The sequence below is a fragment of the Geotrypetes seraphini genome, chromosome 16 (genome assembly GCF_902459505.1).
Source record: "Geotrypetes seraphini chromosome 16, aGeoSer1.1, whole genome shotgun sequence".
NCBI classification, from domain to species: domain Eukaryota; kingdom Metazoa; phylum Chordata; class Amphibia; order Gymnophiona; family Dermophiidae; genus Geotrypetes; species Geotrypetes seraphini.
The window spans coordinates 9,943,928-10,004,875 of NC_047099.1; the positions used below are offsets into that span (position 1 = coordinate 9,943,928).

At 44.3% G+C, this 60,948-nt stretch overlaps 1 long non-coding RNA gene across 3 annotated transcripts; it reads left to right on the forward strand.

The window, feature by feature from the left end:
* The first annotated feature begins 11,284 nt into the window (after positions 1–11,284).
* Positions 11,285–60,043, forward strand: LOC117350932. 3 transcript variants are annotated; one of them, XR_004537298.1, is made up of 3 exons: positions 11,285–11,479; positions 58,164–58,282; positions 58,699–60,043. It is a non-coding gene; the product is annotated as an uncharacterized LOC117350932 (long non-coding RNA). The 3 variants fall into 3 exon arrangements; XR_004537299.1 differs by lacking the exon at positions 11,285–11,479 and adding an exon at positions 11,868–12,183; XR_004537300.1 differs by lacking the exon at positions 11,285–11,479 and adding an exon at positions 55,943–55,993.
* Positions 60,044–60,948: the final 905 nt, after the last annotated feature.

Consider the following 60,948-nt stretch of genomic DNA (forward strand, 5'->3'; position numbering starts at 1 on the left):
GGAGGCTTATCAGGACTGCAAAATGGTGGTGCAGGAGTTTTATGAACAATTGCTGCAGGCTGATGGAGCAGATGTGCTGGATCTCCTGCTTTTACTATGGGCATATCGTAGCCTGGGGCCAACTAGAGGTCCCGGCACTAAGGATATTATCATTTGCTTTGGCGATTACAATTTAAAGGAGTGTGTTTTGCAGGCGACTTTTCGTTGGCAAGATCTGGCGGTGGGAGTATCTCAGGATCTAGCATGGTCTACACTACAGAAACGTAAGGCCTTTAAAGAAGTCACCCAGGCTTTGCGTGCAGGTGGACATAGGTTTCGCTGGCTATTTCCCTTTGGGGTGTGGTTGACTGTGAATGGAAGATCTAAGCGAGTGAGCACCTTTGCAGAAGCGTGGTCGGAGATGCAAGATCTGGGCTGCACGAACCTTCCTGAGCTTGCAGTGATGTCTAGGCCGAGTGGGACATGGACTACAGTGTTGAGATCTGGAAAGAAACCTGTCAGTTTAATGTAAATTTCTAATTGATTGGTGGTTGCAGTTGAAGAAGGCTATTCAGAGTGGGTTCCCTGAATGGAATGGAAAAATTTTAAAACTTATTTTAGCCTGCAAATCCTTTGCTACCAAACTGATTTAATAGGATATCAGGCTGCTCAGTGGTTCAAATTGATTTCTGGATTAATAAATAAAAAGCCAAAAAATAGTCTTAGAGACATTTGGAACTTCGAGATCAAACAGTATATTTCTGTGTCTCGTTGGTCACGAATTTGGAATTGGAGATTAAGATGTACAGCATCAGCATCTATGAGACAAACATGGTTATTTTTGTTACATAGAATTTTCTGGACCCCAGTTAGATTACATAAAATAGATAGTTCTAAGTCTAATAGATGCTGGCATTGTCATATTGACATAGGGACTCTGGATCATCTGTTGTATTTTTGTCCATTTATATTAATATTTTGGAAATCCATATGGGGACAAATTAATCTAGTTTTAGATTCAAATATTCCATTAACATATGAGGCTATAATTTGTGGAACAATTTTACATGTTAAACCCACTTTAGATAAGTATAAAAGTCGTCTATTTTTAATTCTTACAGGTATAGCCATTCAATTGATTACAAGTAATTGGAAGAATCATGATAGAATAAGTTATACTTTCTGGTGGGTGAATGTGTGTACTATATACAAATATGAACGAATTAATGCAGAGTGTAGGGGACTTAGTGGAATATTCAACAAAATTTGGTGCCCATTGACTCTATTTGTACAAATATAATACTGTATTTTGTCTTACTTTTTTCTTGGTTTATTTATCTTTACACATCCAGGGAGGGTGGGGGGTTGGGAGGAAATAGTGATAATGATATTTTAGGTAACTTGGTTTCATTTTATATTATTTATTTGGTTCTTATGTTATTACTATATGCAAAATAATGTAATTATTGAATGATAGTTCTCTTATCTATATAGATATTAGTGTTATGACTGAATGCAATAATATACTGTTCTTTTATTTATATAACACTGTTCTTGTTTAAAAATCAATAAAGAATTATAAAAAAATTTCTAATTGATTGATAACATTAATTTTTTATGCTCTATATTAAGTAAATTTACAGTATTCAAATTGATTGGTTTATATATCCTATCAGTAGAAGTTTTTAACACAGTCTGATGGGTGTTTGTGATGTACTTTGTAATTAGTTTCATAAACAACATTTTTGTATTATATAGTGCTCCTCCACGAACCCTTGAGAAAGCCTTCTGGGAGAAACGGGTCCCGTCGGGGCATGCTAGAGACGCTGCATTAAAACAATAAGTAAAAAGAATTTATGCTGTCAACTAGTTTTTATTTCTGGATAAATGACACAGAAGTAAAGAGACAAGCTACATCACATAAGGAGGCAATGAGATGAGCCAAAGCCAGACATATATTTGTCTGATGTATTGACATTGATGACTTTGAAAGCCCTATTGCCATCCTGTTGTTGAATCCGAACAGTGAAGATTTTGGTCGCTGTGATACATTGAAACCCTCAGCTTAATGTGCGACAACTGCTATGAAAGCATATTGAATGTTAGGAATTTTCAGGAAAGGAATGGAAAACAAAGATGAAAATGTTATAATGCCCTTGTTTCGCTCTATGGTGTGGCCACACCTTGAATACTCTGTGCACTTCTGGTCACTATATCTCAAAAAAAGATACGGAGGTGTAACCTTTGGAACTTTGCAAGTCTTAAGTAGTTTGAAAGTGAGCCCCAAAGTGGAATTAGAAAAAGTACAGAGAAGGTTGATGAAAATGATAAAAGGGATGGGTTGACTTCCCTATGAGGAGAGGCTACAGCAGCTAGGGCTCTTTAGTTTGGAGAAGACACAGCTCAGGGGTGATATGATAGAGGTCTATAAAATACTGAGTGGAGTGGAAAGGGTAGATGTGAATCGCTTGTTGACTCTTTCCAAAAATACTAGGACTTGGGAGCATGCGTTGAAGCTACTAAGTAGTAGATTTAAAATAATCCAGAGAAAATATTTCTTCACACAATGTGTAATTAAACTCTGAAATTCATTGCTGGAGAATGTGGTAGAAGTAGTTAACTAAATCTCCAGCATCCTCAAAGCAGGCAAGAGCCAGTCCCAAAGCTGGAGAAAACAGGAACCTCCCTGGGCTATATAAAGCTGGCACTGAACAGGAGGCCGGACTGGAAGAGATCTGGGCTCTCTGTGATCTGTGACCCACCACGGGATTAAAATAATCAGAGACTGTGTCTATGTTGAACTCCTTTTAACTTGCATAGAGAAGTCACCCAGCCCTTTTCCCCATTCTGTTCCTTGCAGCAAATCTTCCTAACGCCTCTATCCCTCTCCTAGTGATTGCCTTCATCACCCCTCACCTCTTCTATTTTGCAGACTTCTCTTCTGGGAAATAACCTCTTGCGATTCACTTACCCGTTCCTATTGCACCCCCCAGCCTCTGTCCCCATCACCCAGCTCTTCTCCCCTTACGGTTCCTTAATCCATTCTTAACCCCTCTATCTCTCTCCCCCAGCTCCTCTCCTAGTGAATATCTTCATCACCCCTCACCTCTTCCTTTTTGCAGACTTCTCTGTCCTGGGAATAGCCTCTTGCGATTCACATACCCCATTGACATCTGCCGGCAGGATGTAGCTTATCCTTGCTTCCAGTAGCTCTCTCTTCTTCCTGTAGCCTATTGGTCAGATATTCCAGTCAGTAGGCTATAAAGGGAGGCAGGAGCAGTCACTAGGACAGAAGCACTTCCCTCCTGCCCTGCCCCGTGTGGAGCTTTCAGCAGCCCTGATTGCACAGGCTGAATAACAGTTAACCTGGCCCTGGAAGACAAGGTGAGATTTTAGGGGTGTCAATCTGCAGTCCTGGAATGCAGCAAGCTATCCAGGATTCCAGGAAAATCATAATGATGTAGGTAACAAGCATATCTATTTTTGTATGCAAATATAATCAAGCTTATTTACTAAGGATATCCTGAAACCTTGAAGAGAAACGCTTTAAATGTTCTGAATGTGATATGTATTTTAGGTATGCTTTGTCTCTGCAATATCTTATAAAGACACACTGAAGATAAACCCTTTAAATGTTCTAAATATGATAAGTATAAAGACACTGAAGAGAAATCTTTTAAATGTTCTGAATATAATAAGTATAAAAAGCAATGAAGAGAAACATTTTAAATGTTCTGAATGTGATAAGTATAAAGACACTGAAGAGAAACGTTTTAAATGTTCTGAATGTGATAAGTCCCAGGTATGTGACAGAGAAGCCAGAAGCTGCTGCGTGTCCTGTGGCAGATAGGAGATACCGTGGTGGTCACATGACATCAAGGATATCCGTGGGTGTTCCTGCCCTCTTCTGCCTGTCCTCCTGGGTCTTGTTCACTTGTGCCTGGTACAGCTGCCCCTCCCAAAGGTAGATGACCAGGGCTCGCTCTAGCTGCTCCTGACAGTCTGTCACGATCTCCTACAGCAGAAGAAATCAGGCAGGAGGTTAAGGGAGGTAGAGGTGCGGGTCAGCGAGGGGCACAGGCCATGCAGATTAGCTGGATAATGAGAGATTAGGATGTATATGAATGGGGCACGAGGGTTTACGATATCTACAAAAGGGGGTGGAGAGTGTTGAGGCATGTGAGGTTAAGGTGTTCTGGGATGGAGGTACAGCAGGGTTAAGGTATCTAAGAGTGAGGAGTGCTGTTTCGTACCACATCACATTGGATGGTGTTGGCCAGAAGAGCTGTGATTGTAATATCAGTGCCAGCAGAGGGGATCCCCAGACGCAGCCCTGTCATGGCGGCACATATACTAGCACCAGCAATTATAGAGGGGAGGGGGGAACACCAGGAAGCGGCAGTCTGTTGAAAAGGAAAAAAAGAGGGAGAAGGGGCATGAGGGGGGATCACAGCAGTTAGCAGAGTGGCCCATTGCCTACTTTCCTCTAGTGTCTCCTACCTGCAATCCACGTCAATCTGACCTCATATCCAAGACCCATTCCAGCCCAAGGCTTCCCAAAATCTTCCCTTTGACACCCTAACTACAACCCCAGAACCCACAGCACCTGCTTACCATGTGCACTCAGGACAATGAAGGCCGGTGAGCTTGACTTCGGTTCCGGGTAAGATGATGGAAGCACTTATTAAGGACAGCATCTGCGAGCACATGGAAAAAAATGGGCAGCTGAGGGAGAGCCAACATGGCTTCTGCAAGGGAAGGTCTTGCCTCACAAACTTACTACATTTCTTTGAGGGAATGAACAGCCAGATAGACAAAGGGGAACCCATAGACATAATTTACCTCGACTTCCAAAAAGCTTTCGACAAGGTACCCCACGAACGGCTGCTTAAGAAGCTGTGGAACCACGGAGTGGAGGGGGATGTATACCGATGGATTAAACACTGGTTGGCAGGCAGAAAACAGAGGGTTGGAGTGAAGGGCAAATACTCAGACTGGCAACGGGTCACGAGCGGAGTTCCGCAGGGGTCGGTGTTGGGACCGCTCCTGTTCAATATATTTATAGACGATCTGGAGACAGGGACGAAATGTGAGGTTATCAAATTTGCAGATGACACCAAACTCTGCAGCAGGATTAGAACCACGGAAGACTGTGAAAACCTGCAAAGGGACCTAACGAAGCTGGAAGAGTGGGCCAAAAAGTGGCAGATGCGTTTTAATATAGAGAAATGCAAGGTCATGCATGTTGGGAAAAAGAACCCGATGTTCAGCTATACAATTGGGGGAACATTGTTAGATGTAAGTACCCTTGAAAGAGACCTGGGTGTGCTGGTGGATACAACAATGAAAGCATCAGCACAATGAAAGCAAACAGCCTCAAAGAAAGCAAACAGAATGCTGGGTATCATCAAGAAGGGTATCACGACCAGGACAAAGGAAGTCATCATGCCACTGTACCGTGCAATGGTGCGCCCGCATCTGGAGTACTGTGTCCAGTATTGGTCGCCATACCTCAAGAAGGACATAGCATTGCTTGAGGGGGTCCAGAGAAGAGCGACGAAAATGGTAAGAGGTATGGAAAACCTTTCGTATGCCGACAGGCTAGAACAGCTGGGGCTGTTCTCCCTGGAAAAGAGGAGACTTAGAGGAGACATGATACAAACTTTCAAGATCCTGAAAGGCATAGATAAGGTAGACAGGGACAGATTTTTCAGACTGTGGGGAACAACAAGTACAAGGGGGCACTCGGAGAAACTGAAAGGGGATAGGTTTAGAACCAATGCCAGGAAGTTCTTCTTCACCCAGAGAGTGGTGGACACATGGAACGCACTCCCGGAGGTTGTGGTGGGGCAGAAGACACTACAGGGATTCAAGGAAGGTTTGGATGAATTCCTGAAGGAAAAGGGGATTGAGGGATACAGATAGAAGTAAGGATAGGTTTTTTAGGGCAGGGAACACTTGACAGGTCATGGACCTGATGGGCCGCTGCGGGTGCGGACCGCTGGGTGCGATGGACCTCTGGTCTGATCCCGGTGGAGGCAACTTCTTAAGTTCTTATGTTCTGTGTGTTTGCTGGACTGTCCTTCCTTCCCAGGGCTTATACTGAACTAGTTCCAACATCAGCAATGCAGAAGGGGACTTGGGCTGGGTAGTGAGATGTACAGGACAGAGCTGAGAGGTCTAGCCTAAGGGGTTCATGGATATTTGACTTTCCATCTATTGAGGGATGTGCTTACAAATGATTCTTTGGCAGAATTCTCTCTTATCAGGCCGGAATATGGGATAAACATCTTGTTAATTTTATATTAAGGTCAAACACCTATCTGGCATTTATAAAATTGTTAAAAACATACTAGTGATTCCTGGAGAGGACAAAGCATAACACCCCAGTTACCCATTGGACTCAATGGCCCTGTTGAGACTGACAAGTTTGGAAATGATTTCTCCCTTTTTTCCTTTCTTTCTTCAGGGAATGCAGGATCCCTGGCCTGCTCCGCTTCAACCCCACTTGGAGTATTGTGTTCAGTTTTGGAGACCGTATCTGGCGAAAGACGTAAGAAGACTTGAGGCGGTCCAGAGGAGGGCGACGAAAATGATAGGAGGCTTGCACCAGAAGACGTATGAGGAGAGACTGGAAGCCCTGAATATGTATACCCTAGAGGAAAGGAGAGACAGGGGAGATATGATTCAGACGTTCAAATACTTAAAGGGTATTAACGTAGAACAAAATCTTTTCCAGAGAAAGGAAAATGGTAAAACCAGAGGACATAATTTGAGGTTGAGGGGTGGTAGACTCAGGGGCAATGTTAGGAAATTCTACTTTACGGAGAGGGTGGTGGATGCCTGGAATGCGCTCCCGAGAGAGGTGGTGGAGAGTAAAACTGTGACTGAGTTCAAAGAAGCGTGGGATGAACACAGAAGATTTAGAATCAGAAAATAATATTAAAGATTGAACTAGGCCAGTTACTGGGCAGACTTGTACGGTCTGCGTCTGTGTATGGCCGTTTGGAGGAGGATGGGCAGGGGAGGGCTTCAATGGCTGGGAGGGTGTAGATGGGCTGGAGTAAGTCTTAACAGAGATTTCGGCAGTTGGAACCCAAGCACAGTACCGGGTAAAGCTTTGGATTCTCGCCCAGAAATAGCTAAGAAGAAAAAAAAAAAAAAAATTTTTTAAATTGAATCAGGTTGGGCAGACTGGATGGACCATTCGGGTCTTTATCTGCCGTCATCTACTATGTTACTATATGTAACCCTACCCCTAGATGACTCATTCCTTGTAGCAGTGGCCCAAGCCAAAGAGCCCCCATCACCAGGGGTCTCGCTTTCCATCTACAACAGACAGATCACAGACTTGTGCATCATACGCATCAGCATGAAGAATGATAACTGCTCTACAGGAGCATTCTGGTGAGTGCATCACGATGGACCTGGAGGGAGGAAGTGCCCAGGTCTTGGAGATGACCCACCACCAGCCAGGTGGAAGACGAGGTGGCAGGAGTGATGGAAATTGTTCCAGGCTACCATAAGTATAAGTTTGCTGAAAAGATGTCCAGCCATGTGCTGAGGAGAAAAAGGGGGTGGGTGGGTGGTGAAATGCAGGTTACTTGTTTATCCCCCCCTCCCCACGCATGAGGTTTTTAGCGCTGGCTGGCATGCTGAATGCTCTGTGCTACTCAAGTTTATTAAGGTTTTGATTTGAACGCAATATCAAGTAATTTCAATGCGTATAACAATAATAATTTGGGGGGACAAATAAAATCCATTTAAAACAATAAACGTACAATCTTATCCACAATTATTTAAAGATACATAAGGAATACAAGGATAAACTACATTTCTTTAAAATTTAAAAAACCCCCAAAAGAAAAACAGTTAGGAAAGAACAACATCAGGAGGGGTATTAAAAGATTTTTGGTGAAACTTGGTCTAAAAGTAATTGGTTTTTAAAAAAAATAAAAATAAAAAGACTTAATTTAAAGGAGAATAGAAAAAATCAAGAAAGATTGTCTGATCTAAGCTTCATATGCATCTTTATATAGATGGCTTTTTAGATTGCTTTTAAATTTTTCTAAGGAAGTTTGAGCGCGCAGAAAAGTAGGAAGTTTGTTCCAAAGCTGGGATCCCAAGACATAAAAAGTTGTGATTCTTCTAGTGCCAATTATTTTCAATGATGGAATGGTCAGCAAATTCTGATCTGCTGATCTAAGAGATCTAGCTGGGGAATATGGTATTAAATATCGCTATAAGAATATAGGAGTATTGGTTTTCTGAATTTTGAATGTCAACAATGCTATTTTATATATTATTCTGTGTGAAATCGGTAGCCAGTGTGCTTCTTGCAAAAGAGGGATGACATGATCGTCACAGTCATAGAGTTCCTTTGAATGTTGGAGCAGCGCAGAGCAATCAGCGTGCCGGATGGTGCTAAAAGCCTCTTGCGTGGTTTTGTAATAGGTGGGATTAGATGGTTGGTTTACAAGAAACACTTTCACAAAAATATATAAAGAAAACACTGTGACATACAACCGTAAAAAAAAAATAAAATTGTGGACTTGCTGGACAGTGGGGGTTACCGGAACGACTGGAGTGGCCCCATCAGCCAATCATAGACTGCTATTCCTACATGCATGTCACCCGGGCTTACCCAGGCCTCTCTAGGCGCAGCAGTGACATCAGTGAGATACCGGGCGCCGAAATTGAAGAGTACGTTCATGAGCCCTGCAGAGCTTAGGATGGAAGAAGCAGAGGAGCAGATAATGAGAAGGGAGGAGATCCAGTGCCAGCCCAGGAACCTCCTGCTGCTGATCTGGACACACCATTGGCTTCTACTGAAGAAGGTGCATCCAAGACAACAGTTGACTCGAAAATGGATACAGAGGAAGAAGGAAAAAGAACAGGAAGCTTCTGAATCCTCCTCATCCTTGGTGGTGGCAACAGTGGCTGCAGAAGCAACAACAGAAAGAGCTGAAAGAGATGACTGTGGATTACAGAAAATAGAAGTGAAAGAGAAGGAGAAAAACCAGAAAGTGGATGATGCAGATATTAGTTTCTTCTTTTTCGAAGAGCAACTGAATCATTATGAAATGTGCCATCGCTCTGCTTTCCCTAAGGCAGCTATCAAAAGGTTGATCCAGTCTATCACAGGCTGCTCTATCTCTCAGAATGTGGTCATTGCTATGTCTGGAATTGCCAAAGTCTTTGTGGGAGAGTCACCACCTCTTCAACCCAAGCGCATGCGAGAAGCTGTCCAAAGGCTGAAATCCAGAGGACAAATTCCAAACTCCAAACAAAAACAAATCATCTTTCATTAAAACAAGCACTGGGCAAGGGTGATAAAAAATAATAATTGTAAAGGTTGTTTCCAATTGGCTTACATCAAATTTAAAATCAAACCCTCTGAAGTCTGAAGCTCTCCAACCTGAAGACCTTCCATTACGAGCACCTCAGTCTCTCTTAAGGGCAAAGTGACCGTTCTTAGTCTTGATCTCAAAGGGCATCTGCCTAATCCACAGCCAAAATACTCCTTATACTTTACCCGATTCTCTGCTCTGGTTTGATGTTACTAGAATTTCAGGACCATCTTTCTATTGGACATGTAAGTCGTCCACAACTTGGGCGTGGCACTGGCATCACACTACTGGAAATCTGATCACGTGTCCCACCTTTAATTTGCCCCTGGCTTGGATTTAGACAGCAAGATGCCAAGTACCCAGACTTCCCTTGAGGTGTGGTCATGCCCATGTGCAACTTAAAAGGAACACCATTGTAGCCTTCATGAGCACTTTCTGGGATCTACTGTCCTATGCTGCCAAGCCTGTAGGGTTACCATATGGATCCAGAAATAGGAGGACAGATTGAGACATCTGGGTTTTACTTGCACTGAAAACAATGGAAGTAAAACCCGGATGTCTCAATCTGTCCTCCTTTTTCTGGAACCAAATGGCAACTCTGACTTGCTCATTCCTGATCACCTCTTAGCCCACAGGGTAACATTTAAAAGCTTGTTACTGGCTCTGAGGGCATACTGTGCCTTACTGGCTGGCCAGAACATCTGTTGACCTCGCTAAATTCGCTGCTCCAGGCAAAAGTTTGAGATATTTCTTGCCTGATCTCACGGCTACTCCACCAGCAGCCGGAATCCATCTAGAATTTTTACTGAGCTTCACATAATCTCCAGGCCCTCACTACATAAGATTCTGGGACATGTTTAGGGCTGGGTTGAAAGCGTTCAGCTGTTCGTCTTGGCCTCGACACGGGTGATGCTCAACAAGCCTGGATATGAGCATTGTTCAATCTATCTGCAGGGTGAGGACTAAGGTGAAGGATGAGCTGGACCTTCTCTGCCTCCCCCACTCAACTCCTTGGTCTCTGCTAATACTTTGGAAAAAATTTTTTTTAACTTTTTGTATGGATCTGGGCTTGCTTTTCTCCACCCCCCCCCCCCCCCCCCAAGGCAAGGAAAGCGTCAGCATGCCTTGGAAAACAATGGAAGCTGATTGTCTCAAGAAAAAGCAGTGGACAATTAGAGCAAGTCTCTGCATGCAGTGGGATAAAATTCAGGACTGAATCAGTTTGGTCGACCTGGGATGGAGTAGCAAATCCACAGTCATTTGAGACTCGCTAGACCAGCCCACAGGATGGCTACTGAAATAGCCTGGGCTGTGCAGAAGCTGTGGAGTCTTCCCTAAAGGCTGGTAAGCGAACCCAGGGCTACCAAGTTTCCCAGTTCCAGGCTGGAGCCATTTTGGACAGTCTGGTTTTGAACTTCCATCCTAAAGCACTATGGGATTCATAGTCCCTGATTTTACCCACTGATCTTTGTGCTGAAAATCATAACATCAAGGATAACTCTGTCAGAAACCCAGAACTGACCTATGATCTCCCTTCTGGATCTGGGCAATTTGGCAGCTGTGGCACATTGCCTCCAAATTGCACTTCTCTAAATCTTAGAATCAAGGAGTTAATAAGCTGAATATTTGTCTTCCTTCTACTGCCCTTTGTATGTTTTAATAGATAAGAGATAGGTAAAAATTAATTCCAAGAATGTTTAAGGTAGAAGACCTCCAGCTAGCTGGCCAGTCTGAGGAGGGACAGAGAAGGTAGGGTGCAGTAAACATTGCTGTAAATTTATACCAATGATTAAGCGATTATACATGTATTCTGAGGAATGCCCACAGGAGGACAGCACTGAGCTATTAAAAATAGTTCTCTCTAAGGTAATTGTCGCCCTCATGTGGCGCTATCCAGAATAGCACCTATAAATCTATGTTTTGAAATTCAGCACAAAATCAGGTGGCCTAATTAGTTGGTTAATGGACTCAAATGGCTTAAGTTACTTGGGCAACAATCTGAATTAGTGGTATTCTGTAAAAATGGGGGGGCGCGCCTAAATTAGCTTATGTCAGTGAGACAGTTCTTCAGAGTAGCCGTATTGGGTCAGAGTTAAAGGCCATCTGGCTCAATCCAGGTCATAAGATTCCAGGCTATTTACTCCCCAAAGGTAAGCAGTGTTTTTCCCCAGGTCTTTCTTAAAACAAATTATGGATTGCTTTTCTAGAAATGTGTCCACTCTTTTTTGTAATGCCGCCATATTAACTGTCTTAATTCTCTAGTTTCTGAGCTTATGTACTGAGCGAAATATATTTTCCATTTGTTTTAAATGTACTACTTTGTATCTTCATGGCATTTCCTTAAATCTAGTACCCAGTCAATCCGATAAGTGGGAGACATGGAATGAATTTGCATGTGCCTGGATGACTGGTGTGACAAACCCAAGTCCGTTTCGGGTTTTGTCTATAACAAACCCAAATCCGTCCCGGGTTTTGTCCCAGAAATAGAGAGAAAACACACTGAGCTCAGGTGTAGGAGAGCTAATCAGGTGGAATATCCATCTGCAGAGTTAGCTCTCTACTGCTCAGATAGTGAGATGGTGTCGGATGAAGCATGGCAGGAAAGCTGTGCCCAGTTTAAAACTGTTTCTGCCACTGTTAGAGGTTTGCTACCTTTTGCACAGCCTGTCTCTGTTAGAACTAGGGCCAGAAAGAATCCTGCCTGTAATCATAGGGAGTAGGCTAGTATGTGGAAGGCCCTGCTTTCCACAGGATAAAATGAGTCAGAACAGGAAGAGGAAGGAGGCAACCAGGAGAGGAGAGCAAGTCCCTCTCTCCCCAGCCAGAGCAGCAGGAGGACATTCAGGAAAGCCCGGTAGGAACTGAGTCATGTCCAATAGCTATGGAAATGCAGTGAAGCATAAGAGTTTTGTTTTCTGCCTAGTTAAACTGTCTGTTTGTTTTGAAGAGAGTTTAGTATCTTTCCTTGAAAACTGAACTCTGAAATCTTACCTTAAAGCATTGGAGTGTTTGTTTCCAGCAATGTGTTTCCTTGCTTGTTGCCAAACTGGGTAATTACGTTGCTCTCTCTCAGCTGTGTGTGGTTACTGCAGCAGCGTTTCAGAGGCAAACAAATGTATAATACCTGCATTTGACCAAGACATAAAACATTGCCAGCATAGAATGGGTCTGCTCTAGTGCAGAGGACTAAGTTATATTATACTGCTAAGCCCAGAAGCAGGGGACTACACTGCAACCATTGCTGACAAACTTGAGCACATTGGATTTTGATGTTTTGTATGACTTTATGGAATGTATGTTTTTCCTGCAACTGCCAGGCTGAAGCCTGTATTTTGATTTATTGGGCCAGTGGCTGGAATAAAGTAATTATTTTGCCATTTCTGACTGGAACTCATTATCTGCATGCCCAATTAGGCAGTTACCTTGCCAGAATAAAGTCCTGAAGGGTCCCTTAGTAGCAAGGGACACGCTGGGTCAGAGGTTTTGTCATATCCCCGTGAGCTCGCTGCGCATTTCAGGGGCGCGGGTGTGACACTGGACAGAGAAACACTGAGCCTAGTCTCAAGTGATTCATCGTCTGCCCGTTCCACTCCTCACCAGATTTTATAGAAGTCATCTCTTCTCCAGAGCCTCCAGCTGTTTAGCTTAAGTCCTTCTAGCCCAGTGGTCTCAAACTCATACCCTTTGCAGGGCCACATTTTGGATTTGTAGGAACTTGGAGGGCCTCAGAAAAAATAGTTAATGTCTTATTAAGGAAGTGACAATTTTACATGAGGTAAAACTTGTTATAGTTTATAAATCTTTCTTTTTGGCTAAGACTTAATAATAATATTTTCATTTATAGCTAAAGAGACATAAGATCAAAAAACTGTTTATTTTACTGAAATCTAAGAATGGCGAGAGTTTTTTCAAAAGCATCGGAGCTCACAAGGTTGCTCATTCCCTTTCATATTCGCTGGTTTCTCTGAAATTAATATAGTGTGTGTTTGGGTTTTTTTTTTGTTTTTTTAACACTTCTATGCTATAGTAAAATGATTTCAGTAAAAAAAATAAATACAAAAAGCCCAGGTTTTTAGCAATTTTCTCTCTTCCTCCCCCACTGTGCAACAAATTTTTAACTTTTTTCTGGATCAAGAAGAAAATCAGATTTATTAATCGGTAGTCTCAAACTCACTCCCTTTGCAAGGGCCACATTTTGGATTTGTAGGAACTTAGAGGCCTCAGAAAAAATGGTTAATGTCTTATTAAGGAAGTGACAATTTTACATGAGGTAAAACTTGTTATAGTTTATAAATCTTTCTTTTTGGCTAAGACTTAATAATAATATTTTCATTTATAGCTAAAGAGACATAAGATCAAAAAACTGTTTATTTTACTGAAATCTAAGAATGGTGAGTTTTTTCAAAAGCATCGGAGCTCACAAGGTTGCTCATTCCCTTTCATATTCGCTGGTTTCTCTGAAATTAATATAGTGTGTGTTTGGGTTTTTTTTTGGTTTTAACACTTCTATGCTATAGTAAAATGATTTCAGTAAAAAAAATAAATACAAAAAGCCCAGGTTTTTAGCAATTTTCTCTCTTCCTCCCCCACTGTGCAACAAATTTTTAACTTTTTTCTGGATCAAGAAGAAAATCAGATTTATTAATCGGTAGTCTCAAACTCACTCCCTTTGCAAGGGCCACATTTTGGATTTGTAGGAACTTAGAGGCCTCAGAAAAAATGGTTAATGTCTTATTAAGGAAATGACAATTTTGCATGAGGTAAAACTCGTTATAGTTTATAAATTTTTCCTTTTGGCTAAGTCTTAATAATAATAATATTTTCATTTATAGCTAAAGAGACATAAGATCAAGAAACTATTTATTTTACTTTTGTCATTGGTAAACATACCAAGAGTCTCAAAATGGTACCTGGGGGGGGCCACATGTGGCCCTCGGGCCGTGAGTTTGAGCCCACTGTTCTAGCCCCTTTTCCACACCTTTCCTACTATCTTTTTGGAGAGGTTTATTTTTATTTATGTAATAGATTTATACTGCCTAAAACCTAAGCGGATTACAAAGTACATACATTAAATGACATTTTAATATTAGACAATAACATGGCATAAAACTACTTCTTTTCCTAGGGGATTCCTAATATTGAACCCTAGCATTGTGTAGATCAGTGTCCTGCAAACTTTTCAGTGCCGGGGCACACTAAATCCAGTGCCACAGCCGGAAGGCATCTGAAAGTACACGGACGTTTGTTAGTTAAAAACCTGGAGTCGCAGCGGTTTCCCAATAAACATAGATCAAAAACGAAAGCAATACAAATTATTCTTCAAAATAATATCAACCCATGTGCAAACAAAACCTACAAAATCCTTAGTAACAAAAGTTAGGAAAGACATATCAAAAGTGATCTGCACATAATCTTAGTTGCCTAGTAAGCTTGTTCCAATATGACATTCCAGCAATGGGAAACATTGGACGTTGAGTTGCCTCATATCTTAATTATCAGCTGTCATTGCTATCAATTTCATTTCCCCCTTGACATCATGTGCATGCGTGACGACATTGCGTTGATGTCCACGCATGCGTGGAAGCCCTCCAACCGCGACCCTGAACCTGTCGCTTCACCAGTGGGGGATCCAGGGGGAAAGGAGGAGAGTCGTCGGTGCCGGTTGACTGCCTACAAGAAGTGCCTCTCGCCATGAGAATCACATTCTGTAAGCAGTTGGCTGGTGCCAGAACCTCTCCTTGTGGCACACCTGGAATCTGCTGTGCCACACACTGGTTTAGGTATAACTTGTGTGGTTCTTCCCCATGCGCATTCTACAATAAATTTCATCTGCCAAGGATTGATGCCAACACAATCCTCGCCTACCACTTGCATTTTAGTGGTTAATTGCAGATACCAGGGTCCTTAAGTCTTATCTACAGGAGCCAGGAAATATTTTCCATACTCGGCCACCTGCTAGATTTTAGCACTCGGAACATTGACGTTTCAAGGTGTCCAGATAACCTTGGAGAAAACGAAGGTCAACGACTCTGCCACCTAAACTGTAATTCTCAACTTGAAGACCGAATGACTGAAATCTAAGAATGGTGAGCTCACAAGGTTGCTCATGCCCTTTTTCATATTCACTGGTTTCTAGTAAGTGGTTTTTAACACTTCTATGCTTTAGTAAAGTGATTTCAGTCAAAATAAATGCAAAAAGCCCAGGTTTTTAGTAATTTTCTCTCCCCCCCCCTCCCGATCCTATGCTTTAACTACACTGCAACAAATTTTTTCTGAGCCAAGAAGAATCAGATTTACTTTATAATTTGACCTATGTATGAAAATAGCCTCACTTTTCTCCTATCGCGTATAGTTTTTGAGCAAATCACAAATATTTATAGCATGAGGCGTCATAATGTAACGCATTGCGCCGATTGAAGAGTTCCTGTAAATATTTTCTAAAATCGTTTTGACACTGAAGTGTGTTTATAAACGAGATTAGGAACATCTCTAATGTCCAACAATAGTCATCCAGCATTGATGAATTCCATCTGCCCTGATATCGTTTCTCCGTTGTAGCAATGTCCTGGTGAAACCTTTCCCCGTGCTCATCACTAACACTACTGAGATTATCGGGGGGGGGGGGGGGGGGGGAGGAATCAAATTTGGAGGCAAACTGTTAATATTTCACATATTGTTATAAACATTTACTCCAAGCATTAGAAAATATAGCAAAAATGTGAATTTTTGTATTCTAATTCTCTTTTTGCCAAAAATCAGAGGGTTATACTGAAAAATTAAGGTCAGTTTTGAATTCAGCGACCCACCCCCCCCCCCCCCAAATCACTATAGAACACCGGCTACAATTCATGCCCCCAAACCTCTGTTGCATTACCGTGATATCAAATCTCTCTCATTAGGAGTGTCATCAGTAATATAGCAAGGGAGATTGGTGCCTGGCATCGCTGCACCGTGTACCTCGTGAAACGTTTGCTGATGCAAACATCTTCCACCTGCTTGCACTGGCCTTGGTTCCCTTCTGACGTCATGTCCTGGTCCTGCAACTAGGAAGTGATATCGGAAGGGAGCCAAGGCTGGTGCAAGAAGCTGCTTGTGCCTGCAAACATTTAAAGATGTACGTGGGGGAGTGGAGAGGAGGCCAGGCCCCAGCACCCCTTTCCATGCCACACTGTAGGGAAATACCTTTAAAACCAGTAGGAGGAAATATTTGTTTCGCTCTGGAGGTTGTGGTAAAGGTGGATAGTGTAGCTGGTTTTAAGAAAGGTTTGGACAAATTCCTGGAGGAAAAGTCTGTAGACTGGGGGAAGCCTCTGCTTACCCTGGATCAGTAGCATGTTGCTACTCTTTGGGGTTCTAGAATCTTGTTACTCTCTGAGATTCCGGGAACTTGCTTCCTGTTTGAGATTCTGGAATGTCCCGCTTTTGAGGGAGCACCTCAATGATGTCAGACGACCTCGTAGTCAAAATTTGACCCCACGGTGGCCATTGTTGCAATGCCTGTGAGCACGGAGTTTATGTGCCTAAGTACTGCGTTTTGTTCTTTGAATGAATTAAGGAATGTTTAAATGTCATGTGGTTATCTACTTTTTTAATTGTTCTTGTGCAGCCTTGGATGCCCTGATGCAGCTTAGCGAAACACCGTTGGCTTGGGCTGAGCAGACTTGCCACATAAGAGCAGAGTGGAGTTGAATTCTAGTAGGAGGTGTTCGGCAGAAAAAAGTAGTTTGAATGTAGAGGAGCAACATTGAAAGATAAGTATTCATGACTCTTCTGTAACATTTCAAACTGGTACGCACTTAAAAGCATGCAGCTCTTGTTCTTGTCACTGTCACATCCTCTTGCCAAAGTGATGTAAATGCTCAGGTTCGACTTCTGGGGCTATCCAAAGCACTTAAAGTGTGCAGCTCTTGTTCTTATCGTAGCTGTCACTATCCTCTTGCCAAAGTGATGTAAACATTCAGAAGCCACTCCTGGCCATTTAGATCCCTCAACTGGGGCTATCCAGCATGCAGCTCTTGCTCTCGCCTTCACCGCCCTTTTGCCAAAGTGGTGTAAAGTCAGGGGCGACTCCTGGCCATTTGTTTACATCACTTTGGCAAGATGGCGGTGAAGGCGAGAACAAGAGCTGCATGCTGGATAGCCCCAGACGAGGGATCTAAATGGCCAGGAGTCGCCCCTGACTGTGTCCATCACTTTATCAAGAGGGTGGTGATGAGAAGAACAGCTGCACGCTTAGTGCGCTCGATAGCCCCTGACGAGGGATCTAAAAGGCCAGGAGTCGCTTCTGAATGTTTACACCACTTTGGCAAGTGGGCGGTGGTGACAAGAACGAGAGCTGTATAATTTTAAGTTTACTGAACGGCCCCCACGAGAGATCTAAATGGCCAGGAGTTGCAATTTTATGGTTGCTCCCAAACACGGCTGTTTAGAATATTTTGGCTGGGGCTGAGCAGAGTTTCTGTAATATTTCAAACTGCTACGCACCTGTACACACTTAAAAGCATGCAGCTCATGTTCTCGTCACGGTCATCGCCCTCTTGCTAGAGTGATGCAAAAGGGTCAGGTTGACTTCTGGCCATTTAGATCCCTGGTACAGGTGCTAGCCACGTTTAAAAGCATACAGCTCTTGTTCTTGTCGTCACCGCCCTCTTGCAAAAAGGGTCTGGGGCTATCCAGCGCACTTAAAAGCATGCAGCTCTTGTTCTTGTCATCACCGCCCTCTTGCAAAAAGGTTCTGGGGCTATCCAGTGCACTTAAAAGCATACAGCTCTTGTCACTGCCCTCTTGCTAAAAGAGTCTGGGGCTATCCAGCGCACTTAAAAGCATACAGCTCTTGTTCTTGTCGTCACTGCCCTCTTGCTAAAAGGTCTGGGGGCTATCCAGCGCACTTAAAAGCATACAGCTCTTGTTCTTGTCACCATCCTGTTGCCAAAGACTCTGGGGCTATCCAGCACACTTAAAAGCATACAGCTCTTGTTCTTGTCGTCACTGCCCTCTTGCTAAAGGGTCTGGGGGCTATCCAGCGCACTTAAAAGCATACAGCTCTTGTTCTTGTCGTCACTGCCCTCTTGCTAAAAGAGTCTGGGGCTATCCAGCGCACTTAAAAGCATACAGCTCTTGTTCTTGTCGTCACCGCCCTCTTGCAAAAAGGGTCTGGGGCTATCCAGCGCACTTAAAAGCATACAGCTCTTGTTCTTGTCGTCACCGCCCTCTTGCAAAAAGGGTCTGGGGCTATCCAGCGCACTTAAAAGCATACAGCTCTTGTTCTTGTCACCATCCAGTTGCCAAAGACTCTGGGGCTATCCAGCACACTTAAAAGCATACAGCTCTTGTTCTTGTCGTCACTGCCCTCTTGCAAAAATGGTCTGGGGCTATCCAGCGCACTTAAAAGCATGCAGCTCTTGTTCTTGTCACCACCTTCTTGACAAAGTGATGTCAACGGTCAGGGTCAATTCCTGGCCATTTAGATCCCTGGTATGGGTGCTAGCCACGTTTAAAAGCATACAGCTCTTGTTCTTGTCGTCACCGCCCTCTTGCAAAGAGGGTCTGGGGCTATCCAGCGCACTTAAAAGCATACAGCTCTTGTTCTTGTCACCATCCTGTTGCCAAAGACTCTGGGGCTATCCAGCACACTTAAAAGCATACAGCTCTTGTTCTTGTCGTCACCGCCCTCTTGCTAAAAGGGTCTGGGGCTATCCAGTGCACTTAAAAGCATACACCTCTTGTTCTTGTCATCACCACCCTCTTGCTAAAAGGGTCTGGGGCAATCCAGCGCACTTAAAAGCATACAGCTCTTGTTCTTGTCGTCACTGCCCTCTTGCTAAAGGGTCTGGTGGCTATCCAGCAAACTTAAAAGCATACAGCTCTTGTTCTTGTCGTCACTGCCCTCTTGCTAAAAGGGTCTGAGGGCTATCCAGCAAACTTAAAAGCATACAGCTCTTGTTCTTGTCGTCACTGCCCTCTTGCTAAAGGGTCTGGGGGCTATCCAGCAAACTTAAAAGCATACAGCTCTTGTTCTTGTCGTCACTGCCCTCTTGCTAAAAGGGTCTGAGGGCTATCCAGCAAACTTAAAAGCATACAGCTCTTGTTCTTGTCATCACTGCCCTCTTGCTAAAGGGTCTGAGGGCTATCCAGCAAACTTAAAAGCATACAGCTCTTGTTCTTGTCATCACTGCCCTCTTGCTAAAGGGTCTGGGGGCTATCCAGCAAACTTAAAAGCATACAGCTCTTGTTCTTGTCATCACTGCCCTCTTGCTAAAGGGTCTGGGGGCTATCCAGCAAACTTAAAAGCATACAGCTCTTGTTCTTGTCATCACTGCCCTCTTGCTAAAAGGGTCTGGGGGCTATCCAGCAAACTTAAAAGCATACAGCTCTTGTTCTTGTCATCACTGCCCTCTTGCTAAAAGGGTCTGGGGGCTATCCAGCAAACTTAAAAGCATACAGCTCTTGTTCTTGTCGTCACTGCCCTCTTGCTAAAAGGGTCTGGGGGCTATCCAGCAAACTTAAAAGCATACAGCTCTTGTTCTTGTCGTCACTGCCCTCTTGCTAAAAGGGTCTGGGGGCTATCCAGCAAACTTAAAAGCATACAGCTCTTGTTCTTGTCGTCACTGCCCTCTTGCTAAAAGGGTCTGGGGGCTATCCAGCAAACTTAAAAGCATACAGCTCTTGTTCTTGTCGTCACTGCCCTCTTGCTAAAAGGGTCTGAGGGCTATCCAGCAAACTTAAAAGCATACAGCTCTTGTTCTTGTCGTCACTGCCCTCTTGCTAAAGGGTCTGAGGGCTATTCAGCAAACTTAAAAGCATACAGCTCTTGTTCTTGTCATCACCGCCCTCTTGCCAAACTGGTGTAAAGTCAGGGGCGACTCCTGGCCATTTATTTACATCACAGTGGCAAGAGAGCGATGATGGTGATGGCGAGAACATGAGCAGACTGGTCAATTCTCTGGATGTTTATTATTATACAAAAAATTGTACATTTCAATAAAAATGATTGAACTAAAAAAATGGACTGGATAGCCCCAGACGAGGTATCTAATCAGGGGCGACTCCTGGCCATTTTGATCCCTTATCTGGGAGCTAACCAGTGCATTTGAGTCCAGCTCTTGTTCTTGTCACCACCCTGTTGCCAAAGACTGTGGGGCTATCCAGCGCACTTAAAAGCATTCGGCTCTTGTTCTTTTCATCACTGCCCTCTTGCTAAAGGGTCTGGGGGCTATCCAGCAAACTTAAAAGCATTCGGCTCTTGTTCTCGCTGTCACCATCACTGCCCACTTTACAACATGATGTAAAGTCAGGGGCGACTCCTGGTCATTTGTTTACATCACTTTGGCAAGAGGGCAGTGATGGTGATGGCCAAGAACATGAGCTGAACAAAAGGGCGCTGGATAGCCCCAGACTCTTTGGCAAGAGGGCGATGACGACAAGAACAAAAGCTGCACACTAAGTGTGCTGGATAGCCCTAGGTGAGATATCTAATTGGGGGGGCCTCTTGGCCATTTAGATCCCTTGTCTGGGGCTATCCTGCACACTTAAAAGCTTGCAGCTCTTGTTCTTGTTACCGCCCTCATGCCAAAGAGTCTGGGGCTATCCAGCGCACTTAAAAGCATGCAGCTCTTGTTCTTGCCATCACTGCCCTTTTGCCAAAAGGTCTGGGGCTATCCAGCAAACTTAAAAGCATACAGCTCTTGTTCTTGTCATCACTGCCCTCTTGCCAAAGGGTCTGGGGGCTATCCAGTGCTCTTAAGTGTTTAGCTCTTGTTCTTGTCATCACTGCCCTCTTGCCAAAAGGTCTGGGGCTATCCAGCACACTTAAAAGCATACAGCTCTTGTTCCTGTCGTCACTGCCCTCTTGCTAAAGGGTCTGGGGGCTATCCAGCGCTCTTAAGTGTGCAGCTCTTACTCTTGTCGTCACTGTCCTCTTGCCAAAGAGTCTGGGGCTATCCAGCGCACTTAAAAGCATACACCTCTTGTTCTTGTCGTCACTGCCCTCTTGCCAAAAGGTCTGGGGCTATCCAGCGCACTTAAAAGCATACAGCTCTTGTTCTTGTCGTCACCGCCCTCTTGCCAAAAGGTCTGGGGCTATCCAGCGCACTTAAAAGCATACAGTTCTTGTTCTTGTTGTCACTGCCCTCTTGCCAAAGGGTCTGGGGCTATCCAGCAAACTTAAAAGCATACAGCTCTTATTCTTGTCGTCACTGCCCTCTTGCCAAAGGGTCTGGGGCTATCCAGCAAACTTAAAAGCATACAGCTCTTGTTCTTGTCGTCACTGCCCTCTTGCCAAAGGGTCTGGGGGCTATCCAGCACACTTAAAAGCATACAGCTCTTGTTCTTGTCGTCACTGCCCTCTTGCCAAAGGGTCTGGGGGCTATCCAGCACACTTAAAAGCATACAGCTCTTGTTCTTGTCGTCACTGCCCTCTTGCCAAAGGGTCTGGGGGCTATCCAGCACACTTAAAAGCATACAGCTCTTGTTCTTGTCGTCACTGCCCTCTTGCTAAAGAGTCTAGGGGCTATCCAGCAAACTTAAAAGCATACAGCTCTTGTTCTTGTCATCACCGCCCTCTTGCCAAAAGGTCTGGGGGTTATCCAGTGCTCTTAAGTGTTCAGCTCTTGTTATTGTCGTCACTGCCCTCTTGCCAAAGACTCTGGGGCTATCCAGCGCACTTAAAAGCATACAGCTCTTGTTCTTGTAATCACTGCCCTCTTGACAAAAGGTCTGGGGCTATCCAGCACACTTAAAAGCATACAGCTCTTGTTCTTGTCGTCACTGCCCTCTTGCCAAAGGGTCTGGGGGCTATCCAGTGCTCTTAAGTGTTCAGCTCTTGTTCTTGTCGTCACTGCCCTCTTGCCAAAGACTCTGGGGCTATCCAGCGCACTTAAAAGCATACAGCTCTTGTTCTTGTCGTCACTGCCCTCTTGCCAAAGACTCTGGGGCTATCCAGCGCACTTAAAAGCATACAGCTCTTGTTCTTGTCGTCACTGCCCTCTTGCCAAAGACTCTGGGGCTATCCAGCGCACTTAAAAGCATACAGCTCTTGTTCTTGTAATCACTGCCCTCTTGCCAAAAGGTCTGGGGCTATCCAGCACACTTAAAAGCATACAGCTCTTGTTCTTGCCATCACTGCCCTCTTGCCAAAGGGTCTGGGGGCTATCCAGTGCTCATAAGTGTTCAGCTCTTGTTCTTGTTGTCACTGCCCTCTTGCCAAAAGGTCTGGGGCTATCCAGCACACTTAAAAGCATACAGCTCTTGTTCTTGTTGTCACTGCCCTCTTGCTAAAAGAGTATGGGGGCTATCCAGCGCACTTAAAAGCATACAGCTCTTGTTCTTGTCGTCACTGCCCTCTTGCTAAAAGAGTCTGGGGGCTATCCAGCGCACTTAAAAGCATACAGCTCTTGTTCTTGTCGTCACTGCCTTCTTGCTAAATGGTCTGGGGGCTATCCAGCAAACTTAAAAGCATACAGCTCTTGTTCTTGTCGTCACTGCCCTCTTGCCAAAGGGTCTGGGGGCTATCCAGCACACTTAAAAGCATACAGCTCTTGTTCTTGTCGTCACTGCCCTCTTGCCAAAAGGTCTGGGGCTATCCAGCACACTTAAAAGCATACAGCTCTTGTTCTTGTCGTCACTGCCCTCTTGCTAAAAGAGTCTGGGGCTATCCAGCACACTTAAAAGCATACAGCTCTTGTTCTTGTCGTCACTGCCCTCTTGCTAAAAGAGTCTGGGGCTATCCAGCGCACTTAAAAGCATACAGCTCTTGTTCTTGTCGTCACTGCCCTCTTGCTAAAAGAGTCTTGGGGCTATCCAGCGCACTTAAAAGCATACAGCTCTTGTTCTTGTCGTCACTGCCCTCTTGCTAAAAGAGTCTGGGGGCTATCCAGCGCACTTAAAAGCATACAGCTCTTGTTCTTGTCGTCACTGCCCTCTTGCTAAAAGAGTCTGGGGGCTATCCAGCGCACTTAAAAGCATACAGCTCTTGTTCTTGTCGTCACTGCCCTCTTGCTAAAAGAGTCTGGGGGCTATCCAGCGCACTTAAAAGCATACAGCTCTTGTTCTTGTCGTCACTGCCCTCTTGCTAAAAGAGTCTGGGGGCTATCCAGCGCACTTAAAAGCATACAGCTCTTGTTCTTGTCGTCACTGCCTTCTTGCTAAATGGTCTGGGGGCTATCCAGCAAACTTAAAAGCATACAGCTCTTGTTCTTGTCGTCACTGCCCTCTTGCCAAAGGGTCTGGGGGCTATCCAGCACACTTAAAAGCATACAGCTCTTGTTCTTGTCGTCACTGCCCTCTTGCTAAAGAGTCTGGGGGCTATCCAGCAAACTTAAAAGCATACAGCTCTTGTTCTTGTCATAACCGCCCTCTTGCCAAAAGGTCTGGGGGTTATCCAGTGCTCTTAAGTGTTCAGCTCTTGTTCTTGTCGTCACTGCCCTCTTGCCAAAGACTCTGGGGCTATCCAGCGCACTTAAAAGCATACAGCTCTTGTTCTTGTAATCACTGCCCTCTTGCCAAAAGGTCTTGGGCTATCCAGGACACTTAAAAGCATACAGCTCTTGTTCTTGTCGTCACTGCCCTCTTGCCAAAGGGTCTGGGGGCTATCCAGTGCTCTTAAGTGTTCAGCTCTTGTTCTTGTCGTCACTGCCCTCTTGCCAAAGACTCTGGGGCTATCCAGCGCACTTAAAAGCATACAGCTCTTGTTCTTGTAATCACTGCCCTCTTGCCAAAGACTCTGGGGCTATCCAGCGCACTTAAAAGCATACAGCTCTTGTTCTTGTAATCACTGCCCTCTTGCCAAAGACTCTGGGGCTATCCAGCGCACTTAAAAGCATACAGCTCTTGTTCTTGTAATCACTGCCCTCTTGCCAAAGACTCTGGGGCTATCCAGCGCACTTAAAAGCATACAGCTCTTGTTCTTGTAATCACTGCCCTCTTGCCAAAAGGTCTGGGGCTATCCAGCACACTTAAAAGCATACAGCTCTTGTTCTTGCCATCATTGCCCTCTTGCCAAAGGGTCTGGGGGCTATCCAGTGCTCTTAAGTGTTCAGCTCTTGTTCTTGTCATCACTGCCCTCTTGCCAAAAGGTCTGGGGCTATCCAGCACACTTAAAAGCTTACAGCTCTTGTTCTTGTCATCACTGCCCTCTTGCCAAAGGGTCTGGGGGCTATCCAGTGCTCTTAAGTGTTCAGCTCTTGTTCTTGTCGTCACTGCCCTCTTGCTAAAAGAGTCTGGGGCTATCCAGCGCACTTAAAAGCATACAGCTCTTGTTCTTGTCGTCACTGCCCTCTTGCTAAAAGAGTCTGGGGGCTATCCAGCGCACTTAAAAGCATACAGCTCTTGTTCTTGTCGTCACTGCCTTCTTGCTAAATGGTCTGGGGGCTATCCAGCAAACTTAAAAGCATACAGCTCTTGTTCTTGTCGTCACTGCCCTCTTGCCAAAGGGTCTGGGGGCTATCCAGCACACTTAAAAGCATACAGCTCTTGTTCTTGTCGTCACTGCCCTCTTGCTAAAGAGTCTGGGGGCTACCCAGCAAACTTAAAAGCATACAGCTCTTGTTCTTGTCGTCACTGCCCTCTTGCCAAAGACTCTGGGGCTATCCAGCGCACTTAAAAGCATACAGCTCTTGTTCTTGTAATCACTGCCCTCTTGCCAAAGACTCTGGGGCTATCCAGCGCACTTAAAAGCATACAGCTCTTGTTCTTGTAATCACTGCCCTCTTGCCAAAGACTCTGGGGCTATCCAGCGCACTTAAAAGCATACAGCTCTTGTTCTTGTAATCACTGCCCTCTTGCCAAAGACTCTGGGGCTATCCAGCGCACTTAAAAGCATACAGCTCTTGTTCTTGTAATCACTGCCCTCTTGCCAAAAGGTCTGGGGCTATCCAGCACACTTAAAAGCATACAGCTCTTGTTCTTGCCATCATTGCCCTCTTGCCAAAGGGTCTGGGGGCTATCCAGTGCTCTTAAGTGTTCAGCTCTTGTTCTTGTCATCACTGCCCTCTTGCCAAAAGGTCTGGGGCTATCCAGCACACTTAAAAGCTTACAGCTCTTGTTCTTGTCATCACTGCCCTCTTGCCAAAGGGTCTGGGGGCTATCCAGTGCTCTTAAGTGTTCAGCTCTTGTTCTTGTCGTCACTGCCCTCTTGCTAAAAGAGTCTGGGGCTATCCAGCGCACTTAAAAGCATACAGCTCTTGTTCTTGTCGTCACTGCCCTCTTGCTAAAAGAGTCTGGGGGCTATCCAGCGCACTTAAAAGCATACAGCTCTTGTTCTTGTCGTCACTGCCTTCTTGCTAAATGGTCTGGGGGCTATCCAGCAAACTTAAAAGCATACAGCTCTTGTTCTTGTCGTCACTGCCCTCTTGCCAAAGGGTCTGGGGGCTATCCAGCACACTTAAAAGCATACAGCTCTTGTTCTTGTCGTCACTGCCCTCTTGCTAAAGAGTCTGGGGGCTACCCAGCAAACTTAAAAGCATACAGCTCTTGTTCTTGTCGTCACTGCCCTCTTGCCAAAGACTCTGGGGCTATCCAGCGGACTTAAAAGCATACAGCTCTTGTTCTTGTCGTCACTGCCCTCTTGCCAAAGACACTGGGGCTATCCAGCGCACTTAAAAGCATACAGCTCTTGTTCTTGTCGTCACTGCCCTCTTGCCAAAGGGTCTGGGGGCTATCCAGTGCTCTTAAGTGTTCAGCTCTTGTTCTTGTCGTCACTGCCCTCTTGCCAAAGACTCTGGGGCTATCCAGCGCACTTAAAAGCATACAGCTCTTGTTCTTGTCGTCACTGCCCTCTTGCCAAAGACTCTGGGGCTATCCAGCGCACTTAAAAACATACAGCTCTTGTTCTTGTAATCACTGCCCTCTTGCCAAAAGGTCTGGGGCTATCCAGCACACTTAAAAGCATACAGCTCTTGTTCTTGTCGTCACTGCCCTCTTGCTAAAAGAGTCTGGGGCTATCCAGCACACTTAAAAGCATACAGCTCTTGTTCTTGTCGTCACTGCCCTCTTGCTAAAAGAGTCTGGGGCTATCCAGCACACTTAAAAGCATACAGCTCTTGTTCTTGTCGTCACTGCCCTCTTGCTAAAAGAGTCTGGGGCTATCCAGCGCACTTAAAAGCATACAGCTCTTGTTCTTGTCGTCACTGCCCTCTTGCTAAAAGAGTCTGGGGGCTATCCAGCGCACTTAAAAGCATACAGCTCTTGTTCTTGTCGTCACTGCCTTCTTGCTAAATGGTTTGGGGGCTATCCAGCAAACTTAAAAGCATACAGCTCTTGTTCTTGTCATAACCACCCTCTTGCCAAATGGTCTGGGGGTTATCCAGTGCTCTTAAGTGTTCAGCTCTTGTTCTTGTCGTCACTGCCCTCTTGCCAAAGACTCTGGGGCTATCCAGCGCACTTAAAAGCATACAGCTCTTGTTCTTGTAATCACTGCCCTCTTGCCAAAAGGTCTTGGGCTATCCAGCACACTTAAAAGCATACAGCTCTTGTTCTTGTCGTCACTGCCCTCTTGCCAAAGGGTCTGGGGGCTATCCAGTGCTCTTAAGTGTTCAGCTCTTGTTCTTGTCGTCACTGCCCTCTTGCCAAAGACTCTGGGGCTATGCAGCGCACTTAAAAGCATACAGCTCTTGTTCTTGTCGTCACTGCCCTCTTGCCAAAGTCTCTGGGGCTATCCAGCGCACTTAAAAGCATACAGCTCTTGTTCTTGTAATCACTGCCCTCTTGCCAAAAGGTCTGGGGCTATCTAGCACACTTAAAAGCATACAGCTCTTGTTCTTGCCATCACTGCCCTCTTGCCAAAGGGTCTGGGGGCTATCCAGTGCTCTTAAGTGTTCAGCTCTTGTTCTTGTTGTCACTGCCCTCTTGCCAAAAGGACTGGGGCTATCCAGCACACTTAAAAGCATACAGCTCTTGTTCTTGTCATCACTGCCCTGTTGCCAAAAGGCCTGGGGCTATCCAGCACACTTAAAAGCTTACAGCTCTTGTTCTTGTCATCACTGCCCTCTTGCTAAAAGAGTCTGGGGCTATCCAGCGCACTTAAAAGCATACAGCTCTTGTTCTTGTCAACACTGCCCTCTTGCCAAAAGGTCTGGGGCTATCCAGCACACTTAAAAGCATACAGCTCTTGTTCTTGTCGTCACTGCCCTCTTGCTAAAAGAGTCTGGGGGCTATCCAGCGCACTTAAAAGCATACAGCTCTTGTTCTTGTCGTCACTGTCCTCTTGCTAAAAGAGTCTGGGGGCTATCCAGCGCACTTAAAAGCATACAGCTCTTGTTCTTGTCGTCACTGCCCTCTTGCTAAAAGAATCTGGGGGCTATCCAGCGCACTTGAAAGCATACAGCTCTTGTTCTTGTCGTCATTGCCTTCTTGCTAAATGGTCTGGGGGTTATCCAGTGCTCTTAAGTGTTCAGCTCTTGTTCTTGTCGTCACTGCCCTCTTGCCAAAGACTCTGGGGCTATCCAGCGCACTTAAAAGCATACAGCTCTTGTTCTTGTAATCACTGCCCTCTTGCCAAAAGGTCTTGGGCTATCCAGCACACTTAAAAGCATACAGCTCTTGTTCTTGTCGTCATTGTCCTCTTGCCAAAGGGTCTGGGGGCTATCCAGCACACTTAAAAGCATACAGCTCTTGTTCTTGTCGTCACTGCCCTCTTGCTAAAGAGTCTGTGGGCTATCCAGCAAACTTAAAAGCATACAGCTCTTGTTCTTGTCATCACCGCCCTCTTGCCAAAAGGTCTGGGGGTTATCCAGTGCTCTTAAGTGTTCAGCTCTTGTTCTTGTCGTCACTGCCCTCTTGCCAATGACTCTGGGGCTATCCAGCGCACTTAAAAGCATACAGCTCTTGTTCTTGTCGTCACTGCCCTCTTGCCAAAAGAGTCTGGGGCTATCCAGCACACTTAAAAGCATACAGCTCTTGTTCTTGTCGTCACTGCCCTCTTGCTAAAAGAGTCTGGGGCTATCCAGCACACTTAAAAGCATACAGTTCTTGTTCTTGTCGTCACTGCCCTCTTGCCAAAGAGTCTGGGGCTATCCAGCGCACTTAAAAGCATACGGCTCTTGTTGTCGTCACTGCCCTCTTGCCAAAAGAGTCTGGGGCTATCCAGCACACTTAAAAGCATACAGCTCTTGTTCTTGTCGTCACTGCCCTCTTGCTAAAAGAGTCTGGGGCTATCCAGCGCACTTAAAAGCATACGGCTCTTGTTCGTGTCATCACTGCCATCAAGCCAAAGACCCTTGGGCAATCCTGCGCACTGCTCTTGTTCTTGTTGTGTCCGCTGTCTTGCCAAAGTGATGTTAATAGTCGGTATCGACTCCTGGCCAATTGATCCCTTGTCTGGGGCTAACCAGCACATCTGAGTGGAGGTCTTGTTCTTGTCGTCACCCTCCTCTTGCCAAAGAGTCTGGGGCTATCCAGCGCTCAGCTCTTGGGTTTTTCGTCACCGCCTATTTGTCAGTGATGTAAACAGTCAGGGTTGACCGTTGCCATTTTGATCCCTCGTCTGGGACTATCCAGCACAGTTGAAGCATGCAGCTCATGTTCTTGTTGTCACTGTCCTCTTGCCAAAGTGATGTAAACAGTCAGGGGCGACTCCTGGCCATTTGTTTACATCAATTTGGCAAGAGAGCAGAGACAAGAATAAGAGCTGCGCATCTCTTTGCGCTGGATAGCCCTTGACCTAAATGGTCAGGGTCAATCCTGTCTTTTTACATCACATTGGCAAGAGGGCGGTGATGACCAGAACAAGAACGCTTTTAGTCATTTTCCAGGCAATCTAATTTTAATGTGATCTTTTATTTTTCTAGATGGTTGCAAGCTAACTACACTACACCTGTATATCAGGTTTCAGAAACACTAACCTCAGAAAAAACAATATGTGAAACGGATGACCCTCCGAGAGTAGGTAAAGCTGTGTTTCTCTTGTTTGAACAACTTGCAACTGTACAGATTAACCACTAATTTTTCGGGTTTGAATTAAGCTTGAGTGTAAAAAATCAAAACCCCCACTTTAGAGTGCAAGAAGATGTTTGGAGACCGGTGATGATATTCATGACCCCAGCACGTTTGGGTGTTTGAGGTCCCCACCCTTCTTGCTATAATATTGGTCCACTTTAACCAGATCCAGTTCTGTACACATACGTTGTGCATTTGATGGTTGTGTTTAGAACTTTCTGCTTCTACACCATTTCCTAATGCGTAGATCTAGAAATGTATAATCCTAAGGGATTACTAGAAAAATAGCTTGTTCAACTAATCATGTCACATGTAACTTGATACGAACAAAACTGTCAAGTAACTAATAAATGTGTTTACCAAGACCTCAAACACCTGAGACACTACTTAACTGATTTTGTGTCGTTACTGGGGTGACCTATTCATCATCGGTCTTGTTTGATTTTTAATGCAGACTATGATACCGTATTGTGTATATATATGGTGCTGTACATAATAAATAATTTAGAAGAGCACTTAGCTTGTTGCCCGACAGCTACCTAGCCGTTTCACTGGTGTGTTTCTTCAGGGGCAAAAGCTCTTATCAGTGTTTTTCTGCATTAAAACACACAAACTGCATAATTATTTCAATATTACATGAAAATCCTACGGGGACAGGTAGGCACAATGCAATCAACACTAGTCCTCGTGCACTGGATACAATCAGCGGACTCACAATTCATGAGGATACAGTGCATTCATCCTTCTCCTGCATCCCAGACATTTCTTTGATGAATCGGGCATCTTCAAGGTGATGAGTAGAAAAGTTGTAATGGAGAGCTGTAGAAAATCCGACCGATGGGAACGGGTGGAGACTAAAGACTGGGGATTAGGGTAAAGCAGGAGGAAATGGGTAGTGCTCGTGCATGCCCGGTGGGGCCCTGGGCACCGCACATGCTCAGAGGGAAAAAAAAAAATCAGAGCTATTGGAGAGCTTATAGGCAAATGGGAGCTGATGGGACATCACCCATATGTGGCTGACTCATCCTGCTTGTCCCAGGAGAACCATTTTTAAAGTGCCAATAATTAACTACCTTTACCTGAATTATAAATAAGTTTTCTGAAACCATTCATAATAGTTATTACAATATAATACTGATGTGACTTTATCTAATTATTATTAAATTTAATTAATTACTGTTATAATAAATATCTTATGATATTAATTGCCAAAGATCCATATATGAACTATGTATGAAAATAATAACAATAATATGTAACTGACATGATTGGACATATTAAAAACTTTAATATATTTGATGTTATTAGAAAGAAATTCAAGTGATGTATTTAATTTCAAATGTTTTATTATTTGTACACTTGATGTAAGATAAAAATGAATAAAACATTAAAAAAAATTTATACTCTGATAAATTAATTAATCTTATTCATTGTTAATTTAACTCCATTCATGTCATTGATAAATCATTTGATTGACTATTAAACATTACTAATAAAATGTAAATTTCTACTATTGATTTAAAAAGATAAATAGTAAACATTATTCATCTTATACTGGAACTCAATTGCTTAATTATAGTTAATTTTATTCAAAGCTCTATTACTTGTTAGCAGAAGAATACTTGAAGGATATTGCTCCACAATCTGTATTAATAAGTTTAAATTTAAACTGCACCCAAATTTCACCATGAAAACTTGCTACTGACACTACCCACATTATGGTAAAACACACCAGTTAGATTTAATGGTTTGATTCCTAAAGCATATAGGGCAATTAAATGCTTACACGCATTTAGTTCTGTCCAATGAAATAAAACTATAACCAAAATCCCAAAACATAATATTAGAAAGCAGAGGAAAGGACCTCAAAACCAATGGTTTATCATGAAACACTCCCTATTGGAGTCACTCCTAGTTGTTTTACCATAATGTGGGCAGTGTCAGTAGCAAGTTTTATGGTGAAATTTGGGGCAGTTTAAATTTACACTTATTTATACAGATTGTGGAGCAATATCCTTCAGGTATTCTTCTGCTAACAAATAATAGAGCTTTTAATAAAATTAACTTTAATTAAGCAATTGAGTTCCAGTTTATAAGATGAATAATTTTTACTATTTATCTTTTTAAATCAATAATAGAAATTTACATTTTATTAGTAATGTTTAATAGAGTCAATCAAATAATTTATCAATGACATGAATAGAGTTAAATTAACAATGAATAAGATTAATTAATTTATCAGTATAAATTTTTTTTAATTCTTTATTCATTTTTAATCTTACATCAAGTGTACAAATAATAAAACATTTGAAATTAAATACATCACTTGAATTTCTTTCTAATATAACATCAAATATATTAAAAGTTTTTAATATGTCCAATCATGTCAGTTACATATTATTGTTATTATTTTCATACGTAGTTCATATATGGATCTTTGGCAATTAATATCATAAGGTATTTATTATAACAGTAATTAATTAAATTTAATAATAATTAGATAAAGTCACATCAGTATTATATTGTAATAACTATTATGATTGGTTTCAGAAAAGTTATTTATAATTCAGGTAAAGTTAGTTAATTATTGACACTTTAAAAATGGTTCTCCTGGGACAAGCAGGATGAGTCAGCCACATATGGGTGATGTCCCATCAGCTCCCATTTGCCTATAAGCTCTCCAATAGATCAGATTTTTTTTTTCCCCTCTGAGCACGTGCAGTGTCCAGGGCCCCACCGGGCATGCACGAGCACTACCCATTTCCTCCTGCTTTATCCTAATCCCCAGTCTTTAGTCTCCGCCCGTTCCCATTGGTCGGATTTTCTACAGCTCTCCATTACAACTTTTCTACTCATCACCTTGAAGATGCCCGATTCATCAAAGAAATGTTGGGATGCAGGAGAAGGATGAATGCACTGTATCCTCATGAATTGTGAGTCCGCTGATTGTATCCAGGGCACGAGGACTAGTGTTGCTTGCATTGTGCCTACCTGTCCGCGTAGGATTTTCATGTAATATTGAAATAATTATGCAGTTTGTGTTTTAATGCAGAATAACACTGATAAGAGCTTTTGACCCTGAAGAAACACACCAGTGAAACGGCTAAGTAGCTGTCGGGCCACAAGCTAAGTGCTCTTCTAAATGATTTATTATGTACAGCAACATATAGATACAATACGGTATCATAGACTGCATTAAAAATCAAACAAGACTGATGATGAATAGGTCACCCCAATAACAACACAAAATCAGTTCAGTTCAAGTAATGTCTCGGGTGTTTGAGGTCTTGGAAAACACATTTATTAGCTGCTTGACAGTTTTGTTCATATCTAGAAATGTATTTCATCATGTGATTGGTTACATTTGTAAATTAGGAATAATGTTCAATACTATTAAACACGGGTAGGGAAATATTTATCCTTTGTTTTAATGGAGCATTGCCTCATACATGTAATGCACAATGGCTAGGGTAGAGACCCAGCTTCAGGCGACTAAATGAGTAGTGAGAGAAAAGGGTGAGTTTGGTATCATAATATAATAATGCAGATGAAGTAATGTGCAGAAAAAGAGCAGGATGATCAGCTTTGAGCAAGGGGTGACGTGGCGTTGGTTTGAAAAGTTGCCGTCGTCTTTTTCAGAGCAGCATAATTGGCTATAAACTAACCTCGCTGAAACCTTTAGAGAATGGTACAGGCTTTAAAATCTTTCATTATGAAACTTTATTTCACTAAACTAAACTAAACCTTGGGTTTATATACCGCATCATCTCCACAACGTGGAGCTCGGCACGGTTTACAAGAATTGGGAAATAACGGAACTCCAATGGAATTATAGAAAAAGTATGAAGAGAGGTTAGAGGGCTTAGTATATTGGAGAGGGAAAGAAAAGTTACATTTTAGAGAACAGCCAAGTTTTCAGATGCTTACGGAATAGATTTAACAAAATTTTGTGGAGATTTGGTTAGAATTTTTCCTGATGTCTCTAGAGCTACTCAATTAAGGAGGAAAGAGTTTTTGAAATTAAGGCATCTTCTTACCTAAAATTTCTCTGTAAATGTCTTGTTAAATTACAAGACATTGAATATGTTTTTGGGACCCTATTCAATTACAACAATTTTTAGTTGCTCGAGAACAGAAATGAATTGCATTTTTTTTTTCTTAAACGTTTCAGACTTGAGTTCATGAGGAAAAGTTGAAAATCCCCCTAAAGTAAGGAAGGTTTCAGACTCGCGTGGGTGAGTCGAGAAGTACTTGTCTTTATCTTATCCTGTAATTTGTTTTGTGAAAATGTATCGTGTCTCCCCATTTATGTGGGCTTAAAAAGGAATTGTCTATAATTAATTATGTATTGCTTATGAGATTATCCTTTTTTTCTTTCTATTACTGGATATTTGTAAATATTCAAATTTATAAAAATAAAAATAAAAAATAAAATCTTTCATTTGATATTATCCCTTAGGTAAAGGCAAATATAGATGCTGAAATAGATAAACCAGGCTGGAGAAGTCTTTACACAATGGGGAAGCTACAATTGGTGAAATGGCTGAGCTTCCGTTGGATCAAGTTAAGTACTTTTGCTACATTATAGTCTGGGTTGATGTAATTGTCGACATTATTTGTAAATAGCAATAGCCTGTTTCAAAGTTCCATAGACTTTGGTGTTTCAATGGAGTATGAATATCACCACGTCAGTGCTGGGTGTTTGACGTCTACGGTTCCCTTAATTAATGATATTAGTTTACCTGGTTTTTCACCACACATGTCTCAGTTTGTATGATTGATTCAACTCTGCTTTAGCAAGTTTTCTTTGTTCCAAATTTGATATGAGTTCGCCCCTGTTTACATCACTTTGACAGGAGGGCGGTTACGACAAGAACAAGAGCTTTGTGTTTTAAAATGCACTGGATAGCCCCAGAGAGGGATCTAAATTGCCAGGAGTCGCCCCTGACTATTTACTTCACTTTGGCAGGAGAGTGTTGAGAGTGACGACAAGAACAAGAGCTTCGTGCTTTAAAATGTGCTGGATAGCCCCAGAAGAGGGATCTAAATCGCCAGGAGTCGCCCCTGACTGTTTACATCACTTTGGCAGGAGAGTGTTGAGAGTGACGACAAGAACAAGAGCTTCGTGCTTTAAAATGTGCTGGATAGCCCCAGAAGAGGGATCTAAATGGCCAGGAGTCGCCCCTGACTGTTTACATCACTTTGGCAGGAGAGTGTTGAGAGTGACGACAAGAACAAGAGCTTCGTGCTTTAAAATGTGCTGGATAGCCCCAGAAGAGGGATCTAAATGGCCAAGAGTCGCCCCTGACTGTTTACATCACTTTGGCAGGAGAGTGTTGAGAGTGACATGAAGAACAAGAGCTTCGTGCTTTAAAATGTGCTGGATAGCCCCAGAAGAGGGATCTAAATGGTCAGGAGTCGCCCCTGACTGTTTACATCACTTTGGCAGGAGAGTGTTGAGAGTGACGACAAGAACAAGAGCTTCGTGCTTTAAAATGTGCTGGATAGCCCCAGAAGAGGGATCTAAATGGCCAGGAGTCGCCCCTGACTATTTACATCACTTTGGGAAGAAGTCGGTTGATGGTGTCGACAAGAACAAGAGCTGCATGCTTTTAAGCACGCTGGATAGCCCCAGAAGAGGGATCTAAAGGGCAAGGAGTCGCCCCTGACTGTTTACATCCCTTTGGGAATAGGATGGTGACAGTGAAAAGAACAAGAGCTGTAGCCACAGATGAGGGATCTAAATGGCCAGGAGTTACCCTTCACTGTTTACATTACTTTGACAAGAGGGCGATGAAGACGAGATCAAGTGCTGCACGCTGTTAGTCATTTTCAAGGGATTAAAGTAACTTGTAACTAATGTTATATTATATGTAACTTGTGCAGGCTTTAAAACATTTCATTTGATGTCCATTAGGTATAGTCAAATATTGCCGCTGAAATAGATAAACCAGGCTGGAAAAGTCTTTGAACCCATGAAGAAGCTACAATTGGTGAAACTGCTGAGCTCCCGTTGGATCAAGTTAAGTACTTTTGCTACATTATAGTCTAGGTTGATGTAATTGTCGACATTATTTGTAAATATCAATAGGCTGTTTCAAAGTGCCATAGACTTTGGTGTTTCAATGGAGTATGAATATTACCACGTCAGTGCTGAGTGTTTGAAGTCTATGGTTCCCTTTATTAATGATATTAGTTTAACTGGTTTTTCACCACACTTGACTCAGTTTGTATGTTTGTTTCAACTCTGCTTGAGCAAATTTTCTTTGTTCCAAGTTTGATATGAGATCGCCCCTGTTTACATCACTTTGGCATGAGGGCAGTTTCGACAAGAAAAAGAGCTTCATGCTTTAAAATGTGCTGGAGAGCCCCAGAAGAAGGATCTAAATGGCCAGGAGTTGCCCCTAATTGTTTACATACCTTTGGCAATAGGGCGGTGATGGTGACGACAAGGTCAAGAGCTTCATGCTTTAATATGTGCTGGATAGTCTCAGAAGAGGGATCTAAATGGCCAGGAGTCGCCCCTGACTATTTACATACCTTTGGCAAGAGAGTGATGACGGTGAAGAGAAGAACAAAAGTTGTAGCACCAGACAAGGGATCTAAATGGACAGGAGTCACTTCTGACTGTTAACATCCCATTGGGAAGAGTTCGGTTGACAGTGACGACAAAGGTCAAGAGCTTCGTGCTTTAAAATGTGCTGGATAGCCATAGAAGAAGGATCTAAATGGCCAGGAGTCGCCCCTGACTATTTACATCCCATAAGGAAGAGGTCGGATGACGGTGAGGACAAGAACAAGAACTTCGTGCTTTAAAATGTGCTGGATAGCCCCATAAGAGGGATCAAAATGGCCAGGAATCGCCCCTGACTATTTATATCACTTTGGGAAGAGGTCAGTTGACTGTGACGACAAGAACAAGAGCTTCGTACTTTAAAATGTGCTGGATAGCCCCAGAAGAAGGATCTAAATGGCCAGGAGTCGCCCCTGACTATTTACATCACTTTGGGAAGAGGTCAGTTGACTGTGACGACAAGGTCAAGAGCTTCATGCTTTAAAATGTGCTGGATAGCCATAGAAGAAGGATCTAAATGGCCAGGAGTCGCCCCTGACTATTTACATCCCATTAGGAAGAGGTCAGATGATGGTGAGGACAAGAACAAGAGCTTCGTGCTTTAAAATATGCAGGATAGCCCCAGAAGAGGGATCTAAATGGCCAAGAGTCGCCCCTGACTATTTACATCACTTTGGGAAGAGGTCAGTTGACTGTGACGACAAGGTCAAGAGCTTCATGCTTTAAAATGTGCTGGATAGCCATAGAAGAAGGATCTAAATGGCCAGGAGTCGCCCCTGACTGTTTACATCCCATTAGGAAGAGGTCGGATGACGATGAGGACAAGAACAAGAGCTTCTTGCTTTAAAATGTGCTTGATAGCCCTAGAAGAGGGATCTAAATGGCCAGGAGTCACCCCTTACTGTTTACATCCCATTAGGAAGAGGTCGTTTGAAGGTGAGGACAAGAACAAGAGCTTTGGGCTTTAAAATGTGCTGGATAGCCCCAGAATAGGGATCTAAATGGCCAGTAGTTACCCCTGACGGTTTATATCACTTTGGCAGGAGGGCGGTTACAACAAGAACAAGAGCTTCGTTCTTTAAAATGTGCTGGATAGCACCAGAAGAGGGATCTAAATGGCCAGGAGTCGCCCCTGACTATTTACATCACTTTGGGAAGAGGTCAGTTGACTGTGACGACAAGGTCAAGAGCTTCATGCTTTAAAATGTGCTGGATAGCCATAGAAGAAGGATCTAAATGGCCAGGAGTCGCCCCTGACTATTTACATCCCATTAGGAAGAGGTCGGATGACGGTGAGGACAAGAACAAGAGCTTCGTGCTTTAAAATGTGCTGGATAGCCCCAGAAGAGAGATCAAAATGGCCAGGAATCGCCCCTGACTATTTATATCACTTTGGGAAGAGGTCAGTTGACTGTGACGACAAGAACAAGAGCTTCGTACTTTAAAATGTGCTGGATAGCCCCAGAAGAAGGATCTAAATGGCCAGGAGTCGCCCCTGACTATTTACATCACTTTGAGAAGAGGTCAGTTGACTGTGACGACAAGGTCAAGAGCTTCATGCTTTAAAATGTGCTGGATAGCCATAGAAGAAGGATCTAAATGGCCAGGAGTTGCCCCTGACTATTTACATCCCATTAGGAAGAGGTCGGATGACGGTGAGGACAAGAACAAGAGCTTCGTGCTTTAAAATGTGCTGGATAGCCCCAGAAGAGGGATCTAAATGGCCAGGAGTCGCCCCTGACTATTTACATCCCATTAGGAAGAGGTCGGATGACGGTGAGGACAAGAACAAGAGCTTCGTGCTTTAAAATGTGCTGGATAGCCCCAGAAGAGGGATCTAAATGGCCAGGAGTCGCCCCTGACTGTTTAGATCACTGTGGCAGCAGAGTGTTGACGGTGACAACAAGAACAAGAGCTTCATGCATTAAAATGTGCTGGATAGCCCCATAAGAGGGATCTAAATGGCCAGGAGTCGCCCCTGACTATTTACTTCACTTTGGGAAGAGGTCGGTTGACAGTGACGACAAGAACAACAGCTTCATTCTTTAAAATGCACTGAATAGCCCCAGAAGTGGGATCTAAATGGTCAGGAGTCGCCCATAACTATTTACATATCTTTGGCAAGAGGGCGGTGATGGTTACGACAAGGTCAAGAGCTTCATGCTTTAAAATGTGTTGGATAGCCATAGAAGAAGGATCTAAATGGCCAGTAGTCGCCCCTGACTATTTACATCCCATTAGGAAGAGGTCGGATGACGGTGAGGACAAGAAGAAGAGCTTCGTGCTTTAAAATGTGCTGGATAGCCCCATAAGAGGGATCAAAATGGCCAGGAATCGCCCCTGACTATTTATATCACTTTGGGAAGAGGTCAGTTGACTGTGACGACAAGAACAAGAGCTTCGTACTTTAAAATGTGCTGGATAGCCCCAGTAGAGGGATCTAAATGGCCAGGAGTCGCCCCTGACTATTTACATTACTTTGGGAAGAGGTCAGTTGACTGTGACGACAAGGTCAAGAGCTTCATGCTTTAAAATGTGCTGGATAGCCATAGAAGAAGGATCTAAATGGCCAGGAGTCGCCCCTGACTATTTACATCCCATTAGGAAGAGGTCAGATGACAGTGAAGACAAGAACAAGAGCTTCGTGCTTTAAAATGTGCTGGATAGCCCCAGAAGAGGGATCTAAATGGCCAGGAGTTGCCCCTGACTATTTACATCACTTTGGGAAGAGGTCAGTTGACTGTGACGACAAGGTCAAGAGCTTTATGCTTTAAAATGTGCTGGATAGCCATAGAAGAAGGATCTAAATGGCCAGGAGTCGCCCCTGACTGTTTACATCCCATTAGGAAGAGGTCGGATGAAGGTGAGGACAAGAACAAGAGCTTCGTGCTTTAAAATGTGCCGGATAGCCCCAGAGGAGAGATCTAAATGGCCAGGAGTCGCCCCTGACTGTTTAGATCACTGTGGCAGCAGAGTGTTGACGGTGACAACAAGAACTTCTTGCTTTAAAATGTGCTTGATAGGCCTAGAAGAGGGATCTAAATGGCCAGGAGTCACCCCTTACTGTTTACATCCCATTAGGAAGAGGTCGTTTGAAGGTGAGGACAAGAACAAGAGCTTTGTGCTTTAAAATGTGCTGGATAGCCCCATAAGAGGGATCTAAATGGCCAGGAGTCGCCCCTGACTATTTACATCACTTTGGGAAGAGGTCGGTTGACAGTGACGACAAGAACAAGAGCTTCATTCTTTAAAATGCACTGAATAGCCCCAGAAGAGGGATCTAAATGGCCAGGAGTCGCCCCTAACTATTTACATACCTTTGGCAAGAGGGCGGTGATGGTGAGGACAAGAACAAGAGCTTCGTGCTTTAAAATGTGCCGGATAGCCCCAGAGGAGAGATCTAAATGGCCAGGAGTCGCCCCTGACTGTTTAGATCACTGTGGCAGCAGAGTGTTGATGGTGACAACAAGAACAAGAGCTTCTTGTTTTAAAATGTGCTTGATAGCCCTAGAAGAGGGATCTAAATGGCCAGGAGTCACCCCTTACTGTTTACATCCCATTAGGAAGAGGTCGTTTGAAGGTGAGGACAAGAACAAGAGCTTTGGGCTTTAAAATGTGCTGGATAGCCCCAGAAGAGGGATCTAAATGGCCAGTAGTTACCCCTGACGGTTTATATCACTTTGGCAGGAGGGCGGTTACAACAAGAACAAGAGCTTCGTTCTTTAAAATGTGCTGGATAGCCCCAGAAGAGGGATCTAAATGGCCAGGAGTCGCCCCTGACTATTTACATCACTTTGGGAAGAGGTCAGTTGACTGTGACGACAAGGTCAAGAGCTTCATGCTTTAAAATGTGCTGGATAGCCATAGAAGAAGGATCTAAATGGCCAGGAGTCGCCCCTGACTATTTACATCCCATTAGGAAGAGGTCGGATGACGGTGAGGACAAGGTCAAGAGCTTCATGCTTTAAAATGTGCTGGATAGCCATAGAAGAAGGATCTAAATGGCCAGGAGTCGCCCCTGACTATTTACATCCCATTAGGAAGAGGTCGGATGACGGTGAGGACAAGAACAAGAGCTTCGTGCTTTAAAATGTGCTGGATAGCCCCAGAAGAGAGATCAAAATGGCCAGGAATCGCCCCTGATTATTTATATCACTTTGGGAAGAGGTCAGTTGACTGTGACGACAAGAACAAGAGCTTCGTACTTTAAAATGTGCTGGATAGCCCCAGAAGTGGGATCTAAATGGCCAGGAGTCGCCCCTGACTATTTACATCACTTTGGGAAGAGGTCAGTTGACTGTGACAACAAGGTCAAGAGCTTCATGCTTTAAAATGTGCTAGATAGCCCAAGAAGAGGGATCTAAATGTCCAGGAGTCGCCCCTGACTGTTTAGATCACTGTGGCAGCAGAGTGTTGACGGTGACAACAAGAACAAGAGCTTCATGCTTTAAAATGTGCTGGATAGCCCCAGAAGAGGGATCTAATTGGCCAGGAGTCGCCCCTGACTATTTACATCCCATTAGGAAGAGGTCGGATGACGGTGAGGACAAGAACAAGAGCTTCGTGCTTTAAAATGTGCTGGATAGCCCCAGAAGAGGGATCTAAATGGCCAGGAGTCGCCCCTGACTATTTACATCCCATTAGGAAGAGGTCGGATGACGGTGAGGACAAGAACAAGAGCTTCGTGCTTTAAAATGTGCTGGATAGCCCAAGAAGAGGGATCTAAATGTCCAGGATTCGCCCCTGACTGTTTATATCACTGTGACAGCAGAGTGTTGACGGTGACAACAAGAACAAGAGCTTCATGCATTAAAATGTGCTGGATAGCCCCATAAGAGGAATCTAAATGGCCAGGAGTCGCCCCTGACTATTTACATCACTTTGGGAAGAGGTCAGTTGACTGTGACGACAAGGTCAAGAGCTTCATGCTTTAAAATGTGCTGGATAGCCATAGAAGAAGGATCTAAATGGCCAGGAGTCGCCCCTGACTATTTACATCCCATTAGGAAGAGGTCGGATGACGGTGAGGACAAGAACAAGAGCTTCGTGCTTTAAAATGTGCTGGATAGCCCCAGAAGAGAGATCAAAATGGCCAGGAATCGCCCCAGATTATTTTATCACTTTGGGAAGAGGTCAGTTGACTGTGACGACAAGAACAAGAGCTTCGTACTTTAAAATGTGCTGGATAGCCCAAGAAGAGGGATCTAAATGTCCAGGAGTCGCCCCTGACTGTTTAGATCACTGTGGCAGCAGAGTGTTGATGGTGACAACAAGAACAAGAGCTTCATGCTTTAAAATGTGCTGGATAGCCCCAGAAGAGAGATCTAAATGGCCAGGAGTCGCCCCTGACTATTTACATCCCATTAGGAAGAGGTCGGATGACGGTGAGGACAAGAACAAGAGCTTCGTGCTTTAAAATGTGCTGGATAGCCCCAGAAGAGGGATCTAAATGGCCAGGAGTCGCCCCTGACTATTTACATCCCATTAGGAAGAGGTCGGATGACGGTGAGGACAAGAACAAGAGCTTCGTGCTTTAAAATGTGCTGGATAGCCCAAGAAGAGGGATCTAAATGTCCAGGATTCGCCTCTGACTGTTTAGATCACTGTGGCAGCAGATTGTTGACGGTGACAACAAGAACAAGAGCTCCATGCATTAAAATGTACTGGATAGCCCCATAAGAGGGATCTAAATGGCCAGGAGTCGCCCCTGACTATTTACTTCACTTTGGGAAGAGGTCGGTTGACAGTGACGACAAGAACAACAGCTTCATTCTTTAAAATGCACTGAATAGCCCCAGAAGAGGGATCTAAATGGCCAGGAGTCGCCCCTAACTATTTACATATCTTTGGCAAGAGGGCGGTGATGGTTACGACAAGGTCAAGAGCTTCATGCTTTAAAATGTGCTGGATAGCCATAGAAGAAAGATCTAAATGGCCAGGAGTCGCCCCTGACTATTTACATCCCATTAGGAAGAGGTCGGATGACGGTGAGGACAAGAACAAGAGCTTCGTGCTTTAAAATGTGCCGGATATCCCCATAAGAGGGATCAAAATGACCAGGAATCGCCTCTGACTATTTATATCACTTTGGGAAGAGGTCAGTTGACTGTGACGACAAGGTCAAGAGCTTCATGCTTTAAAATGTGCTGGATAGCCATAGAAGAAGGATCTAAATGGCCAGGAGTCGCCCCTGACTATTTACATCCCATTAGGAAGAGGTCAGATGACGGTGAGGACAAGAACAAGAGCTTTGTGCTTTAAAATGTGCTGGATAGCCCCAGAAGAGGGATCTAAATGGCCAGGAGTCGCCCCTGACTATTTACATCACTTTGGGAAGAGGTCAGTTGACTGTGACGACAAGGTCAAGAGCTTCATGCTTTAAAATGTGCTGGATAGCCATAGAAGAAGGATCTAAATGGCCAGGAGTCGCCCCTGACTGTTTACATCCCATTAGGAAGAGGTCGGATGACGGTGAGGACAAGAACAAGAGCTTTGTGCTTTAAAATGTGCCGGATAGCCCCAGAGGAGGGATCTAAATGTCCTGGAGTCGCCCCTGACTGTTTAGATCACTGTGGCAGCAGAGTGTTGACGGTGACAACAAGAACAAGAGCTTCTTGCTTTAAAATGTGCTGGATAGCCCTAGAAGAGGGATCTAAATGGCCAGGAGTCACCCCTTACTGTTTACAAGACTTTGGGAAGAGGTCAGTTGACTGTGACGACAAGAACAAGAAGCAGCACTAACATCACGACCTCTTAGTAACTCTAAAACCGACATCTGATCTACCCATTACTGCACTAACAACAACAAAAGAACCTCCAATATGACCAACTATTAATTCTCTTACAAACCACCTCACCCTCAACAACCAGTTAATGTTTATAAAATCTACAACTTACCTATCTAGCCAATCAATGTAACTCTGTATTTCTAAATTAACCTTTTGTAATCCGCCTTGAACCGCAAGGTAATGGCGGAATAGAAATCCCTAATGTAATGTAATGTAATGTAAAATGTGCTGGATAGCCCAAGAAGAGGGATCTAAATGTCCAGGAGTCGCCCCTGACTGTTTAGATCACTGTGGCAGCAGAGTGTTGATGGTGACAACAAGAACAAGAGCTTCATGCTTTAAAATGTGCTGGATAGCCCCAGAAGAGAGATCTAAATGGCCAGGAGTCGCCCCTGACTATTTACATTCCATTAGGAAGAGGTCGGATGACGGTGAGGACAAGAACAAGAGCTTCGTGCTTTAAAATGTGCTGGATAGCCCAAGAAGAGGGATCTAAATGTCCAGGATTCGCCTCTGACTGTTTAGATCACTGTGGCAGCAGATTGTTGACGGTGACAACAAGAACAAGAGCTCCATGCATTAAAATGTACTGGATAGCCCCATAAGAGGGATCTAAATGGCCAGGAGTCGCCCCTGACTATTTACTTCACTTTGGGAAGAGGTCGGTTGACAGTGACGACAAGAACAAGAGCTTCATTCTTTAAAATGCACTGAATAGCCCCAGAAGAGGGATCTAAATGGCCAGGAGTTGCCCCTAACTATTTACATATCTTTGGCAAGAGGGCGGTGATGGTTACGACAAGGTCAAGAGCTTCATGCTTTAAAATGTGCTGGATAGCCATAGAAGAAAGATCTAAATGGCCAGGAGTCGCCCCTGACTTTTTACATCCCATTAGGAAGAGGTCGGATAACGGTGAGGACAAGAACAAGAGCTTCGTGCTTTAAAATGTGCTGGATAGCCCCATAAGAGGGATCAAAATGACCAGGAATCGCCTCTGACTATTTATATCACTTTGGGAAGAGGTCAGTTGACTGTGACGACAAGGTCAAGAGCTTCATGCTTTAAAATGTGCTGGATAGCCATAGAAGAAGGATATAAATGGCCAGGAGTCGCCCCTGACTATTTACATCCCATTAGGAAGAGGTCAGATGACGGTGAGGACAAGAACAAGAGCTTCGTGCTTTAAAATGTGCTGGATAGCCCCAGAAGAGGGATCTAAATGGCCAGGAGTCGCCCCTGACTATTTACATCACTTTGGGAAGAGGTCAGTTGACTGTGACGACAAGGTCAAGAGCTTCATGCTTTAAAATGTGCTGGATAGCCATAGAAGAAGGATCTAAATGGCCAGGAGTCGCCCCTGACTGTTTACATCCCATTAGGAAGAGGTCGGATGACGGTGAGGACAAGAACAAGAGCTTTGTGCTTTAAAATGTGCCGGATAGCCCCAGAGGAGGGATCTAAATGTCCTGGAGTCGCCCCTGACTGTTTAGATCACTGTGGCAGCAGAGTGTTGACGGTGACAACAAGAACAAGAGCTTCTTGCTTTAAAATGTGCTGGATAGCCCTAGAAGAGGGATCTAAATGGCCAGGAGTCACCCCTTACTGTTTACATCCCATTAGGAAGAGGTCGTTTGAAGGTGAGGACAAGAACAAGATCTTTGTGCTTTAAAATGTGCTGGATAGCCCCAGAAGAGGGATCTAAATGGCCAGTAGTTACCCCTGACGGTTTATATCACTTTGGCAGGAGGGCGGTTACAACAAGAACAAGAGCTTCGTTCTTTAAAATGTGCTGGATAGCCCCAGAAGAGGGATCTAAATGGCCAGGAGTCGCCCCTGACTATTTACATCACTTTGGGAAGAGGTCAGTTGACTGTGACGACAAGGTCAAGAGCTTCATGCTTTAAAATGTGCTAGATAGCCATAGAAGAAGGATCTAAATGGCCAGGAGTCGCCCCTGACTGTTTACATCCCATTAGGAAGAGGTCGGATGACGGTGAGGACAAGAACAAGAGCTTTGTGCTTTAAAATGTGCTGGATAGCCCCATAAGAGGGATCTAAATGGCCAGGAGTCGCCCCTGACTATTTACATCACTTTGGGAAGAGGTCGGTTGACAGTGACGACAAGAACAAGAGCTTCATTCTTTAAAATGCACTGAATAGCCCCAGAAGAGGGATCTAAATGGCCAGGAGTCGCCCCTAACTATTTACATACCTTTGGCAAGAGGGCGGTGATGGTGAGGACAAGAACAAGAGCTTCGTGCTTTAAAATGTGCTGGATAGCCCCAGAAGAGGGATCTAAATGGCCAGGAGTCGTCCCTGACTGTTTAGATCACTGTGGCAGCAGAGTGTTGACGGTGACAACAAGAACAAGAGCTTCATGCATTAAAATGTGCTGGATAGCCCCATAAGAGGGATCTAAATTGCCAGGAGTCGCCCCTGACTATTTACTTCACTTTGGGAAGAGGTCGGTTGACAGTGACGACAAGGTCAAGAGCTTCATGCTTTAAAATGTGCTAGATAGCCATAGAAGAAGGATCTAAATGGCCAGGAGTCGCCCCTGACTGTTTACATCCCATTAGGAAGAGGTCGGATGACGGTGAGGACAAGAACAAGAGCTTTGTGCTTTAAAATGTGCTGGATAGCCCCATAAGAGGGATCTAAATGGCCAGGAGTCGCCCCTGACTATTTACATCACTTTGGGAAGAGGTCGGTTGACAGTGACGACAAGAACAAGAGCTTCATTCTTTAAAATGCACTGAATAGCCCCAGAAGAGGGATCTAAATGGCCAGGAGTCGCCCCTAACTATTTACATACCTTTGGCAAGAGGGCGGTGATGGTGAGGACAAGTACAAGAGCTTCGTGCTTTAAAATGTGCCGGATAGCCCCAGAGGAGAGATCTAAATGGCCAGGAGTCGCCCCTGACTGTTTAGATCACTGTGGCAGCAGAGTGTTGACGGTGACAACAAGAACAAGAGCTTCTTGCTTTAAAATGTGCTTGATAGCCCTAGAAGAGGGATCTAAATGGCCAGGAGTCACCCCTTACTGTTTACATCCCATTAGGAAGAGGACGTTTGAAGGTGAGGACAAGAACAAGAGCTTTGGGCTTTTAAAATGTGCTGGATAGCCCCAGAAGAAGGATCTAAATGGCCAGTAGTTACCCCTGACGGTTTATATCACTTTGGCAGGAGGGCGGTTACAACAAGAACAAGAGCTTCGTTCTTTAAAATGTGCTGGATAGCCCCAGAAGAGGGATCTAAATGGCCAGGAGTCGCCCCTGACTATTTACATCACTTTGGGAAGAGGTCAGTTGACTGTGACGACAAGGTCAAGAGCTTCATGCTTTAAAATGTGCTGGATAGCCATAGAAGAAGGATCTAAATGGCCAGGAGTCGCCCCTGACTATTTACATCCCATTAGGAAGAGGTCGGATGACGGTGAGAACAAGAACAAGAGCTTCGTGCTTTAAAATGTGCTGGATAGCCCCAGAAGAGAGATCAAAATGGCCAGGAATCGCCCCTGATTATTTATATCACTTTGGGAAGAGGTCAGTTGACTGTGACGACAAGAACAAGAGCTTCGTACTTTAAAATGTGCTGGATAGCCCCAGAAGAGGTATCTAAATGGCCAAGAGTCGCCCCTGACTATTTACATCACTTTGGGAAGAGGTCAGTTGACTGTGACAACAAGGTCAAGAGCTTCATGCTTTAAAATGTGCTAGATAGCCCAAGAAGAGGGATCTAAATGTTCAGGAGTCGCCCCTGACTGTTTAGATCACTGTGGCAGCAGAGTGTTGACGGTGACAACAAGAACAAGAGCTTCATGCTTTAAAATATGCTGGATAGCCCCAGAAGAGGGATCTAAATGGCCAGGAGTCGCCCCTGACTATTTACATCCCATTAGGAAGAGGTCGGATGACGGTGAGGACAAGAACAAGAGCTTCATGCTTTAAAATGTGCTGGATAGCCCCAGAAGAGGGATCTAAATGGCCAGGAGTCGCCCCTGACTATTTACATCCCATTAGGAAGAGGTCGGATGACGGTGAGGACAAGAACAAGAGCTTCGTGCTTTAAAATGTGCTGGATAGGCCAAGAAGAGGGATCTAAATGTCCAGGATTCGCCCCTGACTGTTTAGATCACTGTGGCAGCAGAGTGTTGACGGTGACAACAAGAACAAGAGCTTCATGCATTAAAATGTGCTGGATAGCCCCATAAGAGGAATCTAAATGGCCAGGAGTCGCCCCTGACTATTTACATCACTTTGGGAAGAGGTCAGTTGACTGTGACGACAAGGTCAAGAGCTTCATGCTTTAAAATGTGCTGGATAGCCATAGAAGAAGGATCTAAATGGCCAGGAGTCGCCCCTGACTATTTACATCCCATTAGGAAGAGGTCGGATGACGGTGAGGACAAGAACAAGAGCTTCGTGCTTTAAAATGTGCTGGATAGCCCCAGAAGAGAGATCAAAATGGCCAGGAATCGCCCCTGATTATTTTATCACTTTGGGAAGAGGTCAGTTGACTGTGACGACAAGAACAAGAGCTTCGTACTTTAAAATGTGCTGGATAGCCCAAGAAGAGGGATCTAAATGTCCAGGAGTCGCCCCTGACTGTTTAGATCACTGTGGCAGCAGAGTGTTGATGGTGACAACAAGAACAAGAGCTTCATGCTTTAAAATGTGCTGGATAGCCCCAGAAGAGAGATCTAAATGGCCAGGAGTCGCCCCTGACTATTTACATCCCATTAGGAAGAGGTCGGATGACGGTGAGGACAAGAACAAGAGCTTCGTGCTTTAAAATGTGCTGGATAGCCCCAGAAGAGGGATCTAAATGGCCAGGATTCGCCCCTGACTATTTACATCCCATTAGGAAGAGGTCGGATGACGGTGAGGACAAGAACAAGAGCTTCGTGCTTTAAAATGTGCTGGATAGCCATAGAAGAAGGATCTAAATGGCCAGGAGTCGCCCCTGACTATTTACATCCCATTAGGAAGAGGTCGGATGACGGTGAGGACAAGAACAAGAGCTTCGTGCTTTAAAATGTGCTGGATAGCCCCAGAAGAGAGATCAAAATGGCCAGGAATCGCCCCTGATTATTTATATCACTTTGGGAAGAGGTCAGTTGACTGTGACGACAAGAACAAGAGCTTCGTACTTTAAAATGTGCTGGATAGCCCCAGAAGAGGTATCTAAATGGCCAGGAGTCGCCCCTGACTATTTACATCACTTTGGGAAGAGGTCAGTTGACTGTGACAACAAGGTCAAGAGCTTCATGCTTTAAAATGTGCTAGATAGCCCAAGAAGAGGGATCTAAATGTTCAGGAGTCGCCCCTGACTGTTTAGATCACTGTGGCAGCAGAGTGTTGACGGTGACAACAAGAACAAGAGCTTCATGCTTTAAAATATGCTGGATAGCCCCAGAAGAGGGATCTAAATGGCCAGGAGTCGCCCCTGACTATTTACATCCCATTAGGAAGAGGTCGGATGACGGTGAGGACAAGAACAAGAGCTTCGTGCTTTAAAATGTGCTGGATAGGCCAAGAAGAGGGATCTAAATGTCCAGGATTCGCCCCTGACTGTTTAGATCACTGTGGCAGCAGAGTGTTGACGGTGACAACAAGAACAAGAGCTTCATGCATTAAAATGTGCTGGATAGCCCCATAAGAGGAATCTAAATGGCCAGGAGTCGCCCCTGACTATTTACATCACTTTGGGAAGAGGTCAGTTGACTGTGACGACAAGGTCAAGAGCTTCATGCTTTAAAATGTGCTGGATAGCCATAGAAGAAGGATCTAAATGGCCAGGAGTCGCCCCTGACTATTTACATCCCATTAGGAAGAGGTCGGATGATGGTGAGGACAAGAACAAGAGCTTCGTGCTTTAAAATGTGCTGGATAGCCCCAGAAGAGAGATCAAAATGGCCAGGAATCGCCCCTGATTATTTTATCACTTTGGGAAGAGGTCAGTTGACTGTGACGACAAGAACAAGAGCTTCGTACTTTAAAATGTGCTGGATAGCCCAAGAAGAGGGATCTAAATGTCCAGGAGTCACCCCTGACTGTTTAGATCACTGTGGCAGCAGAGTGTTGATGGTGACAACAAGAACAAGAGCTTCATGCTTTAAAATGTGCTGGATAGCCCCAGAAGAGAGATCTAAATGGCCAGGAGTCGCCCCTGACCATTTACATCCCATTAGGAAGAGGTTGGATGACTGTGAGGACAAGAACAAGAGCTTCGTGCTTTAAAATGTGCTGGATAGCCCAAGAAGAGGGATCTAAATGTCCAGGATTCGCCTCTGACTGTTTAGATCACTGTGGCAGCAGAGTGTTGACGGTGGCAACAAGAACAAGAGCTTCATGCATTAAAATGTGCTGGATAGCCCCATAAGAGGGATCTAAATGGCCAGGAGTCGCCCCTAACTATTTACATATCTTTGGCAAGAGGGCGGTGATGGTTACGACAAGGTCAAGAGCTTCATGCTTTAAAATGTGCTGGATAGCCATAGAAGAAAGATCTAAATTGCCAGGAGTCGCCCCTGACTATTTACATCCCATTAGGAAGAGGTCAGATGACGGTGAGGACAAGAACAAGAGCTTTGTGCTTTAAAATGTGCCGGATAGCCCCATAAGAGGGATCAAAATGACCAGGAATCGCCCCTGACTATTTATATCACTTTGGGAAGAGGTCAGTTGACTGACGACAAGAACAAGAGCTTCGCACTTTAAAATGTGATGGATAGCCCCAGAAGAGGGATCTAAATGGTCAGGAGTCGCCCCTGACTATTTACATCACTTTGGGAAGAGGTCAGTTGACTGTGACGACAAGGTCAAGAGCTTCATGCTTTAAAATGTGCTGGATAGCCATAGAAGAAGGATATAAATGGCCAGGAGTCGCCCCTGACTATTTACATCCCATTAGGAAGAGGTCAGATGACGGTGAGGACAAGAACAAGAGCTTTGTGCTTTAAAATGTGCTGGATAGCCCCAGAAGAGAGATCTAAATGGCCAGGAGTCGCCCCTGACTATTTACATCACTTTGGGAAGAGGTCAGTTGACTGTGACGACAAGGTCAAGAGCTTCATGCTTTAAAATGTACTGGATAGCCATAGAAGAAGGATCTAAATGGCCAGGAGTCGCCCCTGACTGTTTACATCCCATTAGGAAGAGGTCGGATGACGGTGAGGACAAGAACAAGAGCTTTGTGCTTTAAAATGTGCCGGATAGCCCCAGAGGAGGGATCTAAATGGCCAGGAGTCGCCCCTGACTGTTTAGATCACTGTGGCAGCAGAGTGTTGACGGTGACAACAAGAACAAGAGCTTCTTGCTTTAAAATGTGCTGGATAGCCCTAGAAGAGGGATCTAAATGGCCAGGAGTCACCCCTTACTGTTTACATCCCATTAGGAAGAGGTCGTTTGAAGGTGAGGACAAGAACAAGAGCTTTGTGCTTTAAAATGTGCTGGATAGCCCCAGAAGAGGGATCTAAATGGCCAGTAGTTACCCCTGACGGTTTATATCACTTTGGCAGGAGGGCGGTTACAACAAGAACAAGAGCTTCATTCTTTAAAATGTGCTGGATAGCCCCAGAAGAGGGATCTAAATGGCCAGGAGTCGCCCCTGACTATTTACATCACTTTGGGAAGAGGTCAGTTGACTGTGACGACAAGGTCAAGAGCTTCATGCTTTAAAATGTGCTAGATAGCCATAGAAGAAGGATCTAAATGGCCAGGAGTCGCCCCTGACTGTTTACATCCCATTAGGAAGAGGTCGGATGACGGTGAGGACAAGAACAAGAGCTTTGTGCTTTAAAATGTGCTGGATAGCCCGATAAGAGGGATCTAAATGGCCAGGAGTCGCCCCTGACTATTTACATCACTTTGGGAAGAGGTCGGTTGACAGTGACGACAAGAACAAGAGCTTCATTCTTTAAAATGCACTGAATAGCCCCAGAAGAGGGATCTAAATGGCCAGGAGTCGCCCCTAACTATTTACATACCTTTGGCAAGAGGGCGGTGATGGTGAGGACAAGAACAAGAGCTTCGTGCTTTAAAATGTGCTGGATAGCCCCAGAAGAGGGATCTAAATGGCCAGGAGTCGCCCCTGACTGTTTAGATCACTGTGGCAGCAGAGTGTTGACGGTGACAACAAGATCAAGAGCTTCATGCATTAAAATGTGCTGGATTGCCCCATAAGAGGGATCTAAATTGCCAGGAGTCGCCCCTGACTATTTACTTCACTTTGGGAAGAGGTCGGTTGACAGTGACAACAAGAACAACAGCTTCATTCTTTAAAATGCACTGAATAGCCCCAGAAGAGGGATCTAAATGGCCAGGAGTCGCCCCTGACTATTTACATCCCATTAGGAAGAGGTCGGATGACGGTGAGGACAAGAACAAGAGCTTCGTTCTTTAAAATGTGCTGGATAGCCCCATAAGAGGGATTTAAATGGCCAGGAGTCGCCCCTAACTATTTACATACCTTTGGCAAGAGGGCGGTGATGGTGAGGACAAGATCAAGAGCTTCGTGCTTTAAAATGTGCTGGATAGCCTTAGAAGAAGGATCTAAATGGCCAGGAGTCGCCCCTAACTATTTACATCACTGTGGCAGGAGAGTGTTGACGGTGACGACAAGAACAATAGCTTCGTGCTTTAAAATGTGCTGGATAGCCCCAGAAGAGGGATCTAAATGGCCAGGCGTCGCCTCTGACTATTTACATTACTTTGGGAAAAAGTTGGTTGATGGTGTCGACAAGTACAAGAGCTGCATGCTTTTAAGCACGCTGGATAGCCCTAGAAGAGGGATCTAAAAGGCCGGGTGTCACCCCTGAATGTTTACATCACTTTGACAGGAGGGCGATGACAACAAGAACAATAGCTTCATTCTTTAAATTGCACTGGATAGCCCCAGAAGAAGGATCTAAATGGCCAGGAGTCGCCCCTGACTATCTCATTGGTAAGAGTTCGGTTGACAGTGATGACAAGATCAAGAGCTTCGTGCTTTAAAATGTGCTGGATATCCCAAGTTGAAAGATTTAAATGGCCAGGAGTCGCCCCTGACTGTTTACATCCCTTTGGGAATAGGATGGTGACAGTGAAAAGAACAAGTGTTGTAGACACAGATGAGGGATCTACGGTAAATGGCCAGGAGTCACCCTTCATTGTTTACATTACTTTGGCAAGAGGGCGATGAAGACGAGATCAAATGCTGCACGCTGTTAGTCATTTTCAAGGAATTAAAGTAACTTGTAACTAATGTTATATTATATGTAACTGGTGCAGGCTTTAAAACCTTTCATTTGATGTCCATTAGGTAGTCAAATATTGCCGCTGAAATAGATAAACCAGACTGGAAAAGTCTTTGAACCCATGAGGAAGCTACAATTGGTGAAACTGCTGAACTCCCGTTGGATCAAGTTAAGTACTTTTGCTACATTATAGTCTAGGTTGATGTCGACAATTACATTATTTGTAAATATCAATAGCCTATTTCAAAGTGCCATAGACTTTGGTGTTTCAGTGGGGTATGAATATCACCACGTCAGTGCTGAGTGTTTGAAGTCTATGGTTCCTTTTATTAATGATATTAGTTTAACTGGTTTTTCACCACACCACATGTCTCAGTTTGTATGTTTGATTTAACTCTGCTTGAGCAAGTTTTCTTTCTTCCAAGTTTGATTTGAGATCGCCCCTGTTTACATCACTTTGGCAGGAGGGCGGTTACGACAAGAACAAGAGCTTCATGCTTTAAAATGTGCTGGATAGCCCCATAAGAGGTATCTAAATGGCCAGGAGTCGCCTCTGACTATTTACATCACTTTGGGAAGAGGTCGGTTGACAGCGATGACAAGAACAAGAGCTGCATGCTTTTAAGCACGCTGGATAGCCCTAGAAGAGGGATCTAAATGGCCAGGAGTCGTCCCTGACTATTTACATCCCATTAGGAAGAGGTCGGATGACGGTGAGAACAAGAGCTTCGTGCTTTAAAATGTGCTGGATAGCCCCAGAAGAGGGATCTAAATGGCCAGTAGTTACCCCTGACGGTTTATATCACTTTGGCAGGAGGGTGGTTACAACAAGAACAAGAGCTTCGTGCATTAAAATATGCTGGATAGCCCCATAAGAGGGATCTAAATGGCCAGGAGGTCGCCCCTGACTATTTACATACCTTTGGCAAGAGGGTGGTGATGGTGACGACACGGTCAAGAGCTTTATGCTTTAAAATGTCCTGGATAGCTATAGAAGAAGGATCTAAATGGCCAGGAGTCGCCCCTGACTATTTACATCCCATTAGGAAGAGGTCGGATGACGGTGAGGACAAGAACAAGAGCTTCGTGCTTTAAAATGTGCTGGATAGCCCCAGAAGAGGGATCTAAATGGCCAGGAGTCGCCCCTGACTATTTACATCATTTTAGGAAGAGGTCAGTTGACGGTGACGAGAAGAACAAGAGCTTCATGCTTTAAAATGTGCTGGATAGCCCCAGAAGAGGGATCTAAATGGCCAGGAGTCGCACCTGACTATTTACATCACTTTGGGAAGAGATCAGTTGATGGTGACAACAAGAACAAGAACTTCATGCTTTAAAATATGCTGGATAGCCCCAGAATTGGGATCTAAATGGCCAGGAGTCGCCCCTGACTATTTACATCACTTTGGGAAGAGGTCAGTTGACGGTGACAACAAGAACAAGAACTTCATGCTTTAAAATGTGCTGGATAGCCCCAGAAGAGGGATCTAAATGGCCAGGAGTTGCCCAAGACTGTTTACATCCCTTTGGGAAGAGGTCAGTTTGACAAGAACAAGAGCTTCATTCTTTAAAATGTATTGAATATCCCCAGAAAACGGATCTAAATGGCCAGGAATCGTCCCTGACTCTTTACATCACTTTGGCAGGAGGGCGGTAATGGTGACAAAAAGGTCAAAAGCTTCATGCTTTAAAATGTGCTGGATAGCCCCAGAAGAAGTGTCTAAATGACCAGGAGTCGCCCCTGACTGTTTAGATCACTGTGGCAGGAGAGTATTGACAGTGACGACAAGAACAAGAGCTTCGTTCTTTAAAATGCACTGGATAGCCCCAGAAGTGTGATCTAAATGGCCAGGAGTCGCCCCTGACTATTTACATCCCATTAGGAAGAGGTCAGATGACGGTGAGGACAAGAACAAGAGCTTCGTGCTTTAAAATGTGCTGGTAGCCCCATAAGAGGGATCAAAATGGCCAGGAATCGCCCCTGACTATTTACATCACTTTGGGAAGAGGTCAGTTGACTGTGACAAACAAGGTCAAGAGCTTCATGCTTTAAAATGTGCTGGATAGCCATAGAAGAAGGATCTAAATGGCCAGGAGTCGCCCCTGACTATTTACATCCCATTAGGAAGAGGTCAGATGACGGTGAGGACAAGAACAAGAGCTTCGTGCTTTAAAATGTGCTGGATAGCCCCAGAAGAGGAATCTAAATGGCCAGGAGTCGCCCCTGACTATTTACATCACTTTGGGAAGAGGTCAGTTGACTGTGACGACAAGGTCAAGAGCTTCATGCTTTAAAATGTGCTGGATAGCCATAGAAGAAGGATCTAAATGGCCAGGAGTCGCCCCTGACTGTTTACATCCCATTAGGAAGAGGTTGGATGACGGTGAGGACAAGAACAAGAGCTTCGTGCTTTAAAATGTGCCGGATAGCCCCAGAGGAGGGATCTAAATGGCCTGGAGTCGCCCCTGACTGTTTAGATCACTGTGGCAGCAGAGTGTTGATGGTGACAACAAGAACAAGAGCTTCTTGCTTTAAAATGTGCTGGATAGCCCTAGAAGAAGGATCTAAATGGCCAGGAGTCACCCCTTACTGTTTACATCCCATTAGGAAGAGGTCGTTTGAAGGTGAGGACAAGAACAAGAGCTTTGTGCTTTAAAATGTGCTGGATAGCCCCAGAAGAGGGATCTAAATGGCCAGGAGTCGCCCCTGACTATTTACATCACTTTGGGAAGAGGTCAGTTGACGGTGACGACAAGAACAAGAACTTCATGCTTTAAAATGTGCTGGATAGCCCCAGAAGAGGGATCTAAATGGCCAGGAGTCGCCCCTGACTATTTACATCACTTTGGGAAGAGGTCAGTTGACGGTGACGACAAGAACAAGAACTTCATGCTTTAAAATGTGCTGGATAGCCCCAGAAGAGGGATCTAAATGGCCAGGAGTTGCCCACGACTGTTTACATCCCTTTGGGAAGAGGTCAGTTTGACAAGAACAAGAGCTTCATTCTTTAAAATGTACTGAATATCCCCAGAAAACGGATCTAAATGGCCAGGAATCGTCCCTAACTCTTTACATCACTTTGGCAGGAGGGCGGTAATGGTGACAACAAGGTCAAAAGCTTCATGCTTTAAAATGTGCTGGATAGCCCCAGAAGAAGGGTCTAAATGACCAGGAGTCACCCCTGACTGTTTAGATCACTGTGGCAGGAGAGTATTGACGGTGACGACAAGAACAAGAGCTTCATTCTTTAAAATGCACTGGATAGCCCCAGAAGTGTGATCTAAATGGCCAGGAGTCGCCCCTGACTATTTACATACCTTTGGCAAGAGGATGGTGACGATAAGAACTATAGTTGTAGCACCAGACGAGGGATCTAAATGGACAGGAGTCGCCTCTGAATGTTTACATTCCATTAGGAAGAGTTCGGTTGATGACAAGAATAAGAGCTTCCAGCTTTAAAATGTGCTGGATATCCCCAGACAATGGATATAAATGGCCAGGAGTCACCCCTGACTGTTTACATCCCATTAGGAAGAGGTCAGTTGACGGTGATGACAAGAACAAGAGCTTCATGCTTTAAAATGCGCTGGATAGCCCGAGAAGAGGGATCTAAATGGCCAGGAGTCATCCCTCAGTATTTACATCACTTTGGCAAGAGGACAGTGACAAGAACAAGAGCTGCACGCTTTTATGTGCGCTGGATAGCAATAGAAGATCTAAATTCCCAGGGGTTGCCCCCAACTGTTTACATCCCTTTGTCAAGTGAGCGATGACGATGAGAACAAGAGCTGAAAGCTTAAGTGCACTGGATTAGCCCTAGATGAGGGATCTGAATGGCCTGGAGCAGCTGTTGGCCCATTACATGTCTTATAATATCGACTTGTATGTATCTCCCTGTGTCCAGAGTTCTAATCCCCTGTTGTATTAGTAATTTTGCTTAGGTTCTATTGTCTGCTTGAGCTTCATATCATGTTGATTCAGTGGCTGAAAGGGAGATTTGGTGACCAGAGATCTGGGGTTAGTCTTGGATTGTGGACACGTTTGTCTCAGTTTTGGACATGTTCCTTCCCACTTGTAGAAAAACAAGGTTCTGCAGGAGACCGCAAAGCTGGATCTAGATCGAACATATGCTGGTGAGTCCGCATCTGCTTTTTCTGAGCCATTGCTTGAGGCTTTGTTCCACAAGAGAACATGGGGAGAATAGCTGTGTTGTCTATCATGCTTTTGGCTTAGCTGTGTTTACTGAGCAGTGCGACAAACGGCTGCTAGAGGTAATCCTGGTATCTTTCATCTGAATTTGCAGCTGCCATCCTGCCTCTGTGATAAGTACTGATGGGGACTGGTGCCTGGATTAGGGTCCCTGGAGGGCCATGAATATTCATGAGATCTGCATGCAATGGTTTGCTAATATACAGTATGCATATTTCTCATGCATATTCCTAAAACACCTGGCCAGCCAAGTGTGCTTCCAGGAGAAGGGCAGTGCTGTCTGGCCAGTGCTGTGTCCATAGGATTAGTATGGTTCAGAGGACCTGTTGATCCTAAGAACATAAGTCTAGCCTTACTGGGTCAGACCAATGTCCATCAAGCCCATTAGCCCGTTCTCACGGTGGCCAATTCAGGTCACTAGTACCTGGCAACATTCCAGAATCTCAAAGAGTAGGTGAGATTCTGGAACCCCAAAGAGTATCAAGATTCCATGCTACCAATCCAGGGTAAGCAGTGGCTTCCCCCATGTCTTTCTCAATAATAAAGAGTGGTGTTAAGAAGGGTTTGGACAGTTTCCTGGAGGAAAAGTCCATAGTATATCTGGTCCAGTGAACTTATCCCTACTAAGCTCAACTTTTATGGAGATTTAAAATTCTGCTTTGGTTCCACATCTGTTCTCTGACCACCACTACCACCTATCTGGAAAATTATGTTCTGGCCTCCTGTGTGCCAGTGATGGGTCAGGTGTTTTCAGATGTCTAGAAGTGTGCAAATTAACCCGTCTCCCAAACCGCGTACTCGTATGTAAAGATAATTGTGGCCATGCATCTTGGATATCCAACCTAATGCTGGCTCTAGAGAGAGAGAAGCTGAGCATCAGCTGGGTTGTCTTGCGGTGCAACTGACTTAGGATTTCTGCTTTTTGCCCCGTTGCATGTTGGGTGCTGTAGTTTTGATTACGCACTGGGGTTTGTGGTCTTATTTTTCTTCTGTTGCATATTGACCTCACCTTAGTTGATTTTAAGGGCTGAAATGAGGACACTAGACCAGGGTCCCCTCTTTTCTCCTCTGCAACCAGCCATCAGGGAGTTGATATGGGAGCCATGGGAGTAATCGCTGTTTCTGCCTTCATAATTGGAGTTTTCCTGGTCAGCGGCCTAGGGTTTATCTATTCCCAAACAGATACATAATCTAGCTATACCCTTCCATCCAAAGCATGGACACTTCCTTTGAGTGCTTGCATGTGTGGGGGGAGCAGGTCTGATTTGGGGTGCACACAGTGTGTTCCATTTTTCTAGTAGGTGAAGGATATCGGCTGACTCTCCTGTTACTCCATGAGAGGGTGAATGTGGAGGCTGAGCTACTGCAAACTATTACTTATGCTAAAATGGTAGTCAACGAAAAGCAGTACGGCCAAAAAGTGTCTCTGTGGCGACAGCAGCATTAGATAACACTTTGAATTTTATCTACATGTCTGCACAATAAAATTGATTGCATAAAACCTGACACAGGCTGCGTTTCACCCACATTAAAGGCTGCATTTTTGAGTGTTATCTAATGCTGCTGTCTCCACAGGGGCGTTAACCTTTTACGTTGTGGCTTTCACCTGTTGGTGATTCAGCTTTTATCCCCACCTAGTTTTATTAACCCCTGATGCAGCCCTTAATGTGGGCGAAACATGGGCCTGTGTCGGGTTTTATGCGTGCTTTTTTTAATCTGACGTCTGCACAAAAAAACTTGAACTTGGTTTCCACACATCTTTTTGGCTGTCTGCTTTTTGCTGACTTCCATTTTGGATCTTGCAGGCTGCCTGCCCTGTTTACTAAGAAATGGTAAACCTTGTATGCAAAGCTGACTCACTGGGATTCCCCCCAGCACAGGTTCAGGAATCACCGCATTAAATTTTCTGCACATTTACCTGTCTCTCTCCTCCTCCTCCCTCACCCCTTAAATCTAATTGTAGACAGACAAAGGAGGTGATGTATGCAACTCTATTGAAAATCAATCTCATGCTTAGTCATTTTGGATACCCTGAAAACCCAGGACAGGTTTGGTAATCCCTAACCTAAGCAGATATTTCTCTCTCTTCCCTAGACCCAGGAAGGACCTTTCTCCTGGCATCTCTGCTGCCTCTGACTATTGAGAAATGGCAGAAAGATTCCTCGGATATAAGAGTCTCCTCAGACTGAGATTCTCAGAGGAACCCTCAATAGGTAAGGCACTAGTGTGGCCTTCAGCTGCTCTCTGTCTCCTCCTCCTCCAGGAAACTTGTACGCTGCATATTGGGCTTTTTGTCTCTTGCCTGTTTCACTGGCAGAATGTATAGGACTTCCCCCCCCCCTCCGCAAATTCCTGGGTTCCAATATGTGCCCTGGTTGGCTTAGTCTGTCCAGTTCCAACACTCATGCCTGATAAGTCGTATCTTCTGTTGTGTTGAATAAAAAGAATCAGAAAAGTAATTTTATTTGTGCTTAAAGTTCAAGACCCAAACTCTTGTGTTTCAATTCTTTCTCGAGTCCATGTCTCTCCCTTATTTGGACAAGACCCTCTTCTCCACCCACACCCCCCCCCACCCCCATTGCTATAAACTTTCAGTTTTTCACCGTATGCCTTTCTGATCTCTCTGCAGCCTGTAGGAGGTGAGTCGTTGGATGTAGGACCAAACCTGGAAACACAGTGGCTAGGGAAGCCCCTTCGTAGAGCTGTGAAGACCTTTCTCCAACTAAAAGGTCCAGCTGCAAACAAGCCAACAGTTCAGTGCAAAGCTTTACAAATGGTCCAAAATGCGGCTGCAAGGCTAATTTGTGGAGTTAGAAAATTTGACCATATAACACCTTGGTTGAAGAAATTGCATTGGTTACCTGATTACGTATCATTTTCAAAACATTAACGATGATATTTAGTCATTTACCATGGGATTCCTTGGTATCTATCACAAGTTATGGCAATTTACCGACTGCTCAGAATTTTGCAATCCAAGGGCACAATGCGATTTGGCTTTGACACGCTGTGGAACAAATTAACTGGAGCATTATCGGATATTCAGAAATTTAATGCTGGTTTTAAGATGAACTGTACTGTGAAGATCTTTTCAAGATGTGATTATTCATCTGTAACCCAAGACGTTTGTAAATTTCTTGTTATATTCTGTGCATGTTATTCCAATGCCACCTCGATATAGGAGGTTGATAAATTTTTTTTAATAAATTCTCCCACCAACAACCACTAGTTGGTGATCATCTGGTCTAATCTACTGTATTACCTCCCCAGGAATTTCCTCTGAATGTCCCCACCCAAGCTATCCTTAAGTTCTCCTAGGACAAGCAGGATGAGTCAGCCACATATGGGTGTTGTCCCAAAAGCTCCCAATTTGCGGAAACTAAAGACTGTCCAGCCTTGTCCTTATGTTACTGTATTGGTCTTGTATTGCCAAACGTACTGTCCAATGTAACCTACTGTGAATGTTGGCTTGTAACCCATTCTGAGCTCCCGGGAGAACAAGATAGAAATTGAATTAAATAAATAAATGGAAGGAACTGAACATGTTCTGGGAATGTTGTAGCAGACTATATATAATAAAGTTGGTTTTCATGTACTTTGCGCTTGAATGTCTCCCTTATTCCTCTGATGGAAGGTGAGAAATTCCAGCATTTACTGTGCTTATAAATTGTGTTGGTCTGTGGCCACATAATGAGACTTTCTTCCCATATGAGCTTTGGAAGTCAGGCACTAACCAGCTCTCATCTCCCATGGCCCTCGGAGCTCAACAGGCTCTGCTCTCCTTGATATAACAGCTGCAGAGGGACTGTTGAGCAAGGCTTGAAGTGGGAGGTTTGGATAAGATCTTGAGTACTTTTAAAATAGAATGTTTGGCCATACAACAGGGATATTATAGGAAATTTATGGACGTTTGAGAGCCATTGATAAAATTCTGTAAGGAGTGATTGGTGATTTTGCCCTTTGATCATACACGTCAAGGGTGGGTGGTTGGGGAGATACTTTTAATTTGAGTGCAATTGTTGGATATGTAGAAAGGAGGGTGATGATATATGTATTTGTCATAAAACATAATTTGATAGAATTTAAGTGCTGTTAAAAGTATAAAATGTATGTATAATATGTTGCACTTATTTTTGGTGTTAAAAAGAATAAAGATATTTTTTAAAAAAACACAACAAATCCTTGAGTACTTCTCGCTTTCCTCCTATGTCAGCTGATACTCTAGAACAGGGGTAGGGAACTCCGGTCCTCGAGAGCTGTATTCCAGTCGGGTTTTCAGGATTTCCCCAATGAATATGCATTGAAAGCAGTGCATACAAATAGATCTCATGCATATTCATTGGGGAAAACCTGACTGGAATACGGCTCTCGAGGACCGGAGTTCCCTACCCCTGTTCTAGAATGACTGGGACAAAATCATCCTCTGAGGTTACTTCTACATCTTTTAGCTATATATAATATGATAGAGAATTGCATCTAGAGAAATACCAGATGAGAGGAGGCTTCAGGAAATAAGTCAATCCCTGCTAAATTGAACTTGTATGCATTTGAACCACCATTCCCATGCCATTTTTGCCAGACTAGTTCAGCACAAATGGGTTATGTCCATCTTCCAGTGGAAGGAGATGGAGAAAAAACAGTCCCAAGAGCTTCCTTTGCTCTTACCATATCCTCTGGCAAAGCCGTTAATGTAGCTGGTTTTAAAAAAGATTTGGACAAGTTCTTGGAGGAAAAGCCCGTAGTCTGCTGTCAAGACAGACATGGGTCAGTAGCACAGAATGCTGATACTATTTGGGTTTTTGCCAGGTTCTTGTGACTTGGATTGGCCTCCGTGAAGCTGGGATAGTGGGCTAGATGGACTACTGGTCTGATCCAGTAA